The 62,744-nt window shown below is 46.0% G+C and overlaps 6 protein-coding genes across 11 annotated transcripts; 4 read left to right on the top strand and 2 right to left on the bottom strand.

Annotated features, from left to right (window-relative positions):
- The first annotated feature begins 665 nt into the window (after window positions 1–665).
- Window positions 666–4,357, top strand: LOC107539407 (uncharacterized). Its single transcript, XM_016215895.2, has 2 exons — window positions 666–1,181; window positions 2,468–4,357. The coding sequence occupies exons 1-2, from the start codon at window positions 1,061–1,063 to the stop codon at window positions 4,276–4,278; spliced, it is 1,932 nt and encodes a 643-aa protein (XP_016071381.2). The 5' UTR covers window positions 666–1,060; the 3' UTR covers window positions 4,279–4,357.
- Window positions 4,358–11,189: 6,832 nt separating this feature from the next.
- Window positions 11,190–19,808, top strand: LOC107539402 (uncharacterized). Of its 3 annotated transcripts, none has more exons than XM_087826999.1 (3): window positions 11,190–11,215; window positions 14,360–14,483; window positions 15,768–19,808. In XM_087826999.1, exons 2-3 carry the CDS (start codon window positions 14,363–14,365, stop codon window positions 17,591–17,593), a joined length of 1,947 nt encoding a protein of 648 aa, XP_087683125.1. In that variant the 5' UTR covers window positions 11,190–11,215; window positions 14,360–14,362; the 3' UTR covers window positions 17,594–19,808. The 3 variants fall into 3 exon arrangements, with proteins under 3 accessions (XP_087683125.1, XP_016071370.2, XP_016071369.2); XM_016215883.2 differs by lacking the exon at window positions 11,190–11,215 and adding an exon at window positions 15,338–15,573 and having other exon boundaries at window positions 14,412–14,483; XM_016215884.2 differs by lacking the exon at window positions 11,190–11,215 and having other exon boundaries at window positions 14,367–14,479.
- Window positions 18,385–29,811, top strand: LOC107539406 (uncharacterized). Its single transcript, XM_016215894.2, is given in 4 exon segments — window positions 18,385–18,406; window positions 23,169–23,341; window positions 23,667–23,751; window positions 24,981–29,811. Coding segments are annotated over 4 exon segments (2,235 nt in total). The 3' UTR covers window positions 26,936–29,811.
- Window positions 29,812–31,888: 2,077 nt separating this feature from the next.
- LOC107539411 (uncharacterized) lies at window positions 31,889–38,075 on the top strand. 2 transcript variants are annotated; one of them, XM_087827002.1, is made up of 4 exons: window positions 31,889–31,975; window positions 33,151–33,272; window positions 34,772–36,543; window positions 36,908–38,075. In XM_087827002.1, exons 2-3 carry the CDS (start codon window positions 33,239–33,241, stop codon window positions 36,328–36,330), a joined length of 1,593 nt encoding a protein of 530 aa, XP_087683128.1. In that variant the 5' UTR covers window positions 31,889–31,975; window positions 33,151–33,238; the 3' UTR covers window positions 36,331–36,543; window positions 36,908–38,075. The 2 variants fall into 2 exon arrangements, with proteins under 2 accessions (XP_087683128.1, XP_087683127.1); XM_087827001.1 differs by having other exon boundaries at window positions 31,901–31,975; window positions 33,146–33,272.
- A 5,426-nt stretch (window positions 38,076–43,501) lies between these two features.
- On the bottom strand, window positions 43,502–52,025 carry LOC107539414 (uncharacterized). 3 transcript variants are annotated; one of them, XM_016215903.2, is made up of 4 exons: window positions 51,923–52,025; window positions 50,234–50,518; window positions 46,233–46,321; window positions 43,502–45,574 (listed from the first exon to the last, which is right to left on the bottom strand). In XM_016215903.2, exons 3-4 carry the CDS (start codon window positions 46,270–46,272, stop codon window positions 44,334–44,336), a joined length of 1,281 nt encoding a protein of 426 aa, XP_016071389.2. In that variant the 5' UTR covers window positions 46,273–46,321; window positions 50,234–50,518; window positions 51,923–52,025; the 3' UTR covers window positions 43,502–44,333. The 3 variants fall into 3 exon arrangements, with proteins under 3 accessions (XP_016071389.2, XP_016071388.2, XP_016071387.2); XM_016215902.2 differs by lacking the exon at window positions 50,234–50,518; XM_016215901.2 differs by lacking the exons at window positions 50,234–50,518; window positions 51,923–52,025 and adding an exon at window positions 50,040–50,182.
- Window positions 52,026–52,041: 16 nt separating this feature from the next.
- Window positions 52,042–58,589, bottom strand: LOC148091150 (uncharacterized). The gene is made up of 3 exons (XM_087827004.1): window positions 58,489–58,589; window positions 55,674–55,800; window positions 52,042–53,512 (listed from the first exon to the last, which is right to left on the bottom strand). Exons 1-3 carry the CDS (start codon window positions 58,519–58,521, stop codon window positions 52,131–52,133), a joined length of 1,542 nt encoding a protein of 513 aa, XP_087683130.1. The 5' UTR covers window positions 58,522–58,589; the 3' UTR covers window positions 52,042–52,130.
- Window positions 58,590–62,744: the final 4,155 nt, after the last annotated feature.

A 62,744-nucleotide genomic window follows, 5' to 3' on the forward strand; every position in this document is an offset into this window, starting at 1 on the left:
ATTGATCCTTTTTGAAATTGCCAAGCATTCTCTCAACCACATATGCTGAGTAATGAGTAGAGAGGCCAGGAGATGACTATGTTGCAGGGCAGGAGGAGGCCTGGGCTGCGTAAGTTCAGTCGTGAGAGAGATGTGGTAGGAAGAGTGATGTGAACTTGCAGAGGGAGTGTGAATTCATGGCCGCAGGGCCGTGGCTTTGACATAAGAGTGAATGAAGGGTGATCCCATGTCTGGTGGTAACTGGAGGTAACAATTTGTGGAACCCTAGGGGACTTCCCTGAAAAGAGGTGGTGTTGTGGTCCTACATCCCAGGTCCAGAGCTTCGATACCATTTATGTGCCCACCTGCCTATTTTTGTTGAAGGCTGATATACTGATCGTTAGGATCTTGATGCAATAGTGAACTTCAGTGACCCATGGACTTGAAAATCTTCATTGGCATGGCGAAGGGAGAAGGGGGAGCAGGTGATCGATTAAGGCAGTGCTGAAATTAGAATCCTTGGGAAAATGCTGATCACGGAACAAATTGTCCTCATCATGGCATGTTTGTGTTAACTTCAAAGCTCTTCTGGGAATGTAGCTGTGTGAGAGGTATGATTTAAAGAATTAAGTGCAGAGGGTGTGTAAACTGATGGCATCAGCACCTTGGGTTGGGATCATAAGGGTGAAGGGTGATGCCATGGTTTTTGTGTTTTGGAGGGACAATGTGTGGGACCACAGGAGTATTGCCTGGCAAGACGAGTGTCTACTCACTCATACACTCACTATGGCCAGATTCTCTCCCTACTCTATGTTTGTGACACCCACTGTGTTAACAAGAGGCAGTGTGGCCTACATGCCATGCCTAGAGCAAAGGTATCATCTATCTGCCATATGTCTGTTGTGGGAAGACACACTATGAATGGGAATATAAGGAGAGAGTGACTGGTATCAAGGTCTGGTATCTTCTCTGATGTGGGCAGTAGAGGAGTAGATGTATGTCGAATGTAGTGGGTATGACGAACATAAAATCCTAAGATCAAAGCTGATCATGGATTGAACTGTCCCCATTATGACAGGATATGAACTTTGAGGACGTGGTCATTGCCTTCTCCCAGGAGGAGTGGGGGCTCCTTGATGAGGCTCAAAGACGTCTGTACTACGATGTGATGCTGGAAGTGTTTGTACTTGTAGCATCTGTGGGTAAGACCTTCACTTCTCTCCTAGTGTTCTGAGGTGATGTCCTTCCTTCCCTTTTTTCTCCAGAGGTAGCTTTCTCTCCCACAGCCAGACCATAGGCCCTGCTAATTTCTCCCTCTTTCTTGTCATATGTGTTGGGGCTGCCAGTGCTGAGCTGTTTGGAGTGCCCTGTGCTGTGGACACTCTGGGCATCCCTTACACCTGTTGCCTCAAAAAGTGCAGAGAAGTGTCTAGAAGTCAGAATTACTGCAGATAGCGTAATGCATACCTTCTCTTCACCCTCTGCCTTGCAGGGTAACTATGTCCAGATCTGTAGCTTCCAGTTCTATCCCCTTCCTCTCGCTAACAGTTCTTTGTTACTGACAGGTCATGGTCATTACTTACATGAACAATGGACTATACTTGGAAGATCTACCTTCAGTTGTTTGTAACATTGTTTTCCCCCAAAACTATGGTATACCAAATTGCTGTGGGTCAGTGCTGGCTGCTCACCTCTCTTGTCTTTCATTAAATCTCACACCATTTAGGTTCTGAGTAGTTGTACAATAGAAGGTGCAGGGAGAGCCCTGTTCTTTTCACAGGGTGGACATGGCAAAATGGTCTCAGAGGAGGCCTCACCTCAGAGAGTGGCAGCTGGGAAATGACATGACAATAAGGGCTGTATTCTGATCATGCTAGAATTCTGTCCTGTGTCCAGTAGTGTTTTAGTGAAAGTTCCCCTGCCCACAACACATTTCTACCTTTTCTTCCCCATACTTGATACTTTGCTGACTTATATAACTTGTGACTTCTGGCTCCTTGCTATCTTCACCCTTGTGGCCTCCAAGCATCACCTCTTCCTCTGCACTGCTCCCTATTCAGTATTCTCCAAATTTTACCTGTGCATGTGTTATGAGATGCACATATATCCGTAAGTAGTGCACAGGCACCAGCTACTCATTTATTGAATTTTACTGGAGGGGGAAAAAATAACCAACCTTCTGTACAACTTGCCCATGTCACCAGCAAACAAGCCCTGCAGAACGCTGTTAGCAGAAGAATAAGTTGGCGATACTATTTCTGTTCCATGTGGTGCATGCCATCGTTAGGTCCCTTTTGTGGCGAGGTCTTCCCTATTTGTGGTCTTCAAAGGCCCAGTATTGGTCAGCAGCCCCTTATTCAACCTGTCTCCAAGTCTCTTATTTTCAGAAAATCCCATGCAATCTATTATGTCTGACAAACCTTTGTAATGGGACTTTCCCCTCCAACCAATGTCAACTTTCATTTCCTCAGCATTTCTCTGCTTTCAGGTTGTTGGCATAAAACAGAAGATGAGGAGGCCCCTTCTGAGCAGAGTGTGTCTATAGCAAGAGAGTCACAGGTCAGGGCTTCTAAGGGAGTTCCAGCAACACAGAAGACCCATCTTTGTGAGTGGAGCATCTCAGTCTTGAAAGCTATTTTGTACCTGATTGACTTCCAAGCACCATACCTTGAGCAGAAAGCATTCTTCAGTGATGCCTGTGTGAGAGACTTCTGTTCCAGAGCAAATGTTCTCCAGCAACAGAGGGATGCCAGTGAAGAGAAGCCCTGGAAAGTAGATATGGGCAGAGCCTCGTTTGTGACCAGGTGCAGCTATGTGTCATGGATGACGTTCACCCTTAGGGAGATTAAGGAGGACCTCCCGGCCATTTCAGGCCATTTACAGCACCATGCCACTTTTAACAGTGCAGAGCCACACAGTGACAGTGAGGGTGGGCAGACTGTTTACTGTGGAAAAAGCCATCATGAGTGGTGTGAATGTGAAAAAGCTGCTAGCCACAACCAGAAACTTGTGCACCGTCAGAGTGTCTACTGTGGAGAAGGGCTTTTTGCGTGTAGCAAATGTGGAGAGGTCCTTAGACAAAACGTGAACCTCATTGGACAAAGGAGACTTCACACTCAACAGAGGCCTTATGAGTGTAGTGATTGTCGCAAGTCCTTCAACCAAAGCTCTAGATTCATTCAACACAAGAGAATTCACACTGGAGAAAACACATGTGAATGCAGTGTTGGTGGCAAATGCTTTAGTTACAGATCTGTCTTCATTCAACATCAGAGAGTTCACTCTGGAGAAAAGCCTTATGGGTGTAGTGATTGTGGGAAATCCTTCAGCCAAACCTCAAAGCTCACTGAACACTACAGAGGTCACACTGGTGAAAGGCCTTATGAGTGTAGTGAGTGTGGGAAGTTTTTTAGACGAAAAGATCACCTACTTAAACACAAGAGAGTTCACACTGGAGAAAAGCCTTATGAGTGCAACGAATGTGGGAAAACCTTTGGACAGAACTATAACCTCCTTCAGCATAGGAGAGTTCACACTGGAGAAAAGCCATATGAGTGTCGTGATTGTGGGAAGTCCTTCAGCCAAAATTCTAGCCTCACTGAACACCAGAGATGTCACACTGGTGAAAAGCCATATGAGTGCAGTGTTTGTGGGAAATGCTTTAGACAATGCAGCAATCTTAGTCAACACCGTCGAGTTCATTCTGGAAAAAATCCTTATGAATGTGGCAAATGTGGGAAATCCTATAGCAGTACTTCTGGCCTCATTCGTCACCAGAGAGTTCATACTGGAGAAAAACCATATAAATGTAGTGATTGTGGTAAATGCTTCAGCTATAAATATAGACTCATTCGACACCAGAGAATTCACACTGGAGAAAAGCCGTATGAGTGTAGTTATTGCGGGAAGTCCTTTACACAAAGATCTCAGCTCATTAAACACCACAGAGGTCATACTGGTGAAAGGCCTTATGAGTGCAGTAACTGTGGGAAATCTTTTAGACGCAAAGATCACCTCCTTAAACATGAGAGAGTTCACACTGGAGAAAAGCCTTATGAGTGTAGTGATTGTGGGAAGTCCTTCATCACAAACTCTGTCCTCATTGAACACCAGAGATGTCACACTGGAGAAAAGCCATATGAGTGTAGTGAGTGTGGGAAGTTTTTTACACAGAGTTCTACCCTTTTCCGACACCATAGAGTTCACACTGGAGAAATGCCTTATCAGTGCAGTGATTGTGGGAAATCCTTCAGGCAACGTTCCAACCTTATTCAACACTCTAGAGTTCATTCTAGATAAAAGTATGAGTGTGGTGAATGTGGGAAATCCTTTGGCCATTCCTCTAGCCTCATTCAACAGCATATAGTTGACACTGGAGAAAGACCTTACAAGTGTAGTGAATGTGGGGAATCTTTTAGCCTCAGTCTAACTAACCTCTTTAGACACTAGATTGTTCACACTGCAGGAAAGCCTTAAATGTGCTGGAAATGTTTTACTTTTTCACTCAGTATAAGAACACTGAAGGAAACTCTGAGAACTATTTATTTTAAATCTTTTTAGTGAAACATACACTATGCTATATTCCTGATAAGTTTTAGGTACAAGTGACGCTTTAATGAGCTACATAGCACTTTCTAACCTTCTCAGAGATATTACTGGATTGATGTCACATTTTGTGACTGAGGCCATTTTACATCTACCACCTGGCTCACCTACACAGTGTGCATAAGTTATAACCCCTGAGTGCTCAGGGAAGCTGACCTGTCTTTTACCTTTTGCTTGAGGAAATTATGAACACCCCAAGCTCTTGGCAGGATCCTCATTCTTTTGTCTCTAACCTGGGCATACATCTGACCCATTGTTGGTCAAGAGGACCCATCCTCAGCTAAGAGTGCTACCTCTTTCAGGGACATTGTGGTCCTCACATTATGCTATAATGAATTTTTGCAGCTTCTCATTCACCAACCTTGAAACTGTACTGTACACCATTCTGATTTATGTTTTTGTGAAGGTCTTTTTTTCCTTTTTTACCTTTAATTTTGTTGCTTCTGTTCACTGTGTGGGGTGACTTTAAAGCAGAATTGTGATCTGTCAGCATGTAGAGCTGAACAGATTTTGTTGGGTGCCCAATTTCCTGTGCTCCACAAGAGATGGTAGGATGGCAAAAGATTGCTCTTCGTTTAATATTGCCTTATTTTACATTGCTGCCCAAAACCTTCAATGTAAGACTGCAGGACTCTCTGCTCCTAATTTGCAGTCTCATGGCATGATTATTGGGGAGCTCATAGGTCACCCTGGAGAGGAGGTCTTTGTTCGTCTGTGAACCATATGCATTTTGTTGCCTTGTTCACAGTACATATTACATAATGCCCAACAACATTGAGGGAACCTACTTCCCAGGTACTGCAAAGGAGCCATGTGACATGTTATATAAAATTTCATAGGCTAGTATTTTTTTGTTGGAAGACTCAGGATTAGGTAGAACCACAATTAGGACAGAAACACTGTATTAATAGTGAGTGGAAAAAACTTCAGTAAATTAGATGGATCGTCCGTCTTCTGAAAGACACCATGGCTTGTGTGACTTGTGGTTACAGACAATCTCAGGACCTTCACAACTATTTTCTGTAGATGATGTTATTGGTTGAGAAAATAATCTAACAGTTTTATGAATTCCCCTGGCATCTCCAGGTTGTTGGCCTCAAAGTTATTGCTCAACAGGCAAGAAAACAAAGCCAGAAAGAGGGATGATCTGTAGTTGTCCCCAGGATGTGTCTTTTGTGAAGCAATCAATATTCCTGTTGATTCAGATAGCAGTAGTCTATATTTGCCAATATTTGCTGCCACTAAGGCAAGGCTGCGCCTTTCAGGACACAAAAAGAGAGATGGTAGAGTACATATAGGCTTCCCAACCTAATTTTCTTAGAAAAGAGGGATATCTAGGTCTTTATTTGTAACCGATTTTTAAAGCTTTATTCAGGTATTTGTATAATTGATATGCAGCACAGTGCACTTATCTAATGTGTAGTATTTGGTGAGCTTTGATATATGAGAAATAAACTAATCTGTCACTTGTATACAAGGTGGGGTAAAAATAGGCTTATATTTGTGAGAACATGAAACAGTTTATTCTTGTATTTTTTATTGTATTATTTTCCATACAAACAACTGTAAATGTACTTTTGCCCCACCCAGTATTTACTGCTGCCCTTTTATAACCTGTCTCCCTGCCTTCCCTAGCCTTCCAGGCAGTCATTGATTTATCTTCCTTTACAATAGATTAGTTCATATTTTCTACAATTTTAAGTTGGTTGGGCATCGTCCTGTGCACCAAAAGGTTGCCAGTTTGATTCTCAGTCAGGGTACAAACCTGGGTTGCAAGTTCTATCCCTGGTCGGGGCATGTACAGAAGGCAATCGATCGATGTTTCTCTCTCTCTGTCTCTCTCTCTCAGCATGTCCTCGGGTGAAGATTAAAAAAAAAAAAAAAGTACTGGTTTTCTTCGTGTTTTGCAATTACTTTGACATTTAACAGTAATACTTATGTGCATAGTTAATTCTTTTTATTGCTGAGTCATATACTGTTCTGTAGATTACCACTTTGTTTATCTAATGATCTGTTTATGCTTTGGGTTATTTCCAGGTTTGGGGTATTACCAATAAACCTGCTATGAAAGGTTGAATTCAGTTTTTTAAATAGATGTGTGTTTTATTTCTTAACTCTTACAGTGTAGGTGAATGTTTCACATTTTAAGATAGGTGGAACTATGATCTAAAATTATGATTCCCTTTACTTTACCACCCATCCACACTATATGAAAATTCCAGTTCTTCTGCAACATTGCCAGCACTTGTGATCATTAATCTTTGTAAATATTAGCCCTGGAAATCAGTGTAGGGGTACTCTTTGGTTTTAATTCCATTTTTTTAAGAATTCGTGATGGTGAGCATTTCCCCCCCCCCACATATTTATTTATGCTGTACTTATCTCCTTTGTTAAAATGTCTGCTCAGAATCTTGCCTGTTTTCTTCTTACAAATATGTTATTTTAACCAATAAGAAAACAGTGCTGCAACAAGGACGTGTGTTGGGATTTTACTGATTCTTCAGTGACATGAGTTACTTCCCTCACATTATTTTTTTAATACTGGAAGGAAAATTTTTTTTTTTTTCAATTTGTCATCCTATATACAATTTAAAGCCCACTTGTACCATATGCTTATAAATTTAATCTGCATTGTGAACTTATGCCACCACTTTCTTTAAACCTAAACATTCCATAATACCTTAAGTCAAGCCTAGCCTTGTAATCTTTGTCAATTGCCTTGGTGTAAATGCACTCATTATTGTCAGTTTCAGACCGCCAGAATGATGTCACCGAACATGGAAATGGTAAGATGTTCAAGTAGCAAACCATTATATTTTACTTCCTACTTACTCATACAGTAGCAACAATAATCTCAAGAATATCTATGATAAAGCAGTAAAAAGACTGAGTAGTGGCAAGTTTTAAACAAATTTTTTTAAAGTTGGGTTGTTGTTTTTTTAAAATATGTCTTTATTGATTTCAGAGAGAGGACAGGAGAGGGAGAGAGAGAAACATAAATGATGAGAAAGTCATTGATCCGCTGCCTCCTGCATGCCCCCCACTGGGGATCGAGCCCACAATCCAGGCATGTGCCCTGACTGGGAATCGAACCACAATCTGGATCCTAGGTCAATGCTCAACCCCTGAGCCACACCTGGCTGGGTCATTTTTTTAAAAGTTTGATTTAAGTATAATTGACTTAAAACGTACATGTTTTTAAACATATTTTTGGATGTTTCCATACATGCTTTCATCCCTGAAACTAAGTTCCTCCTCCCTTTTCAGTGCTTCCTTCTCAGCATATGAAATTACAAGGACATATTCTACCTTTGTAATGGCTATTTTCAAATATATCCATAAACAGAAAAAACTTACAAAACCTCAAGAATCCTATCCTAGCCTTCTGTCATTATCTGTCACATGGTACTTCTTGTATCATCTATATCTATCTATCATCTATCTATGTATGTATCTATCACATGGTACTTCTTGTATCATCTATCATCTATCTATATCTATGTATCTATCATCTATCTATATCTATCATCTATCTATCTGTATGTATGTATCTATGTATCTACCCATCCATCCATCCATCCATCCATCCATCCATCCATCCATCCATCCATCCCCAGGGACATTAGTGGGTTATTTTACTTAAAATTACAAATACGTCAATGTGTAACCTTTTCTAATGCTTTTCTAGAATGTAAGGACTGACAACTTGAGTACACAGAAATATTTTTTAAATGCGATAAGTATGTTTGTGTTGAATTTTATTAATTAGTTATTTAAGGCAGATTGCAATCAGGATATAAAATACATTTGTGCAGCTTTTATTAGGTGTGTCTTTTAACTCTATTCACTAAAAACTCTGTGCTCACTGAAAAATTGTTCATTGAGGTGTTAATGTTTTATGTAGTTGGTTCAATATTTCTCTTGTAATTTAAAATTCTGAGTTGCCTGCCTTAGCCGGTTTTGCTCAATTGTTAGAACGTTGGCCCATGGACTGAAGGGCCCTGGGTTTGATTCTGGCCAAGGGCATGTACCTCAGTTCCAGGCTCTATCCCCACCCCTGGTTGGGGTGTGTGTGGGAGGTAACCAGTTGATGTGTCTCTCTCACATCGATGTTTCTTTCACCCTTCCACTCTGAAAAGCAATGGAAAAAATATCCTCAGTTAAGGATTAAAAAATAAAATTCTGAGTTGCCCTTGAACAATCCAGATGTCTATAATACAGACGTGTAACTATACTTTCTGGTACATAGGAATGTGCCTCTTCTGAAAGTTCATCCAGAAAATACCTTCACTCTAACAGTTTTTCAGAATAATTATTTGGATTGCTAACATCATCCTCAAACAATAACCAAATGTTTATCTCAGGGAGAAGATGCCCTCTCTGCACACAGGCTCAGACTGTGATCGTGGCTGCCACTGTCATAGTGAGACAGGCCAGTAAGCCAGGACAAATGAAATAGGGAAACTGAGACAGCTGAACAAACTGACAGAGCAATTTACAGCAGATATAGAAGGTCACCTCCCTCGGATAACATCTAGGCCTCAGTTGTATTTCAGCTCCAGACCCAGAAAAGCAACAAAACCAGGTGGGCAATACCAGGACCAGTTGCAATGACTAATGACCCCCTGCCCTTACACTGACCAATCAGTGAAGACTGCAACCCTGAAGGAACACTCCTAGAAAACTGATGAATATTCTGTTGAAACCCTCCCTAGACCTCCGCTAAGATTCCCACCTGCAAGAGAGAAATAAAAGCCTCATGTCAAAGGATCTGGCGTGTGCTCTCCTTCCCCAGCGCACACCTTCACCTCCCTCACCCCTTCTTCCCTCACAGGCGTGCATCTACTAAACTCTAAGGACCCCATGAGGCTTGCAACCAGTGCAGCAATGGGTAGCAGCAGTTCATCCTAGACAAACCCCTTGAACTTGCCCCAAAGTCCCCCTTTTAACTGACTTCTTAGGTAGCCAAAGCAGACCAGCCTAGACTCATTTCCCCAGCCTTTGTTTTACTGTCCCCAGCTTTAATAAATGTTCCCTCATAGTCATCTGTACTCATGTTGTGAAATTTTTCTTGCACGAAGTCAAGAACCCACCAAGGGCTAGGTCCCCTTTCTGGTAACATTTCCAAAAGACTACATATTACAAGTGGACATATATTCTCATTCAAACACAAAATGCAGCCACTCCTGTTACTGGAAAGAGGACCTGACCCTGAATGGGTCTGCCTCAGGGCCGGCCGGTAGTGTATGGGTTCTTGGCGTTATGCAGGAAAACTTTCACAACACGGGTACAGATGACTATGAGGGAACATTTATTAAAGCTGGGGACAGTAAAAGAAGAAAGGGCTCAGCATAGAAGAAGCAACAGAAGAGCCTAGGCTGGGCTCACCTGGCTTTTGGGGAAGTCCAAAGGAAGCCGGGGGTCAGGTTCAGAGGACGAGCCTGTGAGGAGCTGCCTCTGCCAGTTGCTGCCCTGGCTGTAGGTCTTGCGGGATCACTTAGAGTTTAGGAGATGCGCGCGGCTGCGGGAAGAAGACGGGTTAGAAAATGGCCGAGGGGGTGGTGCTCCCCAGGGGGAGAGCTCGCAAAGTGCTTTGTCCTGAGGCTTTTAATTCTCTCTGCAAGGCGGGAATCTTAGGGGAGGGTCTCATAGAATATTCATCGGCTTTCCAGGTGTGAGCTTGCAGGCCTCGCTGGGCCTGGAGCTGAGCTACAACTGAGGCCTAGGTGTTATCTTCAGGGAGGAGACCCTCAGGGGCCTAAACCGCAGGACCTGGGGGAGGACAGGTTACCCGGGGAGGAGGCTCTGGCTTTCCCAGGGTCGCCCCTTGCTGGGCCCCGGGCTCCTGCCCTGCTGAGCTTCTGTACCCGGCGCACCTAACAAACCATTTACTCCCACGCGCCCTTGGCTTGGGGCAGACAGGGCTGAGGAGGGGTCTGCAGAGGCTGTTGGACAGTCCGCCTCGGTTTCCCTGTCCCACGGGCCTGTCTCAATGACTGAAGGGACCCGCCTCTGAGCTCACCCAAAATGTCAACAAAAAACTAATCAGCTGCAGACAACACCCCACAACCCTGCCCACCTCCCTCGAAACCTAAAATTATCTCTTCAGCCATGGGGGTGGGGGCGTAGAACCCGCTACCTGGGCGGAAAAGGGAAGCCGCCCGGACAAACCGACCCGCTCAGCCGGCGGCCGCAGCACCTCCGCTCTCAGAGGTCGGCGCCTGGGACGCCGGCGGCCCTCGCGGGGGGAGGGGACTACATTACCCAGAGGGCAGTGCGCCCAACGGCGGCCGGCTGAGCCAATGAAAGCCCAGGGAAAGGACGTTTCTGCGCGGCGCCCGGGGTCAGGGCGGGACTTCCGGGTCCTCCTCGTGGCGGTCATTTTGGCCTCCCCGGAGGGTCGGTGCACCCGGTCTGAGCTCCGAGCTCCAGGGCGCCAGGTCGGGTCCGAGGAAGCGCCGGAGGAGTCGTCCCGCGGCGCAGGGGCGGGTCCGAGGCTTCTGGAGCCGCAACCGGCCGGGATCGGGGCCTCCGAGCGTCTCAGACTTCGCTCCGCCCTCAGAGACCAATGGCGGCGGCGGCGGCGGCGGCGGCGGCGGCGGCGGCGGCTGCGCTGAGGCGCCCGGGCGAGGTGAGCGCGCGCCCCGGGCCTCCCCGCCTCCCCCGCCAACCTGCCGCCGGGGCGGGCGCCCGCCTCGTCCCGCAGCCCAGGCCCGGCTTGCGGGCCGCGAGGGCTCGTGGGCGACACGCGGTGACGGGCGGGCGAGGGAGGCGGGCGGAGGGGCGGCCGAGCCGGAGGTCGCGGGGCCCGCCCTGGGCTGTGACTCGAGGCGGGGTCCTGCGCGGGAGCCAGGCCGCGCCGGGCTGCGAGCGACGGAGGGTCGGTGTCGGGGGCTGGGCTCTGAAGTTTCCCAGAACTGCTCGGAGGAGGAGACCCGGGGAGAGGGTGGCGGCTGGGACCGGGAGGCGCAGCCCTGTGACATGAGGGCCGCGCCGGGTCCGTCCTGAGCCCCGAGGTCGCGCCGTCACCGCGGGTCACCCGGCCCGGGGCTGGGCACAGGCGGGGCAGCTGAGCCCACGGGCCCCGCGGTGGTTGCCGGGCTCCCGACAGGCCGCTGTTTTCACAGGTTCCTGCACCTGCGGGTCGCTTAGGGGCGCTGGGTTGTGGGGCGTGTTTCAGGGCCTTTCGGACACCCCTGTGGTCTGTGCCGTGGGACTCGCCCAGCCCCTGGCCGTAGGGACCTTGAGCAGACACCAAGCCTAGGTCCAGAGTCCAGGTCCAGGGTTATAGGAAGTGGCCCCTGTTTTTGGCAGCCAGTGGAATGAGATGTGGGAGGGCCTCCAGGGATAGGGGCCAGAATGTGCAGAAGCTTGGAGGGGAGGCTGAGCCGGTGCAGGGACCTGCAGGTGTCCTTCCTTCCTTATGGGAACTGGGAACAGTGGGACAGCGGTCAGGTCTAGAGCAGCTTCGTGACAAGCTGGTGTCTGTTCTGCAGGTTATGGGAGCAGTGGAGGCTGGTGTTCTGACCCAGGTCTCATTAGATTCCCTGTGGCTACAGAGTCCAGTACAGTGTGGGTGTGATTGATGTGGTGGAAAGACCTGGGGGGAAGCTACTGCCATAGCCTGGGTGAGTGTGATGGTGAAGGGCCCATGATGGTGGCTTTGGAAGTGGGAGAAGCAGCTGGATTTTGGGTTGGTATTTTAGGTGTGGCCACCTGGATTTTGTTGTTGTTGTTTTAAAATATTGTTTATTAATTTTAGAGAAAGAGGAAGGGAGCAACCCGGCATGGGCACCACCTGGATTTTCTAATTTGGAGGTTGAGAGAGAAAGAGCTAGGAGTCAGGGATGACATGAAAATTTGGTTTTAGTGGCTGGAGGAATGGAAGCACCATCCACTGAGATGGGGAAATCCATAGTAGTAAGAGTAATTTTCATTGAGGATATTGGGAGTTTTATTTTTGGCCTGTTAAGGGTATGAGATGTTTCAGAGAGCTGTTCATGGCTTCTGGAACTTTGAGGAGGAGTTCAGGATGGAGACTTCTCCAAAAAATAGTGTAGAGTGTATGGACCAGGGAGGAGCTATACATCACTTAAATATGGGAAATCATGTCAGTAAGAATGGTTGTAGTAGTTCAGGAAGTGTATGGTGGTCCTGATGACTGGGTTTCCTTTTGGGACCCCTGGTTGTGGTTAGTGGGTGTTACAACACAGGTTAGAGATAGAAATGGTCATGTAGAGGGTGGGGGAGGGACTATGGTTTGGCAAGTGGCCAAGGTCGTCTAGGGATGAGTGGACATGAGATGGATGGGAGGCTGAAGAGTAATTCACACAAGATGAGACTGGGGCTGGTTCATATTCATTGCTCTAAACACTCACCAGGAATTTGTTGTCACCCTTGGTGTAGCCTGGGGTCTTGAAGTTAGTCTGACAGAGAAGCTTAGTAGCATAAGCGGTCATCTGGGAGACTCAGTGGACATGGGGTAGAGGGCCTCTTGAATTAGGCCTTGAGTGAGGTTGAGGTGGACAGAGGAAGGCTGTGATGGGTGAAGGGACATCAAGTGCAGCACCAGTGGAGGAGGGCTGTGGATATCTGAGATCTGATGTGGTCCTCTGTAGGTGAGGTTGAAACAAGGAACAGTCAGGGAGGGAGGCCTTCATGGCAGGACTCAAGGTTGCCTCTATGAGTGTGGACCATCAGAGTGTGAGTTGTAATTGATCCTTTTTGAAATTGCCAAGCATTCTCTCAACCACATATGCTGAGTAATGAGTAGAGAGGCCAGGAGATGACTATGTTGCAGGGCAGGAGGAGGCCTGGGCTGCATAAGTTCAGTCGTGAGAGAGATGTGGTAGGAAGAATGATGTGTATTTGCAGAGGGAGTATGAATTCATGGCCACAGGGCCGTGGCTTTGACATAAGAGTGAATGAAGGGTGATCCCATGTCTGGTGGTGACTGGAGGAAACAATGTGTTGAACCCTAGGGTACTTGCCTGAAAAGAGGGCGTTTCTGGTGCTACATGCCTGGTCCAGTTGGCACATGTCATTTATGTGCCAACCTGCTTATTTTTGTTGAGAGCTGATCCACTGTTCAGTAGGATCTATATGAGATAGCAGACATCAGTAACAACTGGGCTTGAAAATCTCCACCTGTGTGGGGAAGAGAGAAGGAAAAGAAGGGGATAGATTAAGGAGGTGCTGAAATTAGAATCCTGGGAAAGATATCATGGAACAAATTGTCCTGGTCATGGCATGTTTGTGTTAACTTTGAAGTTGTTCTAGGAAAGTTGTTGTGTGAGAGGTATGATTCAAAGAACTAAGTGCAGAGAGTAGTGTAAACTGATGGCCTCAGTGCTCTGTGATAGTGTTTCTAAGGAATAATGGTGATGCCATGTTTTTTAAGTCTTGGAGGGACAGTGTGTGGGACTACAGGGGAATTTCCTGGCAAGACAAATGCCTAATTCACATCCTCTCTATGGCCGAGTTCTCTCCCTACTCTATGTTTGTGACACCCATTGTGTTAACAAGAGGCAGTATGGCCTACATGCCATGCCCAGAGCAAAGGTACCATCTATCTGCCCATCTGCCTATTATTGTGAGAAGACAAGGTATCAATAGGAATTTAGGAGAGAATGACTTAAATGGGACGGAGGCCTGGTATCTTCTCTCACGTGGGCAATAGAGAGAGGAAATGGATGTAGAAGATAGGGGGGGTACCACATGGTTAAAAATCTAGGAGAGAACCTGATCATTAACTGTACTGTCCTCATTATGACAGGAAATGAACCTTGAGGATGTGGCCATCGTCTTCTCCCAGGAGGAGTGGGGGCTCCTTGATGAGGCTCAGAGACTTCTGTACTGCGATGTGATGCTGGAAATATGTGCACTTGTAGCATCTGTAGGTAAGACCTTCACGTTTCTCCTTTTATTCTGAGGTGATGTCCTGCCTTCCCTTTTTTATCCAGAAGTAGCTTTGTCCCACAACCAGACCATGGGTCTACTAATTGCCCCCACTTTCTTGTCATATATGTTGTGGCTGCCAGTGATGAGCTGTGTGCAGTGCCCTGAGCCATGACACCCTGAGCAACCCTAACACTTATTGCCTCAAAAAGTACAGGAAGTATCTGGGAGTCACGAGTCTTGCAGACAGTGCAGTGCATCCCACCTCTTTACCCTCTGCCTTGTAGAGTGACTATGTTCAGATCCATGCCTTCCAGTTCTGCCCCTTCCTCTAGCTAATGGTTGTTTTTGACTTCCTTTGCCAGGTCATGGTCATTACTTATACGAACCGTGGAGTGTACTTGTTACCTTCAGTTGTTTGTAATGTTGTTTTCCCTGATTGCTAATGCTTGCTGAATTGCTCTTATCCAGTGTTGGCTGCTCACCTCTGTTGTCTTTCATTAAGACTCGGATCATTCAGGTTCTGAGTAATTGTGCAATAGAAGGTGCAAGGAGAACCCTGATTTTTTCACAGGGTGAACATGATAAAATGGTCCCAGAGGAGGCCTGGCCCTGGTGAGTTGCAGCTGGGGAAGAGGATGACATAAGGGCTGTGTTCAGATCATGCCAGGATGCTACCTTGTGTCCATAGTGGTTTGGTGCCAGTGCCACTGGCCATACCTAATTTCTACCTTTTCTTTCCTATCCTGGACACTTTGTTGACTTATCATTTTATCTATGACTGCCTGGCTTCTGGCTATCTTCCCCTCTGTGGCCTCCGTGCATCACCTGTTATTCTGCACTGCTCCCTCTGCAGTATTCTCCAACATTGACCTGCGCTTTTGTTATGAGGTGTGCATACATCCTTAAGTAGTTCGCGGACACCAACTACTCATTTATTGAATTTTACTGGTGGAAATCATAACCAACCTTCTGCACAGCTTGCCCATGTCACCAGCAGACAAGCCTTGATGAACACTGTTAGCAGAAGAATGAGCTGGAGATCCTACTTCTCTCCTATGTGATGCATGCCATCTTTGTGTCCTTTTACTGGTGAGGTCTCCCCTATTTTGTAATCTTCAGAGACCTAGTATTGCACAGCAGCCCCTTATTCAACCTGCATCCAGGTCTCTCATTTTCAAACACTCCCATGAAAGCAACGTATTATGTCTGACAAACCTTTGTAACGGGACTTGCCTCTTCCACCAATGTCAACATCCATTTCCTCAGCATTTCTCTGCTTTCAGGTTGTTGGGATAAATCGGAAGATGAGGAGGCCCTTTGTGAGCAGATCGTATCTGTAGAAGGAGAGTCACAGGTCAGGGTGTCTATGACAGCTCCAGCAACCCAGAAGACTCATTCCTGTGAGCAGTGTGTCTTAGTCTTGAAAGCTATTTTCCACCTGACAGAGTTCCAAGCAACAAACCTTGAGCAGAATGCATTCTTCAATGATGCATGTGTGAGAGACTTCGGTTTCAGTGCAAACCTTCACCAGCAACAGAGTGATGCCATTGCAGAGGAGCCCTGGATAGGAGATATGGACAGGGCTTCATTTGTGACCAGCAGCAGCTTTTATGTATCAGGGGCACCTTTCACCAATAGGGACATTCAGGAGGACTTTCCAGCCATATCAGGCCTTCTCCAGCACCAGGCCACTCTTAACACTAAGGACCCACACAGTGACAGTGAGAGTGGTCAGATTGTTAACAGTGGAAAAAGTCATCATGAGTGGGGTGAATATGAAAGAGCTGCCTTCCACAACCAGAAACTTCTTCAACATCAGAGTGTCTATTCTGGAGAAGGCCTTTTTGAGTGTAGCAAATGTGGGAAAGCCTCTATACAAATGTTTAACCTCATTCTACCTAGGAGAGTTCACACAGGAGAAAAACAGTCCTATGAGTGCAGTATTTGTGGGAAATCCTTTAACCGTGAGTTTTTCCTCATTCGACATCAGAGTGTTCACACTGGAGAAAAGCCCTATCAGTGCAGTGTTTGTGGGAAATGCTTCAGCTGCAAATATATTCTCATTCAACATCAAAGCATTCACAATGAAGAAAAGCCTTATGAATGCAGTTTCTGTAAGAAATGCTTTAGCTACAAATTTAATCTCATGAGACACCAGAAAATTCATACTGGTGAAAATCCTTATGCATGTACTGATTGCGGAAAGTCTTTCAGCCACAGCTCTGCCCTCATTCGACACAAAAGAGTTCACACTGGAGAAAAGCCATATGAGTGTAGTGATTGTGGAAAGTCCTTCAGCAACAGCTCTGCCCTCATTCAGCACCAGAGAGTTCACACTGGAGAAAAGCCGTATCATTGTAGTGTTTGTGGAAAGTCCTTCAGACAAAGCTCTGCCCTCATTTATCACCAGAAAGTTCATGCTGGAGAAAAGCCGTATGAGTGTGGTGATTGTGGGAAATGCTTTAGGTACAAATACATACTCATTCAACATCAGAGAGTTCACACTGGAGAAAAGCGGTTTGAATGCAGTGTTTGTGGGAAACGCTTTATCTATAACTTCAACCTCATTAAACACCAGAGAATTCATACTGGTGAAAAGCCGTATGTGTGTAGTGATTGTGGGAAGTCCTTTAGAAGAAGCTCTTCCCTCATTCAGCACAAAAGTGTTCACAGTGAAGAAAGACCTTATGAGTGTAATGAATGTGGGAAATCTTTTACCCGTGCATCTAACCTCCTTAGACACTGGAGAGTTCACACGGGAGAAAGGCCCTATGAGTGTAGTGATTGTGGGAAGTCCTTCAGCCACAGCTCTGCCCTCATTCAACACAAAAGAGTTCACACTGGAGAAAGACCTTATGAGTGTAATGAATGCGGAAAATCTTTTACTCGCACGTCTAACCTCCTTAGACACTGGAGAGTTCACACTGGAGAAAGGCCCTATGAGTGTAGTTACTGTGAGAAGTCCTTCAGCCACAGCTCTGCCCTCATTCAACACAAAAGAGTTCACACTGGAGAAAGACCTTATGAGTGTAATGAATGCGGAAAATCTTTTACTCGCACATCTAACCTCCTTAGACACCGGAGACTTCACACTGGGGAAAACCCTTAAATGTGTAGGAAATGCTTTATTTCCTCACTCAGTATAACAACACTGGATGAGACTCTTTGAGACCCATTTACCTGAATTTAAATCTGTATTAGTCGAACATACAATGTGCTGGAATCCTCATGAGCTTGAGGTACAAAGGAGGTATTAAGGAGGTGCATTGCACTTTCTAACCTGTCCAGATTGATATCACTGCTAGTTTTTGTGGCTGAGACCATTTCACCTCTACCACCTGGCTCCACCTGCACAGTGTGCGTCAATCACAACCCCTGCATGCTCAGGGAAGCTGACCCCTGTGTTCTCACTTTTGCTTGAGGAAATTATGAATACACAGAACTCTTGGTGCGATCTTCATTCCTTTCTTTCTACTAGGTAATGGACCTGACCCAGTTTGGTCCAGAGGACCCATCCTCAGCTAAGAAGGACTACCTTTTTTATGGACATTGTTCTCACATTATGTTGTGGGGAATTTTTCCAGGTACTCATTCACCAACCTGGGAACCGTTGTACACTGCTCTGGATTATGGATATTTTCGTGAAGGTCTTTGTGCTTTTGTATCTTAATTTTGCTGGTTGTATTCACTGCGTGAGATCATTTGAAATAAGAATGGTGATCTGTCAGCTTATAGAGGTGAACAGATTTTGTGGGGATCCCAAACTTTCTGTGTTTCAGAAGGGATATAATGATAGCAGAAAAATGCTCTTTATTCAATGTTGGCTTATTTTGCATTGCTGCCCAAGGCCTTGAAAGAAAGACTACATGACTTTTTGTTTCTAATATACATTCTAGTTCCATGATTATTGGGGAGGTGAGAGGTAACTCTGAAGAGGAGGCGTTTTTCACGCTTCTGTGAACAATATGAATTTTATTCCCTTTTTTATAGTATACATTACATAATTCTACCAATCCTGAGGTACTGCAAAGGAGCCATGTGCCATGGTGTATGAAATTTCATAGGCTGGTGTCATTTAAGACTCTGAGGGTTAGGTAGGACCACAGTTGGGACAGAAGCACTGTATTAATAGTGAGTGGAAGACACTGCAATGAATTAGATGAAAGGTGCCTCTTCTGAAAGTTCTTCCACAAATGTTCCAGGGCCTGTGGCTTGTGTGATCTGTGGTTACAGACATTCTCATGACCGTTAGAGCTGTTTCTAACAGCTTTGTGGCTTTCCCTAGGCTCTCTTGAGGTTTTCACCTCAAGGCCATTGCTCTACAGACAAGCAAACAAAGCTAGAAAGGATGGTCCTATAGTCATTCCCAGGATGTGTCTTTTGTGACCCAGTCAGCATTCCTGTAGTTCTTATTGTTTGCCAATATTTGCTGCCATTGAGGCAAGGCTGCCCCTTCCAGAACATGAGAAGAGAGATGGTAGAGTACATATAGGCTTGCCAACCTGATTTTCTTAGTAAACAGGGATTATTTAGGTCTTAATTGGAACTGGTTTTTAAAGCTTTATTCATTTGTATATGTATAATTGATGTGCAACAAAGTGCACTTATCTAAAGTGTACTATTTGATGAGTTATGATATACAGATAAGCTATGAAACCACACATGAAATGGACTTATCTGTCACTCATATACAGGGTAGGAATGTAGGTTTAAAGTAGTAAGTACATGGGCCATATAGTTTATTCTTGTATTATTATTTATTAATTATTTTATTATTTTCCATATGAAGAACTGTAAACCTACTTTTGGTCCACCCTGTATTTACCTCCTGCCCTTTTATAATCTCTATTGATTTATGTTTATTTACAGTAGATTAGTTCATATTTTCTGTAATCTTATAGGCATCATAAGGTGTATAGTCTTGAAAAAACTGGTTTCCTTCATGCTGCAGTTATTTTAAGATTCAACAATAATGCTGATGTGAATATTTAATTCTTTTTACTGCTTTGTAGTAATCTGTACTATAAATAACCACTTTGTTTATCCATTGATCTGCCTATGGTTAGGATTATTTCCAGGTTTGGGGTATTAAAAATAAAGCTGCTATGAATATGTGCATTCAGTTCTTTATATTCATGGATGTTGTATTTCTCAAATTGTTACAGTGTAGATATATGTTTAAATTTTAAGAAATGTGGAACTATGATCTAAAATGGTCGTTCCCTTTGCCTTCCCACCAACCCACAGTATGTGAAATTTCCAGTTCTGCAACTTTGCGAACCCTGCATATGGTTACTTTTTAAAAATATTATCCTTGGATATCAGTGTAGTGGTGACTTGTTTTTGTTTAATTCCACTTCCCTATGAATTCATGATGGTGGTCATTTAATGCATTTATTTATGCATTCTTTATCTCTTGGTAAAATGTCTTATGCCTATTTTCTTTTTATGAGTTTATTATTTTAATTAATGGGATGATAGTGCCACATCAGACATGTGTTGGGATTTCACTCATTCCTCAATGACCCAAATGACTTCTTTGTTCTATGGAACAGTTGTTTTTTAATACTGGAATCAATTTTTCCCCTCAAATTCTTGTTCTATGTACAATTTACTTATTTAGTTATTTATTTACTAAAGAAACACAGGTTTTTTTTTTTAATCCTCACCTGAGAATATTTTTCCCATTGATTTTCAGAGAGAGAGAGAAATATGGATGTGAGAGAGACACTTCAATTGGTTGCCTCTCGCACTCACTTCAACCAGGGCTGGGGATCGAGCCTACAACTGAGGTACGTGCCCTTGGCCAGACTTGAACCTGGGACCCTTCAGTCCACAGGCTGACTAAACACTGAGCCAAACCGACTAGGTCTCCTATGTACTATATAGTTTTTATTTTATTAAAATGTCTTTATTGATTTCAGAAAGAGGAAGGGAGAGAGAGAAACATCAATGATGGGAGAGTCATTGATCAGCTGCCTCCTGCATGTCCCCCACTGGGGATTGAGCCCACAACCCAGGCGTTTGCCCTGACTAAGAATCGAACTGCGATCTCCTGGATCATAGGTCAATGCTCAACCCTTGAGCCACACCTGGCCAGGCTCCTATGTACAGGCCTGTGTTGTGGATTTTGATTCAGGCAGCCCAGAGATCCCAGTAAAGGTGTTACCTGATAGCCCCCTCAATCAGAGGAAGAGGGCTTTCCCCACCTCAATACTTGTCATGCTCTTAGGAATGAATTCAAACTAGTGACCCCAGAAAATAATTATGTTGTGTTAAAGTGAATTTATTTTAAAAATTAAAGCATGCACATTTATTAAAGAAGCAATGCAAGCAAGTCCATACATCTGGGTTATGAAGCGCAGATGAGCTCTCAGCTAATGTGAACAGGGAGTGTGGTGGGAGGTTTCTGCCTTATATACCCTCGTGTCTATAGGGTTTTTTTTCTCTGCTAGATATCCTGGTACAGATTCTGGTCTCCCCTTTTCTCTGTTATGAGAAGCACCTGGTGATTAAATCCTGAGCCTGCTGGCTTTTCTGTTTAAACAGTGGGATGAGATAAGACTACTCTTGCCTACTCCTCCCTGCTGTTTTTTTTTCTTTTAATACTCACTTGAGGATATTTTTTCCATTGCTTTTCTGAGAGAGTGGAAGGGAGGACGAGAGAAAAAAACATCAGTGTGTGAGAGACACATCAATTGGTTGCCTCCTGCACCCACCCCTGCCGCAGCTGGGGATCGAGCCTGCAACCAAGGTATGTGCCCTTGGCCTGAATTGAACCTGGGACCCTTCAGTCTGCACGCCAATGCCCCAGCCACTGAACCAAACCAGCCTGGGCCCTCCCTGTTTCAACAGCTCCAATGATTTACTCTTAAGTCTCTAGTTAGTGAGGACTTGAAAGGATTTCTTCTCCTCTCCCCCTTTCCTTCACTCTGCATTCTTTTGTGAGGGGAGGTTTTAACCCTTTGTTCTTGAGATGTAGTCCTGCAACAAGCAGCCTGCAAAGTTTTGGGGCTTTGTTTAATTTTCTGCCTTAGTTTCCCTGTTCCACTTGTCCCACAATTTTCCTAGCTTTTCATTGTCCTCTAACCGTTTGATCCCCATTTGAGGAGTGTACCAACAGCAACCGATGGATGTTTTCTTTCTCAGGTTGATGTTTCTCTCTCTCCCTCTCTAAGCATGTCCTAGGGTGAGGGTTAAAGAAAGAAAAGAAAAAATGATTCAAAATTGCAGCACAGAATAGTAGGAAAAAATTGTGAATATATGACTGAAGTCCTTGCATAGAAAATAAGGAAAAGAACTGGCAACATATTTGAGCAGAATCTTCATTAAAGAACGTACGGTTATTAGGTTTCCAAGAGTTTTGACATTATTCATCATGAAATTGTAAGCTAAAGCTTCAGTGAGAAAGCACCACAAGTCCATTAGATTGGAGCAGGTTAAAAGGGGTCATAGCCCTCCCTGGGCAGCTCAGCTGATTAGAGCCCTGCCACAACACACCACGGTCGTGGGTTTGACACCCAGTCGGGGCATGTACAAGAACCAACCAGTGAGTGCATAGATGGGGGGAAAGCAAATTGATGTCTCTTTTTTTCTTTTCACTCTAAAATCAATAAATATAAATTTTTAAAAAGTGAATCACAATAACAAGATTAGGCTCAGTCTAACTCAGGCTTCAGTGTCTCCTGATAAAAATTACCTGAGGTCTTAAGTCTATTCCCCCCTCCACTGGTGTTTTCTTAGCTATTTATACTACTCTCTTTGAATAACTACATAATACTTATTAATAGCACTCTTTAAATTGCATTTCACAAATTTCTTCTGACATCAGTTTCTCATGCACAAGAGTCTCAGCCGTCACCAGAGAAATAATAATCGCTTCCTTGCAAGACGAAATGAGTTGATGGTGTTTGGATGCTCCCTTTGCACATGTGCTCTGCCTGAGAACACTGTAGTCTCTACCTCATACCCAAACAATTTGATAAGATGCCCTTTGAGAAATATGTAAGATTCCTAAAAGAATTGAAAATATCTTAGAATATTGAGTAGGAACTACTAAATGGTAAACAACATTGTATGGATTGCACACCTTCACTGAGGATAGAGGCAAGAGAGATGTTATCTGTGGGAACCAGAGGCGAAGATAACTCCTTTTCTTCCTACTTCATGGCAGCTTAAATCTCTCCTTAGCTTCCAGGTCATGGCCCAGACTGAATGTACAGATTTACAAAACCCACTATTGCTTCGGACTCCATGCATTTTAATTGGCAGAAAATAGTTAATACATTCCAGCTAAGAAGTGATGCATTTTGTGTCTGAATGAGAATATATGTCCACTTGGGTTTGTATCCTTTGGGAATAATTGAAATAATGCTTTCCAACTCAGGGATCATTCTGAGATTCATGGAGTCTTAAATAATCTCCAAACAAGTGGTCAGTTGCAGAAAACCCTCCCCGAAGAATGCAAACAATCTCCGAAACCTGAAGTTGTCCTTTCCAAGCACCACACCCACCTGGTGGAACTCTAAGGACCTGTGTGTGGATGAGGAAGCTACATTACCAAGTGGTGGCGGGGCTGAACCAAAAAAAGCCTCAGGGGCATTTCTGTGCCTGTGAATCATGTTAGGGAGGAACTTTCCAGGTCATCATCCTTGCAGTCTTTTTGACCTCTGGTTTGTTCACAGAGTCAGAGGCTGCAGAGCACCTGTGGTTCACAGAAGAGCCCTCCCCGCTGTGCAGAGGCAGGTCCAAGGCTGGGCAAGCCAGAAATGGCCCCTTTTGGCATCTCTATGCTTCGCAGGCTCAACTGAGTCCACTGTATCCCAGGGCATCAGCCCAGCAGAGTCACAAGGCTGAGGTAAGTGCTGGTCCCCGGGGCTCTCACTGCCTCATCCCCTCACCCCTAAACACTACAGCTTCTGGTGCAAGTGCTTTACACCGCCTAGAGCCAAGACACCAGCATTTAGGACAAGGAGACAGTGGTGCCTGACACACAGGGTGACATGGGTGGGAGAAGGTGACAGGCTAAGGAGCCACCTTGTGAATCTGTGCAGGGTACACTGAGCCAGGAGGATGGGGGTATGATGAACTTGGAATCCTGGGAGACAAGCTGATCATGAAATAAACTGTTCCCATTATGACAGGATATGAATTTTGAGGATGTGGCCATCATCTTTTCCCAGGTGGAGTGGGGACTCCTTGATGAGGCTCAGAGACTTCTGTACTGTGATGTGATGCTGGGAATCTTTTCACTTGTAGCATCTGTAGGTAAGACTCAAATTTCTTTTAGTGCCCTGAGGTAATGTCTTGCCTTCCCTTTTTTCTCCTGAGGTAGTTTTGTCTGCCCTATAGCCAGACCATAGGCTCTCCTAATTTTTCACACTTTCTTGTCATCTGTTCTGTGGCTGCCAGGATTGAGCTGTGTGGTGTGCTCTGAGACATGGACTTCCTGAATATCACTAACACTTGTTGCCTCAAAAAGTGCAGGAAGTGTCTGGAATTCAGGAGATTTGCAGTTATGGCTTCCAGTTCTGCCCCCTTCTCTTAGCTATTGGTTCTTTGTGACTGCCTGTGCCAGGTCATGGTCATTACTCACATGAACTGTGGACTGTACTTGTAAGATCTACCTTCAGGTGTTTCTAATATTGTTTTCCCTGAATACTAATATATGCTGAGTTGCTCTCAGCCACTGCTGGCCCCTTACCTCTGTTGTCTTACATTAATACACGGACCATTCAGGTTCTGAGTAATTGTACAATAGAGGGTGCACAGAGAACCCTGGTTTACTCACGGAGTGGACATGACAAAATGGTCTTAGAGGAGGCCTGGCCCTGGAGAGAGGCAACTGGGAAATGGTATGATGTAAGGGCTGTTTTCTGATCATACCAGGAACCTGTTCATGTCTAATAGTGCTTTGGTGCAGGTGCTACTGGCCACATTTCATTTCAACCTTTTTTTCCATATTGACCCTTTACTCACTTGTTATTTCATCTGTGACTTCCTGCCTCCTGCCTCCTGGCTACCTTCACCTTTGTGGCATCCATGCATCAACTGTTCCACTGCTCTCCTCCGTCTGCATGTTTTCCAACATTGACTTGTGCATATGTTGTGAGGTTTGCATACGTCCTTAAGTAGCTGTAAAACACCAGCTACTCAATTTTACTGTGGAAAAAAGAATACCAACCTTCTGTACAATTTGCCCATGTCACCAGCAGACAAGCCCTGCTTAATGCTGTTAGTAGGTGAATAGTTGCACATCCTGCTTCTCTTCCATGAGGTGCATGCAATCTATGTGTTTTTTCTAGTGAGGTCTTTTCTATTGTGTTATGTTCAGAGGCCCAGAACTACACAGCAGTATTTTCTTCAACCTGACTCCAGGTCCCTTACTTTTAGATAATCCCATGAAACCTGCGTATTATGTCTGATACACCTTTGTAATGGACTAGACCTTTCCACCAATGTCAATATCCTTTTTTTCAGCATTTCTTTGTTTTCAGGTTGTTGGCATAAATCGGAAAATGAGAAGGCCCTTTCTGAGCAGAGTGTATCTGTAGAAGGAGAGTCACAGGTCAGGGCTTCTAAGACAGCTCCAGCAACCCAGAAGACCCTTCTCTGTGAGTGGTGCATCTCTGTCCTGAAAGTTATTTTTTATCTGACTCAGTTCCAAGGAGCATACCTTGAACAGAAATGGTTCTTCAGAGACACACGTGTGAGAGCCTTCTGTTTCAGTGCAAGCCTTCACCAGCAACCTACAGATGTTAGTGGAGAGAAGCCCTGGAAAGGAGATATGGACAGGGCCTCATTTGTGACCCAGTGCATCTTGTACATATCAGGGGCATCTTCCACCTGTAGGGAGGTTTGGGAGGACTTCTCCATCATCTCAGGCCTTCTCCAGCACCAGGCCACTCTTCACAGTGAGGAGCCATACAGTGGCAATGATAGTGAGTAGGCTTCTCACAGTAGAAAAATTCATCAGGAGTGGGATGAATGTGAAAAAGCTGCCGGCAAAAACAAGAAACATGTTCATCGTCACAGTGTCTGCTCTGGAGAAAGGCATTATGAATGTAATAAATGTGGGAAAGTTTTTAGACAAATCTTTAACCTCATTCGGCATAGGAGAGAGCACACTGGAGAAAAGCCTTATAAGTGTAGTAATCCTGTGAAGTACTTCAGCGAAAACTCTGGGCTCATTGAACATCAGAGAGGGAACACTAGAGAAAAGCCATATGAGTGCAATGTTTCTACATCTGTACTCATTAATCACCATCGTTTTCATTCTGGAAAAAAGCTTTATGAGTGTACTGAATGTGGGAAATCTTTTAGCCACAAATCCCTTCTTCTTAATCACCAGAGAGTTCACACTGGAGAAAGACCTTATGAGGGTAGTGGATGTGGAAAATCTAGCCGGAAATCTCACATCCTGAGACATCAGAGAGATGATGTTAGAGAAAAGCCATGTGGGTTGTGTGATTGTGGAAAGTCTTTCAGCCAAAGCTATACCCCCATTAAACACCAAAGAGTTAACACTGGAAAAAGACTTTATGAGGGTAGTGGATGTGGAAAATGTTCTAGCTGCAACTCACACATCCTGAGACATCAGAGAGATGACAGAGAAAGGCCATATGGGTGTCGTGATTGTGGAAAGTCATTCAGCCAAAGCTCAACCCTCATTAAACACCAGAGAGTTCACATGGGAGAAAAGCCATATAAGTGTAGTGTTTGTGGTAAGTCTTTCAGCCAAAGCTGTGCCCTCATTCAACACCATAGAGTTCACACAGGAGAAATGCCATATGAGTGTACTGAATGTGGAAAAACCTTTAGACAACGCTGGCACCTTATTCAACATTGTCGAATTCATTCTGGAGAAAAGCCCTATGTGTGTGGTGAATGTGGGAAATCCTTTAGCGATACCTCTAGCTTCATTCAACACCAGAGAATTCATACTGGAGAAAAGCCGTATAAATGTAGTGATTGTGGAAAGTCCTTCAGCCAAAGCTCTGCTCTCATTCAACACCAGAGAGTTCACACTGGAGAAAAGCCATATGAGTGTAGTGATTGTGGGAAATTTTTTAGACATCCCTCCCACGTTATTCAACACTGTCAAGTACATTCTGGAGAAAAGCCTTATGAGTGTGGTGAATGTGGGAAACCCTTTACCGATAAATCTAACCTTATTCAACACCAGAGAGTTCACACTGGAGAAAAGCCTTATGAGTGTAGTGAATGTGGGAAATGTTTCAGTCGCAAATTTACCCTTATTCTACATCAGAAAATTCACACTGGAGAAAAGCCATATGAGTCTAGTGATTGTGGGAAGTCCTTCAGCAAAAGCTCTGCCCTCATTCAACACAAAAGAGTTCACACTGGAGAAAGACCTTATGAGTGTAATGAATGTGGAAGATCTTTTACTTGTACATCTAACCTCCTTAGACACCAGAGAGTTCACACTTGAGAAAGGCTTTAAATATTTAGGGATTATTTTATTTTCTCACTCAGTATATCAACACTGAAAGAGACTCTTTAAATTCACACATTTATGTGAATTCAAACCTCTTTTACTGGAACATACACTGTGTTAGTTTCTTCATAAGTTTCAGGTACAAACAAGGCTCTAATAAGGAGCTGCATTACACTTTCTAACCTTCCCAGGGCTATTACCAAATTGATGTCACTGCCAGTTTTTGTGCTAAGCCATATTACCACTCTCTCGTGGCTCATCTGCACCATGTGGCCCAGTCACAACCCCTGTGTGCTCAGGCATGCTGCCCTCTGTGTTCTTTCTTTTTCTTGGGAAAATTATAAATATTCTGAGTTTTGGGCAGGATTCTCATTCCTTTTCCTGTGACTAGAAAGTGGACTTAACCCAATATTGTTCCAGAGGACCCATCCTGAGCTAGGAAACACTACCTTTTTATGAATATTATTGTTCTCACATTATTATGTGATAAAGTTTTCCAGGTTCACCAACCTGCAAACTGCCCACTATACCCTGTTCTGGTTTATGATATTTTTGTAAAGGTCTTTTTGCTTTTTGCCTTTAATATTATTGGTTATATTCCCTATGCCAGGTGATTTGAAAACAAAATTGTGATCTCTCAACATGTAGAGGTGAACAGATTTTGTGGGGATCCCAAAGTTTATATATTTCAGAAGGCACAGAATGATGTCAATCACTCTTTGTGCAATACTGGCGTTTTTTGCATTGCTGCCCAAGGCCTTGAAAGAAAGACTGCATGATTTTATGTTCCTAATATGCATCCTGGTGCAATGATAATTGGGGGGGGAGGGGTCAGAGGTCTCCCTGAATAGGAGGCATTTGTTGTGCCTCTGTGAACTATGTGAATTATATATTACATAATTCTAACAATGTTAAGGGGACCTCCTCCCTAGGTTCTACAAAGGAGGTATGTGCCATGATGTATATGCCAAGATTACAAGTTCTCTTACTTGTCAGAAAGCAAAAACTATTTAATTAATGAATCCATAAATAATTGGAACAGCAAATCAATGCTTCTCAAATCAATAAAAAATAAAATATAATTTAGAAAGTTTGATTTAAGTGTAATTGACTTAAGTACTTTTTTTTGTTAATCCTCACCTGAGGATATTTTTTCCATTGATTTTTAGAGAGAGTGAAAGGGAGGGAGGGGGAACGGAGAGAGAGAGGGAAACATGGAAACACATCCATGGGAGAGAGACACATCAATTGGTTGCCTCCTGCATGAGCCTGACTGGGGCCAGGGGTTGAACCTGCAACTCCGGTATGTGGCCTTGACTGGGAATCAAACCCTGGACCCTTCAGTCTGCAGCCGACCCTGAGCAAAACCGGCTCGGGCTGCCCATTTCTTAGGTTGTTTTTTTCCTGTTGAGTTTTATCAGTTTTTAATACATTTTAGATATTAACCTTTTATTAGATATGTTATTGGCAAATATGTTCTTCCATTTAATGGGTTGCCTTTTCATTTTGTTTTCTTTGCTGTACAAAAACTTTTTAATTTGATTACTTCCATTTGTTTATATTTTTTATTTTCTTTGCCTTAGCAGATATATCTGAAAAAATATTGCTACAAGAAATATTCGAGATTTCACTGCCTGTTTTTTTCTAGGATTGTTAGGTTTTGATTCTAAAATGTGAGTCTTTAATCCATTTTGAGTTTATTCTGGTGTATGGTGTAAAAAGGTTGTCTAGTGTAGTATATTCTTACACATGCCACATGGTACAGGGAAAATCTCTTTTGAAAGACCTCTTTCTAATTATGGCTTGGTCTTTCTGGTGAGTAGCACCCATTCTGAAGTTATTCAGGAACCCACCCAGAGTTGCGTCACTTTCAAAACAAAGACAATAATACTACCCAGAAATTTCCAAAAGATTTAGAAACTCTATTTTAGTAACCAGGGTCAGTACCAATGATTACAACAAAAGATGCTCCAAGTGCTCTTACCAGGAACCTGCTCTGTGTCCAATAGTGTTTTGGTGCTAGTGCCGCTGGCCACACCTCATTTCTTTTTTTGATTTCAGAGAGAGGAAGGGAGAGGGGGAGATTGAGAGAGATAGAAATATCAATGATGAGAATCATTGATCAGCTGCCTCCTCCACGCCCCCTACTGGGCATATGCGCTGACCAGCAATTAAATCTCGATCTGGATCATAGGTCGATGCTCAACTGATGAGCCACGCCGGCTTGGCTGCCCACACCTCGTTTCTGTCTTTCCTATACTTGGCAGTTGGCTAACTTGTCATTTAATCTGACTTCCTGGTCCTTGCCACCTTCACCGTTGTGGTCTCCGTGCATCACCTATTCCTCTGCACTGCTCCTTCTTCAGTGTTCTCCAACATTGACGTGTGCATGTGTTAAGAAGTTTGCATATGCCCTTCAGTAGTCCTCAAACACCAGCTGCTTATTTACTCCATTTTATTGGGAAAAGAACATAACTGGGTTTCTGCACAACTTCCCCTTGTCACCAAGAGACAGCCCTGCTGAATGCTTTTAGCAGAAGAATGAGCTGGGTACCCTCCTCTCCTGTGTCACATGCCATCTTTGTGTCCTTTTACTGGTGGGATCTCCCCTCTCTTGAGATCTTCAGAGGCCCAGTACTGAGCATCAGCCACTTATTCCACGTGCTTCCATGTCCCTTGTTTTCAGACAATCTCATGAAACCAGTGTGTTAAGTCTGACACACCTCTGTAATGGGACTTGCTGATTCCATTATTGTCAATATCTACTTTCTCAGCATTTCTCTGCTTTTAGGTTGTTGGCATAAAATGCAAGATGAGCAGGCCTCTTGTGAACAGAGTGTATTTGGAAAACGGGAGTCACAGGTCAGGGCTTCTAAGACATCTCCTGCAACCTTGCAGACCCACCGCTGTGAGCGCTGTGTATTAATCTTGAAAGCTATTTTGCACCTGACTGAGTGCCAAGCAGTATACTTTGAGCAGAAAGGATTCTTTAGTGATGCCTGTGTGAGAGGCTTCTGTTTCAGTGCAAACCCTCACCAGCAACAGGGGGATGCCAGTGGAGAAAAGTCCTGGAAGGGAGATATGGACAGGGCCTTGTTTGCGAACATGTGGAGCTTCTATGTATCAGGTGCACCTTTCACCAGAAGGGAGGTTTGGGAGGACTTTCTAGCCATCTCTCGCCTTCTCCAGTACAAGGCCAGTCCTAACAGTGAGGAGCCACACAGTGGCAGTGTAGGTGGGGAAGCCATTCCCAGTGGAAATTGTCATCACCAGTCAGATAAGTGTGAAAAAGCTGCCTGCCACAATCACAGACTTGTTCAATGTCAGTGTTTCTGCAATGGAGGATGGCTTTATGAGTGCAGCAAATGTGGGAAGGCCTTTAGACAAATCTTTAATCTTCTTCTATATAGGCGATTTCACATGGGAGAAAAGCCATATGAGTGTAGTGATTGTGGGAAGCCCTTCAGCCAAGTTTCTGCTTTGGTTAAACACCAGAGACTTCACACTGGAAAAAAGCCATAAGAGTGTAGTGAATGTGGGAAATCCTTTAGACCATACTGCCAAGTGTTGGACCACCATTGGGTTCATTCTGGAGAAAAGCCTTGTGAATGTGGGAAGTACTTTATACCACTAACCTCATTCAACAACAGAGAATTCACACTAGAGAAAGACCTTATGAATGTAGTGAGTGTGGGAAATCCTTTTGTTGCAAATCTCACCTCTTTAGGTACCAGTGAGTTCACACTGGAGAAATGCCATATGAGTGCAGTGATTGTGGGAAGTCCTTTAGACTTCCTGCCAGCACATGCTGTGGTAAATCTTTGTAAATATTTTTCCTGGAAATAAGTATAATGGTATTTCTTTTGGTTTTAATTTTATTTTCATGAGGTTTCATAATGGTGATTATTTAAAAAATATATTCATAGCCCTGGCCCGATTTGCTAAGTGATTAAAGCGAAACCGGTGGACTGAAGGGTCCCAGGTTTGATTCCAGCCAAGGGCCTGTACCTCAGTTGCAGTCTGGGTCCCCAGCCCTGACTGGGGTGCATGTGGAAGGCAAGCAGTTGATGTCTCTCTCTCACATCAATGTTTCTCTCTCCCCCTGCTTCCACTCTCTCTGAAAAGCAATGGAAAAATCCTCAGATGATTAAAATAAACAAAGAGAGCTTAGAGGAAACTGAACTTTGGTCGAGGAGAATCTCAGATCCATCTTTGCCATCGTGCTCCAGGGTGGCCCAGCATCCTCTCTGTACCTTCCTTGAAATGGCAGAATCCGGAGTATTTTCTCTCTTGTCCCTGACCAAACATACACAGACTGACAAACTGCCCTTATGATGTGGAGTGCATGCATTTGACGTGAAATAACATTAGCTTCTGCTAACTGTGGACATATTTTGAGTCTGAATGACTATGCAATATGTTTATTTGGATTCGTAGCCTTTGGGAGACTCAGAAATAATATTTTTAGCCTCCAGGAGCATGCCCAGCTATAGAGTCTTAAATGACGTGCCTCCAAAACTTGGGCGATCAGCAGCAGAGAGCACGTCGCAGAAATAAGGCGGCGGCCCCTTTACGAGGAGGGGACGCCCACCTGGAGGAGCCGTTGGGGCGCTCCTCGCAGCGGAGCCTGGACTTCTGAGCAATAAGCCCTCAACCCGCGTTTCTCGGCTCCGCGGCGGAGGGACTACATTTCCCAGGATGCTGAGAGAGCGGCAGCAACGCTGTCCAATGAGGGCTTAGAGAAGACTGGCCTCCGCGACGGGCTCCTGCGGGGAGGGCGGGACTTCCGTTGTCTGGTGGCGGCCATGTTGGGTGCTCCTGGTTTTGTCCGTCCGAGTCCGGGGGGCGCTCAGTTAGGATCGAGGTGCCGGGTCCAGACGCTGCGGGAGTCGTGGCCCCCGCAGTGCGGACGCGGGTGTGAGGCTTGGCGACGCCGCCCGGGGGACCCGCGCCGGGCCGGGACAGGGACCGCGGTGCCCGGGGCCGCCCCACCCCCAGAGTCCGATGGCGGCGGTCGTGAGGCGCCCGGCTGAGGTGAGTGCGCGTCCCCGGGGCCCAGACCCGGCGTCCGGACTGCGAGGGCTCGTGGGTGACACGCGGTGACGGGGCGGGCGAGGGAGCCGGGCGGAGGGGCCCCGGTGGAGACGGGCTGAGGGCTGGAGGCGCAGGGCCGGCGGCCGGTCGAGTCCGGCCCGGGGCGGGCAGGGCCCTACATCCCCGCGAACGCGTCTCCCCGAGGCCGGTCCCCTCCACGGCCCCGGGGCAGCAGCGGTGGCGGAACCCAGGGAGGCCGAGGGTGTCGGGCCCTCGCCGGCCGCGACCCCACGCGCGTGTTCCCCGGAACGTGCCCCGTCGGCCTCCCGGGTGCTGCCCCGGGTTCGGGTTCGCTGAGCGTCGAGGGGCCCCGAGCACCGGGCCTCGCGCAGCCCGCGCAAGGGTCCCAGGAAGGGGTTTGCGTTTCTGTCGGCGGCGAAGACCGGCCTGTGCCGGGGAAGCAGCGGGCGGTGCGCGCGCCGGAAGTGAACCCGAACTGCGTGCGCAGGACAGCGGGCTCTTGTCCTCGTGGGAACGGAAGGGACCCGAGGCGGGCGTGGAGTGGGCGCCGGCGCGGGGTCCGCACCCGAGCGGGGAGGTGGTCTTACCACGGTCGGTCGGTCTGTCTGTAGCATCATCAGAGGCGGGTTGAGGGAGGAAAGAGGAAGGCGGGGCCCGGGCTGCTGTAATTCATTGGAGGGGCAATGGACCGGAGTCGTGACTTAGGGGATGTGGTTGCATTCTGGATGTGTGTTTCTAATTTTTCTTTCTTTTTAGTTTTGTTCCTCACCTGAGAATGTGCTTCTTATTGGTTTTAGAAACAGGAAGGAAGAAGATGAGAGAGAGAGAGGAAAATTGATACGAGGGTTCCATGGGTTCCCTCTTGTATGTGCCCTGACCTGGAATCGAACCCACCCCTTTTGGTGAGCAAGAGGACGTTCCAATCAACTGAGCCAGTCAGAGTTGTATGTGTATTTTTTAAAAAGGCAGCTCTGGCAACCTATCTGGTTTTGTTCAGTGGTTAGAGCGTCAGCCTGCGGACTGAAGGGTCTCAGGTTCGATTCTGGTCAAGGGCAGGTACCTTTCAGATGGGTAGATTGGGAAGGGGAAAGGATTCTAGGTTCTCAGTATAGGAGCTTTTTGTGGTTTTATTTGTCCCCATCATGCCAGGGCAGAGTGACCTTTGAGGACGTGGCTGTGTACTTCTCCTTGGAAGAATGGGAGCTCCTCGATGAGGCTCAGAGACGTCTGTACCACGATGTGATGCTGGCGAACTTGGCACTTACAACTTCCTTGGGTAAGGTTTTCAAATTCACCCCTGTGCTGTGAACAAGTAGTCTCTGCCCTTCCCTTTTTCCCCAGGAGCAGGTCTATCCTCACACCAGAACCATGGGCACTGCTTTCTTCCCCACATCCCTGGTTAGGTACTGGGTTGAGTTGAGGTGTGTGCACCGCCCTCTCCTTCCTTGATCAGCCCCAGCACCTGCTTCTCTGCAGCCTCGCAGGGAAGGAATCTTCCATTGAACCTAATGGATACCACCTTACTTGCCTTCTTGAAAAAATGACTTTGCCCAGATCCAAGGTACCTGTGTGCCTAGGTTCTGCTTCTTTCTTCTAGCTCACATTTCCTCAGGCCTGCCTGTGCCAGGAATTGCCATCATGACATGGTTACTCCTTACATGGACCATGACCTCTTCTTGCAAGAGCTTCTTTCGATGTTTTCTGTGGAGTAGTTAGTTTTTTTTAAATGTTTTTATTGACTTTTTCTAAGGGAAAGGAAGGAAGAGGGATAGAAAGAAACGATGAGAGAGAAACTTTTATTGATTGGCTGGCTTCTGCACCCCCTCTGCTGGGGATCAAGGCACAACCCAGGCCTTGACTGGTGCCGTGACTGGGAATCCAACAAGTGACCTCTTTTTCCCTGGTCTACTTCAACCACTGAGCCACACCGGCTGGATAGTTTTCTTTGCTGTTGGCTATCAAGTGCTGAGTTGTTCAGGGCTAGTGCTGGGTACTCATCTGTGCTTGCCTTCCCTTAGTACTTGTATAAGCCATGCACTTGCTTATTATTGAAGGAGTTGGGTTGGGTGGAAAGCAGTGGTTCACAGGATGTATATGACCAGGCTCAGCAAAGGCTCAGAGGGTGCCTGGCCTTCAGGAGTGGCATGTAGAGGAGGGTGTGATGCAGGGCTGTGTTGAAATCACACCAAACATCTATTCTGTTGGACTAGTATTTTAACGCCCATATCTGTCTCTCCTACCCCTGTCTTTACACTTGCCGATTTGTCAACCCTATCACTTGTCACTTCTACTCTCACTTCCAGCCTGCGATTAACCTCACTGCTTTGCACTCTGTGTCTTACCTGTTTTTCTCACCACTCCATCTGTAGTGCTTTCCTTGTTGGCCCCTATGTATTGTGTCCTGAGGTGTGTGCGTATTGCTAAAAGTCTTTGAACACCAGCTGCTCTGTTGTAGTTGTATTTTCTTGGGTCTTAACATACCCTGTACATGTGTCACCAGTAGAGAAGTTCTTTTGGAATGTTGTTAGTAGAGAAGTCTCTACTCTGTGTGTCACACTGCATGGTTGTGTCCTTCACCTCGTGAGGCCTCTCCCATTCTGTGCTCTTTATAGCCCAGTAGTGCCAAGCAGCTCCATCCTCAACCTGAACCAACTCCCTGGTCCTACACACAATGCCACTGACTTGTTCCTGGGTTTGTCTGAGGCACCCATGTGTGTGGACTTCCCTCCTCCCACCAGAGGTAACATGAACTTCACCAGCACTTCTTGTTTTCAGGTTGTTGGTATGGAGCCCAGAATGAGGAGGCACCTTCTGAACTCAGCGATTTTTTACAAGGAGTGTCACAGGTTAGGACTCCCAAGGCACGTGTGTCTCCCCTGAATGCTCATCCTTGTGAGCTGTGTGGTGTGGACTTGAGAGACATTTTGCACTTGACCGAGCACCGGGGAACACATCATGGGCAGAAACTGTTCAAGATTGGGACATGTGAGAAACAGTTGGATGTCAGTACAGACCTTCAGCATCAGAAGCAGCACCCGGGAGAGAAGTGCTTCAGAAGCAACACTGGCAGAGTCTCATTTGTAAAGGACTGCAAATTCTGTGTGTCAGGGAAGCCCTTTTCCTGTGGGGAGGTTGTGAGGGACTTCCTGGCCAGCTCAAGATTTCTTCAGCATCAGGCCATATATACCAGGGAGAAGTCAAACAGGAGAACTAAGAGTAGGGTAGCCTCTCACAGGGGAAAAACCCTGTCTGACTCTGGAGAATATATAAGAGACTTCAGTTGCAATCGCACGTTTGTTCAGCACCAGAGAACCCTCACTAGAGAAAGAGGCTACATGTGCTGTGAATGTGGAAAATTTTATAGCAAAAGCTGTAGCCTCAATGACCATTGGAGAGTTCACACTGGGGAAAAGCCTTATGAGTGTGGGGAATGTGGGAAGTCCTTTAGGCAAAGCTCTAGCCTCATTCGACACCGGAGAGTTCACACTGGAGTAAGGCCTCATGAGTGTGACCTATGTGGAAAATTATTTAGCAACAAGTCCAACCTCGTTAAACATCGAAGAATTCACACTGGAGAAAAGCCATATGAGTGTAGTGAATGTGGGAAGTCCTTTAGTGAAAGCTCTGCACTACTTCAACACCAGAGTGTTCATACTGGAGAAAGGCCTTATGAGTGCAGTGAATGTGGGAAATTCTTTACCTACCACTCCAGTCTCATAAAACACCAGAGAGTTCACTCTGGGTCAAGGCCCTATGTGTGCAGTGAATGTGGAAAATCCTTTACTCAAAACTCCAGCCTCATTGAACACCACAGAGTTCATAGTGGAGAAAGGCCTTATAAGTGCAGCGAATGTGGGAAATCTTTTAGCCAAAGTTCTGTGCTTCTTGAGCATCGGCGAGTTCACACTGGAGAAAGGCCTTATGAGTGCAGTGAATGTGGGAAATTCTTTACTTACAGTTCTAGTCTCTTAAAACACCAAAGAATTCACACTGGAGAAAGGCCTTATAAGTGCAGTGAATGTGGGAAATTCTTTACTTACAGTTCTAGTCTCATCAAACACATGAGAATTCATACTGGAGAAAGGCCTTATGAGTGTAGCGAATGTGGGAAATCTTTTAGCCAAAGCTCTGCACTTCTTCAGCATCGGAGAGTTCACACTGGAGAAAGGCCTTATGAATGCAATGAATGTGGGAAATTCTTTACTTATAGCTCTAGTCTCTTAAAACACCAGAGAGTTCACACTGGATCAAGGCCTTTTGAGTGTAGCCAGTGTGGGAAATCTTTCAACCATAGCTCAAGCCTCATTAAACACCGAAGAGTTCACACTGGATAAAGGCCTTTATTTACCTTCAACTTCAGGCTCCTAAACCACCATGTCACATTGGATGAAGGCCTTATGATCGTGGCAAATGTGGGAAATTATTTACCAAACTCAAGCGTGTTTACATCCAGAGAATTAACATTAGAGAAAGGCCTTAAAAATGCAATGAATATGAGAAGGCCTGCAGCTGAAGGACTTGCCTTATTGGATACCACACTTTTTTTGGTAAGGATTTGGGAGCCATATTTAAATATATGTATAAACCCACTGTTAATCTTGGGGATTCTATTCACTGTTTGGGGTACTTTGTAATTAACTGGGTTTGCTAGCATGAAGGGGTGCAGTGTTGGTTGGGATCACAAACTTTGTGCCTCAGGATATAGTATGATGGCAGACTATACCTCTTCAGTTTTGGCCTAGTTTGCATTGCTGCTCAAGCCTTTAAGGAAAGACTACAGAGCTTGTTGGTCCTGTTTTATAGCTTGGATGCTTTGACTTTTGTTGGTTCAGAGTTGAACATGAATTGGGGGTCCTTTTAACAACCTTCACTGCTTCTGAGAGCAACATGAACTTCTTCTCTTGTTCACAGGGGCTGTTGTATCCTGCTCAGCATTGGTGACGGAACATCTGTCCCCACAGGTCCTGCAGTGGAACTGTGGACTCTGATGTCCTGAATTCTGTAGGGCAACATCACTGGTTTTAAAATTACAGGGGCAGGAGAAGGGTCATTGTTGCAGAAACACTAGGTTCATAGAGAATGGAAGAGACCACCACAAACTGGTTAGCATGCTCCTTTTATTTATACATGCATTTCATTTCATTTTGTAAAATACGGCTCTCCTAAAAGTCTGCAACACTTAATCCCTATGGCTGTGAAGGATTTGCAGGTACAGACATTCTTGGGCCTTCCTGAACTATGTATCTTGTGTAGCTGTGGGTCCTGTCAGAGAAAATAAAGGTTTTGTGGATATCTGTGGCCTGCCTGGCTGTTCACATAAGACCATTGCTGTGCAATAACATGAGAGAAGCGAGATCTCAGTCCAGCCATATGGCTTTTGTGGCCTAGTCACTGTTGCTGTAAAAAAGTGAAAACACCCTTCACTGCTCACATTTTTTTTTTTATTAAAGAGAAAGGAAGAAGTTGAGGAAATTTGATGTGACTGAGAAACATCGATCAGTTGCCTCCTGACTGAGGATTGAACCTGGAACCTTTTTGTGTACAGAACACTCCAACCAACTGAGCCACACCAGCTAGGCCCTTGCTCACCTATTGCTGCCACTGATGCAAGTGTCTTTCTCGTGAGGACAGGGAATACGGAGTCAGTATAGTTGCCAAACCTGATTTTCTAAAGGGTAAGCAATCCAGACTTAATTAGAACCTATTTGAGATTCATCAGTGGTACTTACCTGCATAGTTTGTTGTTTTTATATTGCTTAGAAACGGTACATCGATATACCACTATTCACCTGCTTGTGGATATTTTGTTTCCAATTTTAGCCATTGCTAAAATTGGACAGTTCATATTGATATGTTCCCTTTCTGGTGTTAATACCTGAAAGTGCAATACCTGAGTGAAATTGTAGGTGAATGTATAACTTAAACACCAGCCTAGCTGGTGCGGTTCAGCAATTGAACGTTGACCTATTATCCAGGCAATTACAGTTCAATTCCCAGTCAAGACACATGACCGGGTTGTGGGCATGCTCATCAGTGACTCTTTCATCATTGATGTTTCTGTTTCTCTCTCTCCCTTCCTCTTTGAAATCAATAAAGATATATTTTTAAAAACCACCAAATTGTCATCTAAAATGATCTTTTGTATTCCTACCAGCAGTGTATGTGGGTTCCAGTTCTCTGATGTCCTTGCTAATAGTGCATTGGGCTAATCTTTTAAAATTTTGACCCTTTTAGTAAATGTGTACAGTCTCTCCCTCTGGTTTTGCGTTTCCCTGATATTTCATGGTGTTGAGCATAGCTAGTGTTTAAGAAATACAAGGGAATGGTGAGCTTGTTAAGTAGTGTGAAAGAAATCAACAAACCAGATCTAGATTGTTGCAAATTTTAATGGACAAATGGCTTCGCATCATCAGGGGAATAATAATTAAAAAATGATAATGGCCCTGGCCTGTGTGGCTCAGTGGTTGAAGCATCACCCCGAGCACCTTAGGGTCAGTCTCCCCCACCTCTCTATAAAAATAAATGGAACATATAGGTTACAAGAATTCCAAGATACACCTAAAAATTACCTATGGATAAATTTTTTTTTAAATTTAAAGTTTTTATTGACTTTAGAGAGAGGAAGGGGGAAAGAGAAAAAAACATGGAGAGGCATTGATCGGCTGCCTCTTGCACACCCCCTATTGGGGATCAAGCCTGCAACCTGGGCATGTGCCCTGACTAGGAATTGAACCTTGATCTCCTGGATCCTAGGTTGACTCTCAACCATTGAGTCATGGTGGCAAGGCTTCTAAGGATAAATTTTGTATCCACACATCTATCTTCATTGAAAGGTGAATACAACTGACAAAATCTAGCACTGATGACAACGTATAGTTTTAAATATATATTTTTTATCGTCACCTGAGCACATTTTTTCCATTGCTTTTCAGAGAGAGTGGAAGGCAGGGAGAGAGAAGCATCAGTTGGTTGCCTCCTGCACGTGCCCTGACGGGGGGTTGGGGATTGAACCTGAAACCAAGGTGGAGTGGGAGTCAAACCCGTGACCCTTCAGTCTGAGGGCTGGCACTCCAACCACTGAGCCAAACTGCCTAGGGCTAATTTTACCTACTTTGATTTTATGTTCCAGAGTTTTGTAAGGGCCCTTACATTTTAGAAACATGCTGAAGTTATGTGTGAAATGATACAGTGTCTGGGATTATAAATAATGGGGACAGATGAAACAAGAATAGTATAACTAATAACAGAATAATGACTTCTTAATAGTCTTTTTAGCGCTGCCGGGTGTGGCTCATTGGTTGAGCATTGACCTGTGATCCAGGTCAAGGTTCGATTTCCAGTCAGGACACACTGCCTGCTTGATCTCCAGTGTGGGGCGTGCAGGAGTCAGCCACTCAGTGTTTCTTCTCATCTTTGACGTTTCTACCTCTTCCTTTCCCTTCCCCTCTCTGAAATCAATAAAGACTAGCACTGACTAGCACTAGGCCTTTTATTTTTTAAAAAGGTCTTTTCTATTTCTAGATATATTTGAAACTAGCCATTACGAAGAGTAGACTATGTCCTGAGTAATTTCATATGGTTTGAAGGACACATTTAAAAGAGCAGGAGGGCCCTGGCCGGTGTGGCTCAGTTGGTGCTTCTTCCCTTACACCAAAACGTCACTGGATAGATTCCGGGTGAGCGCACACACCTAGGGTGCAGGCTTGAACCCTGGTAAGGGCCCAGGAGGCAACCGATCCATGTTTCTCTTCCTTACTGTCTCTGAAAAAAAAAAGGAAAAAAAAGTATCCTTGGCCCGTCCGGGCATGGCTCAGCGGTTGAGCATCCACCTAGGATCCAGGAGATGGGGGTTTGACTCCCGCTCAGGACCTATGCCGGGGTAGCGGGCTGCAGCTGATCAATGACTCATCATTGATGTTTCTATTTCTCTCTCTTCCTCTCCCTTCCTTCTCTGAAGTGAATAAAGATATATTTAAAAAAACAAAAAAGTTTCCTTAGATGAGAATTCAAAACGTATACTGTTGAGAGAGCAGCACTTTCTGCGGCACCCGCACCAGCGGAGACGCCCAGCTTCTACTGCCGAGCTCGGTCCCCTCTGCTCCCCATGTACACTCGCTGCCTGTTTCCCAGCTGGAACACTTGGGGCTTCTGCTTCCAGGGTAACTTTTTTTTAATGCTTGTTTCCGCTCACTTTGAAAGGCCTTTTATTTTTCTGTTAGGAAACCCAAGGTTTCCAATCCTCCGGGATCAGCCACCTCTGCAGGTGTTTACACGGCGGCCCTCAGCCTGCCTCCCTCTCCTACCCCCGTCACACGTCACACCACGTGTCACCCACGAGCGCCTCACGGTCCCAGATGCAGGACCTGACAGGCGCCCGCACCCGAGCCGGGTTCTGCGGCTGAGGCCCGGGCGGCCCGGGAAGCGCACTGACCGCCGCCGGGCGTGAGAAGTCCCGCCCCACCCAGACGCGCAGGGCCGGAAGTGGCAATGTAGTCCCCATCGCCCACGCGCCGGGACTCGGGTGTGTTACCCGTAAATCCCAGAACCTACTGCGGAGCCCAGCGAGGGTCTCGTCCTTCCGCCGCTGCTCGGGGGTGTGAACCGAGGCACCGCCCGGGACGCTCGGATGCCCCAGACGGTGAAGACGTTGCTTCCGCGGCTCCTCGAGCCTCAGACCCAGGGGCGGCCGCCCTGCGGCCCTGTTCCTGGAAGCAGCGACCGTCAGCCGACAGCTCCTCCGGTGCGGTCGCCTGTAGCGCTGGAGTCGTCAGTCCTGGCGCCTCGTTGGCGGGGTCAGGACGGGAGAGAACGGACTCCAGGCCGGTCGGCCCCGGTGCCAGGTCGGCATCTTGTCTGTCTCCGTGGCACACGAATCCCAGGAGACCACGGCCAGGGTCCTGGAGTCCCGGCCACGCCCTGCCCCGCTCTGGGTTCGGTCACCACACGGGCCCATTCACCGGCGTCCCCGGAAGGCCTCCCCACCCCGGGCGTACAGTCGCCAGTGGGCTCCTGGCGCTGGAAAGCTCTGCTTCAAAGTTCTGAGGCTCAGAGCTGCCATCGCTGTTCCCAGACAGCTGGTTTCACATGGGAGCCTGCTGGGAGGGTCCTGCGTGGGGTTGGGGTAGGGGGTCACTGGCCCGGTGGGTTGGTTTAGGCCTGTGCAGGAGGAAGGGGGTTCGGCTTCTGTAGGACAAATGGGGACTCTGTCTCTGAAATACAGCATTCAGGAGAGAATGAGGGGCGGGGAGATCGGGAGGACAGGAAGGATGGATGGGGGAAGTTGAGGAACATCCACGGGAAATTTGTGGGAAGAACACGTGCGACATGAGGATATGGACATCTGCAATGACACAGAAGGGCGCGGAGACTGAGGCCCGAGTTCCTTGCCAACCTTAGGGTTTTTCACCTAAAATATGATTCTCAATTTTGAGACCCTTGTACAATGTCAGCTGAATGAGTTGCCGGAGTGTTAGAGATGAACTTGGATAAACTGGGAGAGCTTTACTGCTTCAATGAGAATGTGTTAAGCATGTGTGTAACATCCTTTGTACGAGATGCACGTAAGAATTTTATCAGAAAACCTGCCTGCATAGAGCCAGTGTGAGAGTTGATAAAGACAAACATTAGGCAACCCATGCACCAAGAGGCCACCAGTTGGATTCCCAGTCAAGACACACGCCCTGGTTTCCAGCTTGATCCCCAACTGCAGGAGGCAGCCAATCCGTTTCTCTCCCATCAAAGTTCTTCTCTCCCTAAAATTAACAATATACATATATATATATATAAATAAAACAGTGGTTGCCCTGGTCAGTGTGGCTCGGTTGGTTGGAGCATCATCCCGTGCACTGAACGGTGGACGATTTGGTGGTGGGGGCACATATCCAGAGTGCAGGTTCTTTCCATGGACACAGGTGGGGTGAGTGTGGGAAGCAAATGATTGATGTTGCTCTCTCACATGGATCTCTCTCTCCCTCCCTCCTTCCCACTTCCACTAAGAATGTCCTCGGGTGACGATTAAAAAAAAAGATTTTTATAAAGCACAGAAGAGCACACTGAGAGAGAAATTGGCCTTTTAAAAATCAGCAATTGGTGTTTGCAAGTAGTCTCCTGAAATATTAAATTTAGGTGAAAATAGTTGAAAAACCTATTTGTAAATTAAAGGTGGGCATTAAAAATTGGTAACACAGGCCTGGCTTGGTTGTTCAAGCATCATCTGGATACACCAAGGTGGCAGGTGTGAGCCCCATCAGGGGTAGATAAGTGGAACAACAAATCAATGTTTCTCTCTCCTATCCCTCTTTAAATAAAGTTTTTAAAGTTGATAATGCATTTCCTTCAGAGTTGATATCCAGCACTTTTCCCCCCATGATTATGACCCACAGCTTGCATCTGCACAAAAAACTGATAGCTACTTGGCTGTAAAAAAAAAAAAAAAAAAAAAAAAGGAAATCTTAATCTTTTTCAACAGATGAACCTGGAGAGTATTATGCTAAGTGAAATAAGTTGGGGAAAGACAAATACCATATGATTTCACTTATCTGTGGAATCTAACAAAATAGGAACAGACTCATAGATACAAAGAACAGACTGACAGCTATCAGGGGAGAGGTGTTGTGGGGGCTGGGTGAAAAATGTGAAGTTTAAGCAAATATAACACCCACAGACACAGACAACAGTATGGTGACTGCCAAGGGGAAGGGGGGGGAGGTGGAAGAGGGCAAAGGGTGAATAAATAGGGACAGAGAGTTTACTTTGGGCAGCAAGCGCTCAATACAGTTATGCAAAGTTGTATGTTTGAAACCTGTATAATTTATTAACCAATGTCACCGAAGTAAATTCAACTAGGGAAAAAAAGACCAGGCAATTCTACTCTCTGATAAAACTCATGTTTTACCCAATGTTTCTCTAAGCAGCTTAGTATTAAGGTCATTTACACTGGTTTCATTCACTAAAAATAAACTGTAAATAGCCTAATTTTGAGTGAAAAATAGTATTATTTCAAAAAAATCTGAGAAATAACCATGAGATGCCTTTCTTGTATTTTGATGATTGTTAATTCTAATTACATATATTTGCCCTTTCTTTTGATTAGTATTTTTGATTTTTTTCAAAGAACTATTTTTATTGAATTCTATCGTTTTATTATTTTTAAAATGTTATTGATGTGTTTTATTCCACTTTCCCTGGTTTACTAGTTTGAGGAATTAGATATTTGATATATTTTCATTTTTATTATAACTGCTTTATCTGTACCCTAAAATTTCTGTTTTTAAATTTTGTATTTCTTCAAGAAGTAATTTAGGAATATGTATATAAAAAAACAGCTTTCCTCAGGATTGGAAATTAACACTATAGCTGGACTAAGAACTGTTCTGTGCCACCCTGGTGTTCCATTTGAGGCACACAAAGTTGGAGGCCCCCACAAACAGTTTACCCCTTCAATTTGGCAGAGCCTATTTTTTTTCAAATCACTCCAAACAGTAAAAACCACCTCCAAGTTTAAAGGTGGCTTAAATAATAAAGTCTTTATTAACACACCAACCAGAGCAACATGAGGCAACTAGTTGTCCAGGCTAGGTGACTTGAGAGTCCGGAAAAACCTGTCAAAACTATCTCATGATGTGTGTGTGGGGAGGTGGGCATGGGCGTGGGGTGGGAGTGCAGGGTGGAGAGGGTCAATGGGGAAAGAGAATATACTTTCAACAATATAAATCAAAAACAAAAACTATCATGATGTCCTGGTTGGTGTGACTCATTGGTTGAGCGTCATTCCATCACCAAAAGGTCGCTGGTTTGATGGTCTCAAACCCCAGTAGAGGGCATGCAGGAGGCAGCTGATTGATGTCTCTCTCAAATCAATAAAATCGTATTAAAAAAAAAAAGTATCACTTGGCACCAACAATGTCCATGAGTAAAGAAACTTTCCTGTTACCAAACAAAACTCAACTCCTCTTAGCTAATGATGGGTCATGTCCTCATCTTTACTGGTCAGTGGGGAGGAAATGACCCCTGCTCCCTCTCAATTTAACTCAGGTTTATTATAATTTCCCCACGGGTTGGAGAGAGTACAAAGTTCTGCCTCTTCTGAAGATATTAGGGTAACTAAGCTAGTAGAGCTCAGATGTTTCCAGCCAGACACTGACACAGAAATCTGGCAAGGAGCCTAAACAGGTCTGAAAGTGCAATACAGCCCGAAAGCTTCCCTTGTACCCAGCAGTCATAAGGAAACTCTCCAATGTTAATGCTCAAATATATGAAGTTCAACATCTAATTGATGTCTTCCTTTCAAAGGGAAATCGGAGATTCTCCCTATATGAATCCTGTGTTGAAAGCACTCCTAAAGCCTTCCTGCTGTGTGAACTTTCTGGTGCCGAATGAGGTGGGAGCTTAAGCTGTAGGCTTTCCCACATTCATTGCACTCATATGGCCTTTCTCCAGTATGAACTTTTTGGTGCCGAACAAGGTGAGAGGTTCTTATGAAGTCTTTCCCGCATTTGCTGCACACAAAAGGCCTTTCACCTGTGTGAACTCTCTGGTGTGCAATAAAGTCAGAGCTTCGACTAAAGAATTTCCCACATTCAGTGCACTCAAATGGCCTTGACTCAGTGTGAATTCTCTGGTGTTTAATCAGGGTGTATTTGTGTCCAAAGGATTTCCCACAATCACTGCAAACATAAGGATTTTCTCCAGTATGGATGCTCTCATGCTGAACAAGTGTGGACTTGTGTCTGAAGACTTTCCCACAATCACTGCACTTATAAGGCCTTGCTCCATTGTGAACTCTCTGGTGTACAATTAAATTGGAGTGATGGCTGAAGTATTTTCCACATTCACCACACTTATAAGGCATTTCCCCAGTGTGAATTCTTTTGTGCTGTGTAAGATTGTCTTTGCGGCTAAAGGACTTCCCACATTCACTGCAGTCATAAGGCCTTTCTCCAGTGTGTATTCTCTGGTGCTGCACGAGTGTGGCTTTGCGGCTGAAAGCTTTCCCACATTCACTGCACTCATAAGGCTTTTCTCCAGTGTGGATTCTCTGGTGCTGAACAAGCGTGTCTTTGCGGCTGAAGGCTTTCCCACATTCACTGCAATTGTAAAGCATCTGTCCAATGTGAAAGGCCTCTCCACTCTCAGTGCTCCTTGTTCTCCTCTTGCTGTGGGTGGCCTTTTGCTGGTGACTGTCCAAGCACGCCTGGAAGTTCTTCTGTTCCTCCTCACAGGTAAAGGGATTCTCTGGCAGATGAGGTTCTTCACAAACTCTACAGTTCTTCACAAATGAGGTCTTGCCTTTGTCTCTCCTTAAGGGTTTCTCAACATCATACTGATTCTGGTGCTGGTAAAAGTTTACACCAAATGAGAATTGTCTCCCACATGCCTCACATGTGTAAGGTTTTAGTCCATGGTGTGTTTCCTGGTGGCCATCCAGGTGCAAAATATCTTTCAAGATGGGGCCACACAGATCACAAGGGTGAACCATTTGGGTCGATGAACCTGCCTTGGAAGGATAGGCTTGTGACACGTCCACAGAAATGCCCTGCTCAGAAGATGCCTCTTCATCCTTCACTCCAAGCCAACAACCTGAAGGGAGAAAAACGCTGTTAATATGCCCACTGACTTTGGTGAGAGGGGGCAACCCCATCTCAAAAGTGTGTCTAGCATAACCAGGACTGAGTTCATGAAGTGGCTGGACAGATGAGAGATTTGGGATCAGGTTAAAGAAAGAGCTACTGTGCATACTAGACTCTTAAGGATTACAAAATGGGGAAGGTCTCAGAAAGGACAAAGATATATGGCTGGGGTGCAGCTTGGGAAGAAGCAGCAGACAGGATCTCCAACTTTTTCTTTGAAAATGACTTTTAAAAGGGCACTGGTTATTGGTAAAAGGTGAGTGCTACACAGAAATTTATGTCCAGGACCCAGGAAAAGCTGATTTAGAATTAGTAACTGATATTGGAGACCTAACTAAGAATACGTGTGTGTCTCTGATATATTAGCATCATCCAATATGGGAGATCACTGCAGAGGGAGGAGAAAGCACCAGTGAGTGGGGCAGACCACCCTAGGTCAGAGGTCAGAATAGAAATGACAAGTATGAAGAGTGTCCAGAATGGGGAAGAAAAATAGAAATAAGGTATGGCCTATAGCCTGCGCACTAAACAGTAGTGGGCACAGGACAGGCTTCTGGTGCTACTTGAACCCAACCTTGAAGTCATACACTCCCCAAGCTCTCACTTACCAGAGCCTGTCCAAGCGCCTCCTGCTGTGGCTAGAGTCATACCTCTCAGTCAGGTACTCGGAGTTCTTTCCCCTGCTACCACAGAGGATCTAGAAGATACAAGTCATAGGAGAAAGAGGGCCAGTGAGTGAGAAAGCACTGCCCCAGGGCAGCCCACCCAAAGGAGATTAATGTCTTGCAGGAAAAACCCAATGGATCTCACAAACGATGACCATGACTATAATTCATGACATAAGTAGGGCCAAGGAAATATCAATTAATGAAGGGAGAAGAATCTGGTGCACAGAGGTACCATGACTGTGGATAGAGCAATCCAGCCCAGGAGAAGCCAAGTAGGGTAGCATCCACTGGGCTGAGCACAAAACCCCTTGACACCTTCCTGGCAAGGATTTGGGGCAGCAGGAGTTGGGGAGCATAGGGACTGGAGGAGAGAGTATACATAGCCAAGCCCTCAGGACCTATGTGAGGGAATAAGGAAAATAGCAGTGCCCATGATCCAGCTATGGAAAGGAAACAGTAACCTGTGGGGGAAAAGGAAGAGCAGAGCATAGACCAGAAAACTGGAACACGGGGGACCTTACCTACGATGACCATAAAGGCAAAGCACAGAATGAGAGCGAAGTAGTCCCCACTCCTCCCAGGAGAAAGGTAAACATCTTCAAAAGTCACATAACCCTGCACGAAGTCAACTAAGCACAGGACAGCCTCTCTCCCCAGGTCTCCTGGTCTATCCACCACATACTCACTTTCCTCTCCAGCTGCCCAAGTCAGACAAAATACCAGGCCCTTACATGATCGGTGCCTGCTCTTTCCTCATTTTCCATGAATCATTCTGTGTAGCCTGGAACAGGCAGGTGGACAGGTAGATATACACTATAATCTAGGCCTGTAATGAAAGGCCCAACCCTTCCCTGGAGTCCAGAGATGATGCTTCTCATACACAAATGTGAACTTAGTATTCTCCCTAATGCCCTCAAGGACCATCTCCATGTACAGATCACTTTTTAGACCACATCTCCGTTGCCTAAGGAAGCCCACGACATAGGTATCTCCCACATGCATATCTGCACACAGCATCCGGAGCACACTCGGTTAATACATCTAGGACTACATCTGGTACCAGTCAATGGCCCCCACTGCCATGAGTAACTGTGAGCCCAGCTTTTAAATCCTCCCATCCTTGACTGAACTTCCGTAATCCAGGACCATGTACAATAACAGACACACCCAGCCCTTCTCCACTTGGTTGTTGCACAATGAGGATGCTATATACTCATCAGTTACAGGCTTAACACTAAACTCTCACTTAAGGCCACACCCATTAGCCTTCTACCCCAAGTATAGTGACTCTGCTAACTGACTCAATTGTCCCTGAGCTAATTTGTCAGGGACAAACGATTTAAACTCCCCCATGTCCAACCAAATGTCACCACAAAAGCCTGGGAAGCACAGAGAGGGAAATAAGCACCAGCTCTGACCTCCCTTTCATCTCATCTCTATTACTGCTACACCCCAGCATCCATCTCATGGCCACTTTTCCCTGGAAGACCTCACCACATGTCAGATCCTATTCGTCCCCCCCCCACCACTAACACTAACCCTTTTTTTAAAAAAATGTATCTTTACTGATTTCAGAGAGAGGAGAGGAGAAAGGAGAGGGGAGAGGAGAGAGAGAGGGGAGAGGGGGAGGGGGAGGGGGAGGAGAGGGGGAGACAGAGAGAGAAACATTAGTGATGAGAAAGTCATTGATCAGCTGCCTCCTGCACGTCCCTGACTGGGGATCGAGCCCGCAACCCGGGCATGTGCCCTGACTGGGAATTGAATCTTGATCTCCTGGATCCTAGGTTGATGCTCAACAGCTCAGCCACATCGGTTACCCAACACTAACCCTTCTTGTCTCTCAAGTGACCCCTACTCCCAATTCACTATGCTCACCCCTGTTCCAGACTCCTAATATCACTGCCACCATAACATAAAGGTTCTCTTTCTAAATAAAATGGACAACTCTACCCTAACCCACATACTGGCTGCCACTATGTGGATGTCTCCAACATGAATCCTTCCTCTGAACTCAAAACCTATGTTTCTAGCTGTCCATTTGACAACTCAATCAGATGTCTGGACGATCACAGATTCCATACAGTTAAAACCTAACTTGTGATACTACTTCCACCAACTTCGCCAGCTCAATTGAGGATTTTTCTATTCTTACACCTTCTCAAGCCAAAAACTGTGGAGTCATCTCTAACTCCTTCCTTCTTTCTCTCACTGTCCACATAAAAAAATCACTTCTTCCTCTGCTCCAAACCTTCCATGGCCCCAACCATTCTAAGAACAGAAGTCCAGCTCCACAGGCTACCACTCCAAAGGTGAATCCTGTTCCTTGCTCTCTGATTGCACCAGATACAACAGAGACCTGAGGTTTCCTGAACACTCCCAGTGCAACTTCAAATGATGCATTTGCACATGCTGGTTGCTATGCTTGGGATACTGCTCAAACTTCATCCCACTGCCTGCTGAAAAAAAAAATCATTTCATGTAAGAATAGAAGTCAGGGCTCAAGGCTTTTGGTGACAGAGGGATCCCCAAACTCAACAGAAGATAGAAGGTAGATTAAGAGTCTGGCGACACCATTCACCATACTGCGTTGCCAAATGTATGGGGTGGGATGGGTTGAATGTGGACCTGCACACTCTGCAGTCACCTATGCAGGGATTGGATTGTAAGAGATTCTGCCACCACAGCAACCTGGAGGAGAAAGGAGCTGGGAGTGGTAGGTTACCACAGTGTCATCTCATGGCCTGACTATTGCCCTAACTCCTGCCCTGCTCTTTGGTGAGGATGATTGCAGGCTGTCTGATCTCAGATACACCTTAGTGTTGCCTCCTACCACATGAGTGACCTTCAACAAAGATCTGTGTTTCAGTGTCCTAATTTATAAAGCAGTGGTAACAGTGGTACCCACCTAATAGAGCTGCTGTTTATATCAGAGTGTTAGTACAGGTCAAGTACCTTTGTATTAGCTTTTACTGTCCACAAGCTTAACACTCTGCAAATGGTTTTGGTGTAAATGAAGTGATGTATTTTTGAAATTCTAGATTTGTTTTCAGTATCTTAAGAAAATGTGACACCTGAGAATTTCCATTGTAATGAAAGAGGCAAGAACTTCAATCAATTACTAAGCATGGGTATAAATCTGATTTATCCTATCTACATAGTCTAATTTTTAACTGCCTGCTTATGAATACTGCAGCTTCGATCCCTGGTCAGGGCACATACAAGAATCAAGTAAATTAGCCTTTCATTCCCTACTTTCTTTCGCTCACAGCAACGTCTGACCCAGCAGCAAATAGCGCTGTTTCTACCTGGGAAATCCTTCCGGAACCGAACGACTTCTCTGCCCTCAACCCCTCCGGCCCCCGCTCGTGCGCGGCCGCCGCCACCTGCCCCCTGGAGTCCGCGGCCTCCTCACCGGCCGCCCCGCCTCCATCCCCATCATCCCCGCCTTCCCGAGCGGACCCCGGGACAGCTGCGTCCTCACAGCGCAGGCACTCGCCTCCCCGTCACTCCGGGCACGAGCCGAGCTCACGCGCCGCTCCTCGCACCTGCCGGGGGCCCAGCTTCCCCGCCGCTCCCCGCCCACGGGCCCCGCCCACGTCTCCAAACACTGGCTGTTGGAAACGGGGGCTCCGCCCACAAAGCCCTGGGGCCTGGGCGGCGGTGACTTCAGCAGCCACCGCTCACTCGCGGCCTTAGGATTCGAGGGGACGGGAGGGCCGCGTCACGGTCCCGGGACACAGCGCCTACCTAGGCCGGGCCCATCTCCGCGGTCGTCGCCGTCACGGTCTGGACCGCGCGGAGCCTTGAGGAACCCGGGTCGGGACCCAGAGCTTCGCGGACGCAGCCACCGCCGAGCCTTTTCCTAGTGGGGACGGGGTCTCCTCCCGCTCGCGTCACCTCAGAACCCAACCAGAGCCCGCAAACTACCCAGTTGGCCCTACCAAGAGCTGACAAGATGTCCGCCGCAAGGAAGACGCCGGAAGTCCCGCCCAGTCGCCTTCCGCACGTACAGAAACGTCCGTCACGGCGCTGCCGTCGCGCGGCGCGGGGGTTCCTGGGTAATGTAGTCCGCCCCCGGGCTGTAGCCCCACGCAGACATCCTCTCGCTCCCAAGGGGCTCTGGGAAATGGTGCCCCCAGGCTCCGATTGGCGGAGGGGCTTCGCGCCTCTCAGGAGTAGACTCCAGGGATGGACAAAATAGACATTCTCTCAGATTTTCCCCAAAGCTACAGAACAAAATCAGGGTGCCACATGAAACGTCACTGAGCCCTCTCCTAGTTCCTTTTTAAGTATGTGTTGGGGGAAGTTTTAAGTCAGTTTTGTGACTCATTTGGGTCAGAGATAAGAGAATTGTCTCCAGACAGAGCTGTGGCGAGGAAGAAGGGTGAGGTTGGGGCTCAACAAAACCAGTGACTACCTGGAGCACTTTCTCCTGCTAACGTAAAGAAGGCCTTTTGGCACGACCGGGCGTGGCTCAGCGGTTGAGCTTCGACCTAGGATCCAGGTGATAGGGTTCGATTCCCGGTCAGGGCACATGCCCAGGTCTCGGGCTCAATCAATGACTCTCTCATCATTGATGTTTCTATCTCTCTCCCTCTCCTGTCTTCTCTCTGAATAAAGATTTTTTTTAATTAAAAAAAAAGGCCTTTTGTCCCTGGCCGGGTAGCTCAGTTGGTTAGAGCGTCATCCCTATACACCAAGGTTGTGAGTTTGATCCCATCAGGGCACATTCAAGAAGCAACCATCGAATGCATAAATAAGTGGAACAACAAATTGATGTTTTTTTCTCTCTCCAAAATCAATAAATTTAAAAAAATAAAAGGATTTGGAACACTTTATCATTTTTTTGCTGGGAAGTGAGTCCACAGAGGCTCAACTAGGGACTAAGATAGGTACATTTTTCTTTAAGTGTCAGTCACTCGTGCCCCACAGTGATTGAGCAGGAGGGATGATCATCCTCTTTACATCCTCTGGTCCCAGGCCCTGAGCAGGTGAACCCATACTTCTCTGTAAGCCTTTAGTGACCACACTTTTGGGAAAGACCCCTGCAGATAGAAGCCTAGTTCCCCACAGTGTTGTCACCCACCTGGTGCAGCCCAGGAAACGCTGGCTGAAGCAGCTGCATTCTGGAATAGCACCGGGGCAAAATTTAACTCACCCAGAAAAGTTGTTACTCCTTCATGTTGACAGTCCTATTGTGCTTTCAAACTACCCACACAGTGAACAGTTTCCAATATTAAATAGGTGCTTAAACAAATGGACTTTATTATTGCACAAACTAGAGCAATGTGTGACAGGCAGTTTCTGGTTTCGTGACTTGGAAGCTGTAAAACTTCATTGTAAGAACTGAGACCAACTATGTCCATGAAAAAGCTAGTAACCCTCTGCAAGCTGCTGACCAAACTCAAGAGTTCTCTGGGCTATCACAGGATCAGGTCAATGGCCCTAATTTGTCAGAGAGAAGGGCTCAGGACATTCATGATTTCTTCCTACCAATGGAAGAGAGTTCTGCTCTGCTCTCTCCAACCCTGTGTCGACCTGCCAGCTGGTAGAGGTGAAATGGCTTCTGCCACAGAAACTGGGAGTGACTTAAACCTGGCAAGGACCCTGGGAACATTAAACATGCTTACCACATAACCAAAACTTATGGGTAATCTCCAGTCTGTCGATGTCCAGATATATGTATCAATTCAGGCAGAATCCTCACAAAGACTTTCCTCCAATGCTGTTATACTAAGCAAGGAAAGAGCACATTTCCCGTGTATCTAAGGCCTTTTTTCAGTGTAAACTCTTTGGTGTAGACTGACGTCAAATTTGCAGCTAAATAATTTCCCATATTCACTGCATATGAGCTCTCCTATGTCGAAGTAGGCCAGAGCTCTGGCTAAACGATCTTCCACATTCACTGCACTTATGAGGCTTAGCTCCAGTATGAACTGTCCAGTGTCGAATGAGGTGGGTTTTCCGGCTAAAGAATTTCCCACATTTGCTACATTCATGAGGCCTTTCTCCAGTGTGAACTCTTTGGTGTTGAATGAGGATAGATTTCTGGGTAAAGGATTTCCCACAATCACTGCAATCATAAGGCCTTTCTCCAGTGTGAACTCTTTGGTGTTGAATGAGGACAGATTTTTCACTAAAACACTTCCCACATTCAATGCACTCATAAGGCCTTACTCCACTGTGAACTCTCCAGTGTCGAATGAGGTGAGTTTTACAGGTAAATGACTTCCCACACTCAGTGCACTCATAAGGCTTTTCTCTAGTGTGTGCTTGCTTGTGTCGAAGAAGACCAGAGCTTTGGCTAAAGGATTTCCCACATTCATTGCACTTATAAGGCCTTTCATTAGTGTGAACTCTCTGGTGTTTAATGAGGACGGATTTCTGGATAAAGGATTTCTTGCATTCACTGCATTCATAAGGCCTTTCTCCTGTGTGAATTCTTTGGTGTTGAACAAGGTCAGATTTCTGGCTAAAAGATCTCCCACATTCAATGCATTCATAGGGCTTTGCTCCAGTGTGAACTCTCCAATGTCGAATAAGGTGAGTTTTGCGGCTAAAAAATTTCCCACATTGACCACACTCATACTGCTTTTCTCCAGGGTGAGTTTGCTGGTGCTGAACAAGTCTGCAATTGCAGCTGAAGCCTCCACCACACGTGCTACACTCATCAAGACCTTCTCCAGTACAGGCTCTCTGGTGGGGAAGTGGGTGTGTATTGCTAAAAATTCTCCTGCTTTCAATCCACTTATCATGACTTTTTCCACCTTTAAAGGGCTCCCCACATTCAATGCTGCTGTGTGGCTTCTCACCATTGGGAGTGGCCTGATGTTGGAAAAGGCCTGAGGTAGCTAGAAAGTCCTTCTCAACCTCCCCACAGGTGAATGGCTTCCCTGACACATGGCATCTATAGCTCCTCACAAATGAGGCCCTGTCCACTGTGAAGATTTTTTCTTGATTGTCATGCTTTTGGTACTGGTGAAGGTTTTCACTGAACCAGAAGCCTTTGGTTCCCCCACCTAAGTATGGCTTTTGCCCAGAATATATTTCTTGGAGCTCAGTCAGGTGCAAAATGTCTTTCAAGCCTGGGACACACTTCTCACAGGGGCGAGTGTTCTGGGTGGATGGATCTGCCTTAGAAGTCCTGAGCTGTGACCCTCCTTCCACAGAAACACTCTGCTCAGAAGGGGCCTCCTGGTCCTCTGCTCCACACCAACGGTCTGAAAGAAGAGAAATGCTGATAAAGTTCATATTAACTTTGGTGGGAGGAGGAAGTCCCATCAAGAGTGTCTGTCATACACATACATTTGGCCCTGGGGCCTGGCTCAGCTGCTGAGCATTGACCTATGATCCAGGAGATCTTGGTTTGATTCCCAGTCAGAGAACATGCCCCGGTTGTAGGCTTGGTACCCAGTGGCGGGTGTGCAGGAGGCAGCCGGTGAATAACTCTCTCATCATTGGTGTTTCTCTCTCTCCCCCTTCCTCTCTCTGAAATCAATAAAGACATTAAAAAAAAACAAAACAGGGTGTCCTACATACATTCAAACGAAAGAATGAATGCATGAACTATTTTTCAGGACAAGGAAGCAACATGAAGAGAGAGCTGCTTTGTAGCACTGGAATTCTAAAGATGATAGAATGGGGGAGATCTTCTGGGATAAAGGGCAGAAATATGGGGTGTCACACAGGGAAGAGGGCCAGGATCAATGACTCACTTCTGTGCCAACAACCTTCTGTAGGACCTTGTCAGCTGAGGACATGTCCACACCATGCAAAAGGATGGTTGTGCTCAGGAACAGAAAAGTATACTTGGAATTGAGTAGCTGGTGTTCAAGGACTAATTAAAGATATGCACACACCTCACAATACATTATTTGTGGGTCAGTGGGGGAGAACTTCAGACTGTGCAGTGGAGAGTAACAAATGATGGATGTAGAGAGGTGGGGACAACCAGAGAGTAAAAGTCACAGATGAAAATGAGATAGTCCAGTAAGCCAGGACAAGTGTAATATGGAAACTGAGATAGATAGCTAAACAAACTGACAGAGCAATTTACAGCAGATACAGAAGGTCACCTCCCTAGAAATAACATGTAGGCCTCAGTTGTACTTCAGCTCCAAACCCAGAAAAGCAGTAAAATCAGGTGGGTGACACTAAGCCCAGCTAGGATGACTGAGGACCCCATGCCCTGACACTGACCAATCAGTGAAGACCACAGCCCTGGAGACCACAGCACTCCTAGGAAACTGATGAAAATTCTGCTAAATCCCTCCCCTAAAATTCCCGCCTGAGATAAAGCATCAAGACAAAGGACCCAGTGTGTGCTCTCCCTCTGGGGAGCAGCCCCTGCCACTCCGTTTCCCTGCTTCTTCCCCCACAGGCATGCATCTCCTAAAACCTAAAGAACCCCATGAGGCTTGCAACCAGGGGAGCAATGGACAGCAGCAGCTCACCCCAGGCTAACCCCTGAACCTGATCCCAAGGCCCCCTTTTCTCTGAATTCCCAGAGAGCTAGGGTAGCCCAGACTAGGCTCTCTTATTGCTTCTTCTATGCTAAGCCCTTTCTTGTTTTACATCACCAGTTTTAATAAATGTTCTCTCATAGTCATCTGGACTCGTGAAATTTTTCCTGAATGAAGAACCACACACTACTGGCTGGCCCTAGGAATACCCATGAAGGGCTCTGTCCAGTAACAAAATGACAAATCAGAAGTGTCAAGTATATGGAAAAAAAGTAAAGAAATGACCTGTGTCCAGTGGCAATTATACCAAAACACTGGTGTCCAAGTGTTCTGTGAACCAGGAAGATTCCTGGTATGATCCAAACACAGACCTGAGACCATCTTGCCACAACTCAACCAGGGCTCTCTCCACACTCCCAGCTGTGTAAGGACCTGATGAAGCAAGTCCTTAGGAAAAGACAGGTCATATGAGTGGTCAAAACTCGTCTACAGCAACTCAGGAAACATTACAGGAAAAAAGGTAATATTACAATAAAATCTCAAAGGAGAGTCTTCCAAATAAAGTCTATTGACCCCATAATTAGTAACTACAACAATAGTTGCAATTCCTGATACAGGTGGTCACAAGAAAATGTTACCTAGAAGAAGGGGGCAGAATCTGGGGCACAAGGTGTCATGAACCTAGACACAGTCACCCTGCCAGGGACAGGGAAAGAAAGGTGAGATCCATTAGGCTGACTGAGGAATGCATTGCTTGGGGTAGTGCACAAAGCTCAGCGCTGATACCCACAGTATATACACCAACTAAGTGGGGAAGCCAGCATAGTCCATGGACTGGCTATGAAAAGGACAGAGCTTCCTCTGGGACAAGGGTAAGAGAAACAAGATAGGGACACTGGGAGAAAGATGAAGGCCTTACCCAGGGATGTTGTAAGTGCAAAATTCTCCAGCATCACATCATGGTACAGGAACCTCTGTGCCTCATCAAGGATCCCCCACTCCTCCAGAGAGAAATAAATGGCCACATCTTCAAATGTCACACAGCCCTGCCATGATGGGGATAGTTCATTTCATGATCAGCTTCTCTCCTAGGACCAAAGTTCATCCATCCACTAAATGAACCCCTACTCACCCACCTCCCAATTGCCCCACCTCAGAGGAGATATCAGGCCCTTGGTGGTACTGATGTGCACTCTGTTCTCATGATCCCCTGGATCACTGTGTTCATCCATGACAACAGGCAGGTAAGCAGATCGGTATCTGAGTTCTGGGCCTGTAAGCAGGGGCGCACTCCCCCTTGTCAGGCAATTGTCCTAGGATCCCCAGATCATGCCTCTGTGACACAACCAAGGGTGGACATTTCACCCTATGTCCTCAATGCTGGTGCCCTCTGGCCATCAGTTCTCACTCCCTCTCCACGTGGACATAATTTTCTACCACACCTCTCTCTCACAGTCACTACCTCTTCCCTGTCCTTCCTACATGTTATTCAGCACATGGCATATAAAGAGTGACTGGCAAAATCAAACAGGATCCAACGGTCCCCACTGTCATTGGCAGCCCAGTCTGGCTCTATAGGTGTCTCTGCCTGACTCTGCTCCCTGCTTTAGCCTCAGTCACCCAGAATCACTGTGGATCTCATACACCCATGACCCTCCTCCACTGGTGCTGCATTTCACGTCTCCTCACCAGTCGCAGCCTTCCTCTCTCTTCCTAACCCTCATTCAAAACCCTCTGAGACTTTCCACCCAACGTCCAGTGATTCTCCTTCATGACCACTTGTGCCTTAAACTAATCCACCCACCCAACTGAATATCCCCAGACACATCAATGTAACGACAAAATCCTGGTGATTCCATAGAGCAGTGGGTCAGCCACCTGGATCACCTGCCCCACACAGGTACCCAAGCATGAGACCCAGTCCTCAGACTCCATTCTCCTCTTCCTGGGGTGCTGTTAATGTCATCACGACCAGGATTACCCTACTAAACATGACCCACACACAGTGTTACAAACTGAAAGTACACCTCCTCCCAAAATTCATGTTAAGACCTAACCCCCAACGTGACAGTATTTAAAGGTGGGGATTTGGGGAATTAAACAGTTTTAGATTAGATCATGAGGGTGAGACCCAAATGATGGGGGATTAGCGAGATTTAGAAGAGAAAGGTAAAGATCTCGTGCTCTCTCCACTGTGTGCACCAAGGAAAGACCATAGTTCCTCATCAGAAACACAATCTGCCAGCTGTTTGATCTTGGACTTCCCAGCCTCCAGAACTGCGAGAAATAAAGGTATTTTGTTGTAGCTGCCCAAGTTAAGATGCACAGCTTCACCCTGGTCCAATACTATGCAAGGCTTTTTGCAGATGTCTCCATCCTGCATTTCTCCCAATAGTCCCAGAACTGGGTGTCCAGCTGCTCACTTAATACCTATATTCATACATTTGTAGCCAAAACAAAACTCCCAATTAATTAAATGAAAATTAATCCTACTACCCACTTCCACATCTGTGGATGGAATTTCCATCCTTTCAGCTGCTAAACCCCACAACCTTCCAGGCATCCCTGACTTGTATATTTTTCTCTCTCCCCTTCAAAATAAAAAATCGGAGATCTACTGAAAAAAACTGATCCAGAATCCAAGCATTTTTATCACCTCTAAAGCCATCACACTGGTCCACATCACTAATGCTCACCTGGACTATTGCAGTAGCCTCCTCCCTGGTCGTCCTACCACCTTCTCCACACCCCCAATCTGTTCTCCAAGCTGCAGCCACAGGGAGCCTGATGAGGGCTCGGTCAAGTCACCTCCCTCCTTTGCTCCAAATCTCCCATTGTTCCCATCACTTCCCAAACAGACACACAACGTAATCCCAGGCCTGAGTCCTGACCTCTTGCTCTCTGTTCCCTTGATAAAGAAAGAAGACTTGAGGTTCCCTTAAACCAGTGCAGCCACACACCCGAGTCTAAACAAAGTACCTGGGGCAACCTGCTTTCATACCTCATTTGATTGGTTGCTAGCAACAGGCGTCACTCCCCAGCCTGGTCTGACCCTGGGTTTAGGATTTTGTTCATGGTCCCCAGGCCAAGGGCCGGAAGAGAGAGAGATGAAGACCCCAGGACACCGCAATCCTGGGGATCGTGAGTGGGATCAGGGGCCGCGAGGTTGGGAAACACCCTCCGCTTGCTCACCTTCGCTGGGTCCGCAAGCGCTGCTGCACGTGTCACAGTCTGGGTGACGAGGAAGGTGTCAAAGGGCTCCGGGCTCCCCTGCGCCCGGGCTCAGTCTGGGGCAGGGGGACCCGGGACCACGGCCTTTTCTCCGGGTCTCCGGGATCAGTGCTGACCCTTATCAGCGGAGTGACCCCGAAGCCTAAGGCCCTCTCAGCCTGTCACCCCGCTTCCAGTCTGCTCCTCTCAGCAGCTTTGGGGAAACGTTTAAAAGCCTGACCCAGGCGCGGCCTTTTCGGTCCTGAACGCTCCACCTCACATTCCGTCCCCGGGGCTTCACGCGAGGCCGGGCGCGGGCGCCCCTGGACTGCCCGGCCGCGGGCCCTCCACGTCCTCACCCGGCGGCCGCGCAGCCCGTGTCCTCTCCCACCCCCGTCACGCCGCGTGTCACCCACGAGCGCCTCACGGAACTGGACGCCGGGGCCTGGCACGTGACCGTCGCCCCGCGCCCAGGCCGCAGGGTCGGGGGGGCGAGGCGGTGAGGGCCCGGGGCGCGCACTCACCTCCGCCGGGCGCCTCAGCGCGGCCGCCGCCATCGGCCTCTGCGCGCGGAGCCGGCGGGAGCGGCGGGGCCCCCGAAGTGGAGGCGCCCAGCCCAGCGCCCCAAACCCGGCTCCGAGGGGCGGGGACGACTCTTCCCGCACCGTCTCCTCCGGCCGCCTCAGCCCCACGTCCGGCCCCGCCGCCCGGAAAGCGCCGGCTGACCCCGGAGGAGCCAAAAGGACCGCCTAACGGCGGACACCGGAAGTCCCGCCCCGGCGCGAGGCCTACGTACAGGGATCGACTCTCTTCTGAGCCTTCATTGGCTCAATGAGGATGGCGCCTGGCGCAGTGTCTTCTGGGTAATGTAGTTCTCACAGCTGCAAATTTCCAAGGCCAGGGGTCCGCGCCGCTGAACCTCCGGAGACGCTGGGAAGTGGTGTGTCCAGCGTCTAAGGGCCAGGGAGGGAATTCACTCCTTCATAAGGGGTCTACTCAACACTTCCTTGAAGGGGGTGCTGTCCACAAAGGATCACCTAAGTGTTTAGAAACACTGAGACTCTCTAAAGCTTATCAGAACTTATTGCTTGGTCCCTGTGAAACATGTAGAGTGTCAACCAATGGTCATTGGTGCCAATTCAACTATATGACATTCTGGAAAAGGCACAGTTATGGAGACAGTAGAAAGATCAGTGGTTGCCAGGGGTGGAGAGGAGGTGAATAGGCAGAGAGGATTTTTAGGGAGTGAAAATATGCTGTATAATACTTTAACGGTAGATATATATCAGTATATATTGTCCACACTTACAGAATTTACAAAACCAAGAGGCAACAACTAAAGAAATCTATGAACATTAGGTGATTATGATGTATCAAGGTCGTTTAATCCTTGGAAAAAATGTACAATTCTGGTGAGCGATGTTGATAATGAGGGAGGCTATGCATGTGTGGAGGCAGGAGATATATAGGAAATCTCTGTACCTTCCTCTCAGTTTTGTTGCAAAACCAAAACTTATCTAAAAAATAAAGCCTTTGAAAACCAGAAATTTGTTACCATTACTATCAGGTCAAATATCCTCCAATGCTAAACCTAACACATACTTTCTCAATTTAAATGGGCATTAAGTAAGGGTGGGTATGGGAGCTTATGGGTGTGGAAGGTGTTCATGGAAACATTTTAGATGTTTACACACGGGAGCTGGATAAATGCATCATGCCCCATCTGCACAATAGTTTCCACACCTGCAACTCGAGTGATGAGGCCCTCCACACTGACCTACAGAACTGGATACATTCCAAAGTGAAGATCCAGGTTCAAATCTGTGTGTAGAGAATGCTAAAGTTTTCCTGAGCACCCAGGGGAATGAAAATATAAGGGCACTGTATATATATAGGATGGGGCAGAATTTAAAGCTAGACTGTTAAGGAAAAAATCTTGTTACAGTGGGGGCTTTCTGTATAATTATTGAACAATATTAAAGTAAATTCAATTTTTCAAAAACACTAAATTCAAAGGTTTTAAAAAAGGAATTGAATATCCAGTTAGTGGTCTTTCTCTATGAAACACTGCAAGTGAATTGAAATTACAGAATTTTGACTATATTTGTAACATTGGTATATGAAAGCAAAACTACCTGCAAAGACATCTTAAACTTTGCTATTTTACAATAAATATTGGCATGGCACTTTGGAAACAAATGTATTAACATAAATGAGGAACGAGTATTTGCAAAATAAATGCAAATATAAAGCCAAAGAATTGGAATAAAAGCTTAAACCTACATTTGGTAGGATCAATGTTAATTCATATTATATTTGATTTTAAACATATTTTGGTACAATGGTAACTCCATAGGACTCACATACATAAACAAAATGTATACGGTACATGTGATATAAAATAACTGCCAAGGTTAGTGCTGGAAGATGTTAGGGAGACAAGCCATTATTCTCAAATTTGATGAAGGGTGACTATCAAACATTTCTACAATAGCTGTAATATATTTCGCATTAAGAAATCTCTGTGCAGGCATAGAAACCCGGTCTGTTCTGGATGAGACCTATGGATGTGACATGAAAACATTTTCTATCATGAGTAAATATTCAAAGATATAAAACGAAATAAAAAAATAAATTCAGTAACACTTTAGGAGAGACTTCCTCACAAGAACCATTGCTTCTTCCAGATGCACTGATGTTTCAGGGCTGCATGATGAAGTGAGGACATTTTCACGTGGAGAAGGAACAAAACCACATGCAGGACGGCCCCTCCTGAGTCACCATCTTTCTGTTCTTAGGAATTAGCAGGCATGATCAATCACTGATTTGCATTTTACCTAGAATGGCTCAGAAAAGCAATCAGGGCTAAACTCACCTGGCTGGAGGCGTGGGAAGAGCCTTAGCTTCCTTCAGTTTTCAGCACATCTCCCAAAGTCCACGATAGTGACAGTGATAACTCGGTGACAGCTTAGTACTGGGGCACTGATTACAGAAAGGACTCTGAAGTCATATTGAGAGGAAGACCAATAGGGTTCAGAAACAAATCATTTTATGTGGTGGTGAAGGACAGTAATGTGCTTTGGATCACAATGACGACTCTATCCAAAATACCAGGGCAATGGTGCTGCTGTCCATGAGGACAGGAGGGAAGGAGTTTGCAGGAGAGGTTCCACATGTGTGGAGGGGCCAGGGGTCCTGTGGTTATGTTGCGGCATCATTTCTAGATAGCTCCACCTGACAGGAGAGAAATCTGGGTGTCTGGCAGGAGTTTGCTATTTCACTCAGGGAGAGTTTGCAAAGGAACAAGGTGAGCTGGCCCAGAGCATGTACACTAAGTCTTTCCCATCTCAGACACCTGCTAGCTGGGCACCCTTTCTGAGCTGCAGATCTGCCCTTTGAAAAGAATAGCTCCTGTTAGATAACTTTGGGGCTTTTAAATGAAATAATCCTCAAGGAAGCTCCTTAAAGTTACCTTTCGATGAAGAGATTCACGGGGGCTCTTATGGGGGAAACAATATGCCCCAAATCCAGGCACTGAAATTCTAACTTCCAGTGCCTCAGAATGTGACTGCATTTAAAAACAGGGTCTTTAGCCTAGCTGGCCTGGCTCAGTAGTTGAGCACTGACCTATGAACCAGGAGGTCATGACTGGATTCCTGGTCAGGGCACTTGTGCAGGTTGTGGGCTCAACCCCAAGTGGGGGGCGTGCAGAGGGCAGCTGATCAATGACTCTCATCATTGATGTTTCTCTCTTTCTTCCTCTCCCTTCCTCTCTCTGAAATCAATATATATCGAAAAAAAATCAGTAAGAACATTTTAAAAAATATATGCATCTTTATTGATTTCAGAGAGAGGAAGGGAGAGGGAGAGAGATAGAAACATCAATGTTGAGAGAGTCGTCATTGATTGGCTGCCTCCTGCACACCCCAACTGGAGATTGAACCTACAACCAGGGCATGTGCCCTGACAGGGAATCAAATTGCCATCTCCTGGATCTTAGGTCCACGCTCAACTGCTGAGCCATGCCTGGCTGGGCAAGAACGTATTTTTAAAAATTATTTTATTTCCAACTTGAGGTCATCCTAATGTTTTACATCAAGTGGTTGGGTTACCCACTTCACATGGGCCATTATAAAATAACTCTATCAGGTGTTACCTCTGACTCAAAAACTACACCATCTCTTTCATCATCCTCAATGTCCTGAAAAAATTGAAATAAAACCAATGGCATTCTTAAATTCATATCAGTAAATCTTTCAGAAATCTTTGAACTCCCTTGGCCAAATGTACTCTCTCACTAGCCCTTATGGCCATATAGTCCACTCACTCAGGGACAAGTCAGTTATGCCCCTTTGAACTACTGACTGGAAGACCCAGATGTCCAGAAATTTCACCTCTAATGTCAAACTCTGAGGCAACCAACTGATGCATCTCACATCAGTGCTTCTCTCTCTCCCTCCTTCCTAATCTTTAAAAAAAGGGGGCGGGGGGGAAATAGCCGTAGCAGGTTTGGCTCAGAGGTTAGAGCGTCGGCCATGGACTGAAGGGTCCCAGGTTCAATTTCCGACAAGGGCACGTACTTCAGTTAGAGGCTCAACCCCTGGTCCTGATTGGGGTATGTTTGGGAGGCAACCAATTCATGTGTCTCTTGCATCAATGTTTCTCTCTCTCCTTGAAAAACAATGGAAAAAATATCCTCAGGTGAGGATTAACAAACAAAAATATATACCTAACTGCTGACAATGCACTTATTGATCATTCCCCAAAAGGACTCCCAACA

This window comes from Miniopterus natalensis, chromosome 18 (genome assembly GCF_054644295.1).
Source record: "Miniopterus natalensis isolate mMinNat1 chromosome 18, mMinNat1.hap1, whole genome shotgun sequence".
NCBI classification, from domain to species: domain Eukaryota; kingdom Metazoa; phylum Chordata; class Mammalia; order Chiroptera; family Miniopteridae; genus Miniopterus; species Miniopterus natalensis.

Excerpts from the sequence above, each read along its gene's own strand:
- LOC107539407 (XM_016215895.2), top strand. The coding sequence starts at position 1,061 with ATGAACTTTGAGGACGTGGTCATTGCCTTCTCCCAGGAGGAGTGGGGG. Across the intron at positions 1,182-2,467 it reads TGTACTTGTAGCATCTGTGG|GTTGTTGGCATAAAACAGAA; the intron begins GTAAGACCTTCA and ends CTCTGCTTTCAG.
- LOC107539402 (XM_087826999.1), top strand. The coding sequence starts at position 14,363 with ATGAACCTTGAGGATGTGGCCATCGTCTTCTCCCAGGAGGAGTGGGGG. Across the intron at positions 14,484-15,767 it reads TGCACTTGTAGCATCTGTAG|GTTGTTGGGATAAATCGGAA; the intron begins GTAAGACCTTCA and ends CTCTGCTTTCAG.
- LOC107539411 (XM_087827001.1), top strand. The coding sequence starts at position 31,946 with ATGGCGGCGGTCGTGAGGCGCCCGGCTGAG. Across the intron at positions 31,976-33,145 it reads TCGTGAGGCGCCCGGCTGAG|GGCAGAGTGACCTTTGAGGA; the intron begins GTGAGTGCGCGT and ends CCATCATGCCAG. Across the intron at positions 33,273-34,771 it reads GGCACTTACAACTTCCTTGG|GTTGTTGGTATGGAGCCCAG; the intron begins GTAAGGTTTTCA and ends TCTTGTTTTCAG.
- LOC107539414 (XM_016215902.2), bottom strand. The coding sequence starts at position 46,272 with ATGACTCTAGCCACAGCAGGAGGCGCTTGGACAGGCTCTG. Across the intron at positions 45,575-46,232 it reads AGGCGCTTGGACAGGCTCTG|GTTGTTGGCTTGGAGTGAAG; the intron begins GTAAGTGAGAGC and ends TTCTCCCTTCAG.
- LOC148091150 (XM_087827004.1), bottom strand. The coding sequence starts at position 58,521 with ATGGCGGCGGCCGCGCTGAGGCGCCCGGCGGAG. Across the intron at positions 55,801-58,488 it reads CGCTGAGGCGCCCGGCGGAG|GGCTGTGTGACATTTGAAGA; the intron begins GTGAGTGCGCGC and ends CCATCATGGCAG. Across the intron at positions 53,513-55,673 it reads TGCACTTACAACATCCCTGG|ACCGTTGGTGTGGAGCAGAG; the intron begins GTAAGGCCTTCA and ends CTCTTCTTTCAG.